Source organism: Erythrolamprus reginae, chromosome Z (genome assembly GCF_031021105.1).
Source record: "Erythrolamprus reginae isolate rEryReg1 chromosome Z, rEryReg1.hap1, whole genome shotgun sequence".
Taxonomy (NCBI): domain Eukaryota; kingdom Metazoa; phylum Chordata; class Lepidosauria; order Squamata; family Dipsadidae; genus Erythrolamprus; species Erythrolamprus reginae.
In genome coordinates, this window is record NC_091963.1 from 124,361,876 (window position 1) to 124,433,964 (window position 72,089).

Below are 72,089 nucleotides of genomic sequence, written 5' to 3' on the forward strand. Positions count from 1 at the left end.
ATCCAGGTCCAATTGTCTCCTCTGTTTTCTCTTTAAAAGAGATAAGTTATTTTTTTCTTTTTATTGCAGCACTACTCTCTTTTGTTTATACATACATACATACATACATACATACATACATACATACATACAAACAAACAAACAAACAAACAGTGAAGAGCTACAAAATTTCTACTGCCACACTGTGGGTGTGGCTTGTGCAGGACACCCTGCATTTTCTTTCAACGTCTTTCGTGCAAATTGGGTGCTCTGGGGTGGAGCTCCATTTTTGCTACTCCAATGCGTTTCCCCCCTCCCCCTCATCCGGACGGTAGCCCACCCCTGCATACATACATGCATACATACATCCAGTGAAGGACTACCAAAAATTTTACTACCACACCACGGGCGTGGCGTATGCAGGATGCCCTGCATTTTCTTTCAACATATTTCAGTGCAAATTGGGTGCTCTGGGATGGAACTCCATTTTCTGCACACACACCCCCAATCCGGACAGTAGCCCACCACTACATACATAAATACATACATACATACGTGTGTGTATGTTTGTGTGTATGTTTGTGTGCTATGTAAATCAATAGTACAATCTAAAAAATTTCCCTACCAGGAATAAGAAAATACAATAAGGCACACAATTATACACAATCAGTTCCTTCAGTATCAAAGTCGCATTCCAATTACAATTTCAACTCACCAATGAAACTTGGAATCCCACCATGGTCACTGGAATGGAAATTATCCTCTACTCAGAAAGGAAAAGAAAAGTAAGATCACAAAGAGGCTAACAATAGCACAGAGAGGGAGATTTCTACAATATTACATCTGTGTTTATGAAGTTGTCAAATATTCTGAATGTGCAATTCTGCTTAATAAATCTTTTGGAGAAATGGTTGTCTATGACTGAAAACTCATGAAGGGAGAAGAAACCATCTTTTTAGCAGTTTTCTTTCACATATTACAAAGTATCCAAAATCTCAAGAACATCACAAATAATATTTCAATGATTGCTTCTTTATTTTAGGAAAGAAAGTCATGCTTCTCAGGATAGAACGAGGGTTAGTATTTCAATTTCTGCCCCACCCTCCCTGGTTTGGTTGCCCTAAATCAACAGTATTATCTGAAACCATATTTGCTCAAAATTAGATAGATTTGGAAATTGTTCCCCACTCCTCAAAAATCAGTTTTATATTTTATATATTCTTCCAAATATTTCTACTTGTGCATTAGCATTTCTATAAGAGCTGAAGACTGTTCTTAATATATAGGATAGGATGAGCAACACTTTTCTTGCTAATCCATTTTGTTTTTTCCATGGCCTGTTGAAATGAGTAGGAAAGTCAGCAGCAAAGTTAAAGTTAAACATATTGGAAAAGAAAATTAGAAGAATACATGTAAGATCGGGCTTCACAAATATCAATATATTTGTTACCTCAGTGATTTCTGGAAGCTTATTAATTCTTACCTAGAGGGGCACTCAGATTCCAGAATGGACTGAGAGCAGATTTTGTCTGATGGTTTAGTCCCTCTTTATGTTCATATCCACAGGAATATTGTCCAGTAGAGTATTGTGCAACATTGAATGTATAGGTAGCCATATTGGATATTGGTTTATAGGTAGAAACAAGGGTCTGGTCTTTGCAGAAAAAAAATCTTGTTATATTATTCTTTATGGAAAGCATACATAACAGTGAAACTTTGTCTCCAGAATGCATAGATCCTGCTTTGTGAAACAGCTGAGGGGCTGGAAGATTACCTAAACGAAGAAACAAAGCAGTAACTAAACTAATAGCAGGCTAAAAGCTGAATTTTGTGATCCATTGGGTAGAATGGACACATCTATCAATTTCTCCTCCCTCCCCCTTTGTTCATAAATAACTTCAGGATTGGTTTTTCCCATATTTATTTGAGGTTTTTTTAAAAGAAATATATTTGTATTCATTTATCATATTTATCTATACAGTTTAATAATCATACCTGCCCCTACTTACAAATCTTATTAACACTTTCATTTTAGTGACTGTTTTCCATATTATTAATTTCTCTCATGAAAGTATCTATTTTCCAGTACCAGCCCCACCCCCACCCCCTCTCTCATACACACGAACAAACACACGAACATGATTTGCCATATCTAAAAATTTATGAATTTTAAATAATTGGCTTTTGCTTTTTATATAATCTGTTCCTTGACTCCAAAGGATCATTCTTTATTTTTTTGTCACTTCAGAGAGATTGTTTTCAGATATGTACAAAGGGTGTGTGATGGATCAGTGATTAAAGACGCTGAGCTTTCTAATGGGAAAGCTGACCGCCTAGGTGCAAGACTTACCTGGCCACATGATGAGGGATTTATCTTTGGACAATGCTGGCTTCCTTGGCTAAGAAATGGAGATAAGCACTGTCCCCTAATATCAGAAACATCTGGACAGGGAAACCTTTATCTTTTCAGATATGTACAGTTGATTGTATATTTGTTTTAAGGAATGTACATAGTTCTGCCAACATGTAAATAATTTTTCTTCTCTATTCATTTTGGGATGGCTGAAGAGGCAATAGCATTTCTTAAACATTAGTTCTTGCATTTATTCAAGTATCATATATAACCCTTGGAGGCTAAAAAGTCTGTTCTTTCAGTCTTGTGGTTCATATTTCAACTGATACAACATTATGGCAATACAATATTACAGTCAACATACCATTTCTTCTATGACATAATAGAGTCTTACCACATTGTTTCCCTTATATATGAATATGGAATCAAACGAAGATTTTTTTTCAGGACCTGCAAATTTTATCTGCAGATATTAAAATATTAATGTTACAAAGACATCCCCCCTTTCTCCCTCCCCCCTCTCCCCTTCCCTCTTTCCCTCATTCCTTTTCATCCTGCTAAAAGTAATCCGAAAATGTTGAAAACTTGCATATTTTTCAGTTTTCAATATTGATGAAAGTTCTGTTTTGTTTTTTTCAAAAACTTTTTTTCAGCTCAAAGTAATGTAGAGTAATTTTAGCTTGCTTTGAAATTGCCCATTTAATATTGAATGGGCATCAAAATTACTACTCAGTTATTATTTTATGGACAATATAAAACAAAGTTAAAACTAAAATCATTTTTGGAATCTATAATCTATATTTTAATATTTTCTGTATTCTAATATAGAATCTAACATTTCATCTCTAATGAAATATTTAATCAAATCACTTTTTGCTAATTCTTGTCTGTTGGTTTATTTTTAATAGTAGTTCTGGAGCACCCAACATGAACATATATTAAACATTTCCTTTTTTCATACATCTCTTAACCTGGAATCCTTATATATACATATATACATACATACATACATACATACATACATACATACATACATACATATACATACATATACATATACATATATATATATTTGATTTATTTGTGTGATTAAAAATACCCAAACTCACCTGTAGAGTTGCACAGCTCCAAATTTTGACTGCTGATAATCTGAATCAATAAATAGTGTGGGACAAACAAATTATCTGTAACAGCAACAATGGAATAAAACATGTGTTTTGCCAAAAATAAAAAAAATTAAATCCCAAAAAGAATGAATGTTCATAATTCTCTTAACCTAATGAATAGCATCAAATATATTTGTTTAAATGATTTATAACAAATATATATATTGCTTCTACATTTGTAGCAAAAGTAAACTTTTTCTAAACACTATCATATTTTAAAACAGTGATCGCATATATTTCAATACTGGAAAAATGAAAGAATATGTTTTCCCAACCTTGAAGCTCCCCTCCATCCCCCCGCTGTTTCCATCATGATTTTAGGAGACTTACTGAGGTGCCAGTGGAAGATCATATTGATAATTTAGCTATAGTTTAGCTAATGGACCTCTTTTTCTCTTCAGCCCCTGTGTCCTTTCCCCTGCTTCAGGAAAGAAGAAATAAGAAATGAGAACATCTGTAGCATATTTGGCTACGCTCCCTCTCTAGTGTGCACACTGACATGTGACTACATTTAGGCGATAATAATCTATGCACTACATGTATTTTTAGACTTAACTTCACGGTTAAATACTTACAGTTATTTACTTATTATTGTTAAGTATATTAGATATTTCTAAGGTAATTTCTACCACAACTTTAAAATCTTCTGTTAACCAAATCATTATTATAGAATGTACTGTACTTCCAAAAGGAGCAATATATTCTAGTAAGCTTTTAATAAGGGCTCTTGGTGATCTCTGAGAATAGTAGTTTTGTTGATGTATGGCAGTGTAATCCATGTTTACAGCTTGTGTTGGCTATGGATTTGAAGGATTGAGAAGTAATATCATCATAAATACCTTAATTGTCCTAAAATATGTTTAACATGCACTAGTTCACCTACAGTATGTCACAGAAGTGTGTACACCCCATCACAATATGTAAATATTTAAGTATATCTTTTCATGTGACAAAACTGATGAATAACACTTGGTGCAGTGTAAATATGCTGCCCCTCAAAATAATACAGCCATTAATGTCTAAACTGCTGTCAACAAAAGTAAGTACACCTCTAAGTGATAATGTCCAAATAGGCCTCAAACTGTCAATGTTTTGTGTGGCCACCATTATTTTTCAATACTGCCTTAAAACTCTTGGCCATAGAGTTCAGCAGAGCTTCACAGGTTGCCACTGGAATACTTTTCCACTCCTCCATGACAATGTCACAAAGCTGGTGGAAATTAAGAGACTTTGTGCACTTCTACCTTGCATTTTAGGATATAGATGCTCAATAACATTTAGCTCTAGAGCAGCGGTCCCCAAACTATGGCCTGTGGGCTGGATGCGGCCCACTGAGGTCTTTTAACCGGCCCGTGGCAGCACATGAGATTTTACCGATCGATATAATAAGCTCCCAAATCTCCTGTCCACTCACTGCAGTCAGCTGCTGAGCGAGGAGGAGGTGGAGAGGCAAGAGGTGGAGAGGAAAGCGGGCCTGCAATTGGCCCCTTTCTTTGCTGCCTTTAGGGAGAGAAACTGCTGCTGTCCTATGGCAGAGCAGCAACAGTTCCTCTCCCTAAAGGCGAGAAAGAAAGGGGCCAATTGCATGCCCGCTTTCCTCTTGCCTCTTGCCTCTCCACCTCCTCCCCACCTCCTCCTCTCCGGTGTGTGGACTGGAGATTCAGGAAATTGGTGATTCAAAAACTCCACTGAAAGTCACAGCTAAGTGTGCCATGGCTAAGTGTGTGTGTGTGGGGAGGTGGCTGCTTGCAAAACCCTGACCTCCACCACCTCTCCCTGCGGCACAAGGCGAGCACACCTCCACTTCCCTCTCTCTCCGCTTCTTTGCCGGGCACCAACTCTGCGCCCTCCCCTTCGCTCTGCCCCCACAGCAGCTGCCATTGGTGCAGCAACAGTGGCAGCTCCTCTTGGACCAGGCCCCACCAGCAGGTGCCGCTTTTTGTGCAACTCCAGCCTTCTTTCACCCCAGCCGGCGCGGCCACCTCGCTGCTGACACAGATGGCGGGGACCGCCCTGTCTCCCTTCAGGGCCTCTTTGACAGCCCTTCCTGGTAGAGGCGCTGCGTCTGCCTTCCCAACAGCTCCTGCCGCCGGTGTGCAGCTCTGCTCACCCAAAGCCTGGCTTTGATGCTGGAGAGCGGGCTTCAAGCTCTTTGCATCAGCAGCTGCCACAGGGCCGTTGTTGTTGTTGTTGTTGTGGCGGCTGCCCTGTGCCAAACGGCAAAGCCAGCTGCCTGGGAAAGCAGCTTTGCTGGCCGGAGAAACAGAGAGAGAGAGAGAAATGAAGTGGAGGTGTGCTCGCCTTGTGCCATGGGGGGGAGGTGGTGGAGGTCAGGGGTTTGCAAGCAGCTGCGAGGTGACCATGTCGGCCAGGGTGGGAGAAGGCTAGAGTTGCATGGAAAGCGGGACCCACTGGTGGGGCCTGGTCCAAGAGGAGCTGCCGCTGTCGCTGCACCAATGGCAGCTGCAATGGGGGCAGATCAAAGGGGAGGGCATGGAGGCAGTGCCCGCCAGAGAAGCGGAGAGAGGGAGAAGTGGACCAAAAGAAAGAAAAGGGAAAGAGAGGAAGAGAAAGAGAAATGGAGAGGAAGGAAGGAGGGAGGGAAGGAAGGAAGGAAGAGAAAGGGGGGGAGAAAGAGAGAGAAACGGAGAGAGAAAGGGAGAGAGAGAAAGAGGGAGAGAGAAAGGAAGAGGAGAGATAGAATGGGAGAGAGAGAAAGAACATGGGAGAGATAGAGAGAGAGAGAGATACAAATAGAGAGTGAGATAAAGAGAGAGAAGAGAAGGAAAGAACGAGAATGAAAAAGAGAAAGAGAGAGAGAGAAAGAAATCTTTAAAAGAGGCTTCCTTGGATGACATCACAAAATATATAATAATATAGAACAAATAGAGATTGAACTCAACACTTGGGCAGATCACAGTCCAATAACTGTGAGATGGAGAAAAATGAGGAAACAAATAAAATGGACTATGAACTGTACAATCTCTAAAAAAGGAACAATACATACAAATGCTTGACTGAGAATTAGATTTTTAAAAAATAAAAAATAAAACTGAAAAAACAACACCCCAATTTCTACGGGATACAACCAAACCCTATATCCATGTTTTAACTGCATAGAAACATAGAAACATAGAAGTCTGATGGCAGAAAAAGACCTCCTGGTCCATCTAGTCTGCCCTTATACTATTTTCTGTATTTTATCTTAGGATGGATATATATTTATCCCAGGCATGTTTAAATTCAGTTACTGTGGATTTATCTACCACGTCTGATGGAAGTTTGTTCCAAGGATCTATTACTCTTTCAGTAAAATAATATTTTCTCATGTTGCTTTTGATCTTTCCCCCAACTAACTTCAGATTGTGTCCCCTTGTTCTAGTGTTCACTTTCCTATTAAAAACACTTCCCTCCTGGACCCCATTTAACCCTTTAACATATTTAAATGTTTCGATCATGTCTCCCCTTTTCCTTCTGTCCTCCAGACTATACAGATTGAGTTCATTAAATCTTTCCTGATACGTTTTATGCTTAAGACCTTCCACCATTCTTGTAGCCCGTCTTTGGACTTGTTCAATTTTGTCAATATCTTTTTGTAGGTGAGGTCTCCAGAACTGAACAAAGTATTCCAAAAGTGGTCTCACCAGCACTCTATATAGTGGGATCACAATCTCCCTCTTCCTGCTTGTTATACCTCTAGCTATGCAGCCAAGCATCCTACTTGCTTTCCCTGCCACCTGACCACACTGCTCACCCATTTTGATACTGTCAGAAATCACTACCTCTAAATCCTTTAGTTCTGAAGTTTTTGCTAACACAGAACTGCCAATACAATACTCAGATTGAGGTTTCCTTTTCCCCAAGTGCATTATTTTACATTTAGAAACATTAAACTGCAGTTTTCATTGCTTTGACCATTTATCAAGTAAAGCTAAACCATTTACCATATTACAGACGCCTCCAGGAATATCAACCCTATTGCACACTTTAGAATCATTGGCAAATAGGCAAACCTTCCCTACCAAACCTTCCCCTATGTCACTCACAAACATATTAAAAAGAATAGGACCCAGAACAGACCCTTGTAGCATGCCGCTTGTAACCTGTCTTTTCTTAGAATACTCGCCATTAACAATAACTCTCTGACATCTATACTTCAGCCAGCTGCAAATCCATTGAACTATCCAGGGATTAAGTCCAATCTTCACTAATTTATCTATTAACTCTTTATGTGGAACCGTATCAAAGTCTTTGCTGAAATCCAGGTACGCAATATTCACGTCACCACCTTGTGATGTAGTCAAATAAATCAATGAGATTAGTCTGACATGATTTGCCTTCAGTAAAGCCATGCTGATTTGGGTCCAATAAGTTATTGTTTTTTAGGTGCTGATTTATCCTCTTTTTGAGTAGAGTCTCCATCACCTTTGCCTACTTTAAATGCCTGTCCAAAAAAGGTCTGAATTCCTCACTGAGCACCTGGGTACCTCTGTATGATGGATGCAAACCATCCCTCTTAAACAGCTCCCTATTAGACCACCTACTGACATAATGACTTACATGACTTCAGCTTTACACCACTGCCTTAACCACACATTAAACTCTCTGATACAAGTTGTTTTATCCTCCTGGCCACAAACCGGTAACACCTCTGAGAAAGTCATTGAATCAGTTATTTTACCCAGCTCCACACTTAGACATTGAAAATCTCTTTTTACTACATTAACATTTCTCTGGCACAAATCATTTGTGCCAAGATGTACCACCACATCAACGTTATTACCTTTACTCACCTTGACAATGTTTGTAATCCACCTCCTGTCCCTGCTGGCAGTGGCCCCTGGGAGACACCTCATCACCTTTACCACATCCTTACTCTGTCCCAAATCAACACTTCTAACAGTCGAGTCACCCACAAGAAAATGTGTCCTCTTTTTATTTCTACTTACTGCAATTGATGGTTTAGTGACACTTTCATTTCATTTATTTATTGGATTTATATGCCGCCCCTCTCCGAAAACTCAGGGCGGCTAACAACAGTCATGAACAATGTACAGTAAAAATCCAATACTAAAAACTAACTTAAAACCCCTTAATATATAAAACCAGCATACATACAAACATACCATACATAAGTTGTATCAGCCTAGGGGGAGAAGAAGTCTTAATTCCCCCATGCCTGGCGGCAGAGGTGGGTTTTGAGTAGCTTACAAAAGGCAAGGAGGGTAGGGGCAGTTCTAATCTCTGGGGGGAGTTGGTTCCAGAGGGCCGGGGCCGCCACAGAGAAGGCTCTTCTCCTGGGTCCCGCCAAGTGGCATTGTTTCGTTGACGGGACCCAGAGAAGACCCACTCTGTGGGACTTTGCACCTCACTTACAACAACTTCCCCTTTGAACATCCCCTCATTCTCTGCCTGAGGGGCCTTGCTAATATCTACAACATCCTTACTATTTATATCCGCAAGAACATTATAAGAATTCGATACAGAGAGACCAAAATTGCTATGTTTTTGCTCGATGGATAATAATTTCTAAGACGCCCAATTCCTAGTGGACTCTCAGCGTTGCACAGTCATAGGCAATATAAAACAGTATAATACATAGCCTTAAATAACAGAAAAGTAAAAACAAATAAAAACCACCACACAGACATACATTCATCTCTCTGGGACTGATTAATTGTTCTATAGCCCCAAAGCCTGCCAGCAGAATTATGTTTTCAAAGCCATTCAGAAAGCCAGAAGTGTGGAGGCAGTGCAAATCTCTGGGGATAGTTGGTTCCATAGAGCTGGAGCCACCACAGAGAACGCCCTCCCCCACAGCCCCACCAAATGGCATTGTCTGGTTAATGGAACCTGGAGAAGGCTGATCCTGTGGGTCCTAGTCAATTGCTGAGAGTTTCATGGCAGAAGACAGTCCCGTAAATAATCTGGTCTAATGCCATGTAGGGCTTTAAAGAAAATAACCAACACCATAAATTGCATCTGGAAACTAATCAGTAGCCAGTGCACCTCGCGGAATGATGGAGTTATGTGGGTGTACCTAGGTACACCCACAATAGCTCATGTGTCTGCACTTTGGATTAGTTTCAGTCTCTGAATGCTTTTTATTGGTAGCCCCGTGTGGAGCGCATTGCAATAATTGAGCCACAAGGTGATAAGGGTATGAGCGAGCAATAGTGAGGAGAGCCTCCCAATCCAAATAGGGCTGCAATGGTGCACCAGGTGAACCGGTGCAAAGGTTCCCTAGCCACAGCTGAGAGATATTATTCTAGACTCAGCTATGGATCTAGGAGGACCCCCAAGTTGCAGACCTGCTCCCAGGGGGTTAGTATCCCCCCCCCCCCGAGTCAAGGATAGACAGATGGAACAGTCCTTGGGAGGTAATACCAACAGCCACTCAATCATGTTGGGTTGAATTTGAGCCTGTTCACTCCCATCCAGATCCTCACAGCCTCCAGGCCCTGGCACATTTCACCCACTGCTTCACTGAATTGGCATAGGGTGGAAATGTAAAGCTGAGTGTCACCAGCATACTGTTGGAACTTCACCCCGTGCCTTCAGATGATCTCACTCAGCGGTTTCATTTAAATGTTAAATAGGAGGGGAGAGAGGACTGAACCCTGAGGCACCCTGAGAAAGAAGGGGTCTAGGGGAGGACCTCTGCCCCTCCCAACACTGACTATGAATGACCAGACAGGTAGAAGAAGAACCACCAAAGAATGGTACCTCCCACTCCCAACCCCTCCAGTCACCGCAGAAGGATACCATGGCCATTGGTATCGAATGCGCTGAGAGATCAAGGAGCACTAAGAGATCATCCATGAGTGTTACCAAAGCAGTTTCAGTACTGTAGTTGTTCTGTCGGGGTCTCTGATAGACTCCTCCCAAAAATTCACAGGTACAAATTTCAGACACACACACGTTTAAAAATTCAAAACAATGTTCTTTATAATGAAAAATCACTTAAACTAAGCCCTCTTTTGGTATAGCAAAGAGCACTGGTCTCCAAACAAATTGGTAATTTGTACAAGTCCCTTATCAGTTCTGTGATACTTAGCTTGCAGCTGTGAGGTAATTCACAGTCCTTCTTCTTTCACAAAGTGAAACACACTTTGCTCTGGTTTAGTTTCAAAGCGGGGGAAAATCAGCACACAAAAGGTTAAAGTCAGCAAAGCAGTCATGAAACACAACAATCAGATAATCCTCCACAATGGCCAAGCCCACAGCCTGCTATTTATAGCAGCCTCACTAATTACCACAGCCCCACCCAACCACGGGTGGCCTCATTTTCTTTGATAATAATCTCTCAGTTGTTGTTGCCTATGCATCGCTCTTCGCATGCATGGCTGTATCATTAACTCTTGTTCTGAATCCAAGGAGGAGCTAGATAATTGATCTCCTTCTGAGCTGCCTGCCACACTCTCCTCCTCCCTGTCACTCATGTCTTCTTGGTCAGAGGAGCCTTCATCAGCAGAGTCCACCGGGGCAAAACAGGCCTGCAGCATATGGATGTCTCCCCCACATTCACAGTCCTTGGGGCAGGAGCTGTGCCAGAGCTAACCACAACAGTAGCTGGGCCTGAAACCAGATTGGTAGGAGTCCAGATAATCAACTTCATTCAACAACCACAGGAGTTCAAGTGTCACCATCTTCTCAATAGCTTTCCTAATAAAGGGAAGATTGGAAACCAGATGGAAGTTTTAAACTTAGTTGTATCCAGGGATGGCTTCTTCAGGAGGGGTTGCACAACTGCTTCCTTTAAAACTTGTGGAAAGGACCCCTCACTCAAGGAGGCATTGACCAGCGCCTGGATCTAGCCTGATGTCACCTCCCTGCTGGCCAAAATCAGCCAGAAAGGGCACAGTTCCAATAAACAGATGGAAGAGCTCATCGCTCTCATGGCCTTGTCCATTTCACCAGGAGTAATGTGGTCAAACTCATCCCACACAACAGGACAGTTGCCCAGAGTCTAGAGAAAATCTGAGTGATTTTATCTGCAAGAAACTATACAAATTCCTCAGCTCTGCCCTGAAAGGGTTTGTCCTTTACCAAGGAGAGAATAGGTCACCCTAAACAGGGCGGCTTGGCAAGATTCTGAAGATATAATCAGGATGAGAAAATGTGCATGTTTTGCCTCCTGGTAAGTTCTAATATAAGATCATAGCAGTGTTTGGTTTGATTCAGATTTACTAGCCCTCCAACATCACTCTAGACATCTTTTTTGGCATTTCATCTCCCTGATCTCCTTGGTGAACCAAGGGGCTCTTTGTGATCCATTGCCACAGAGAGGTTGCAGTGGTGCAATCCAATTCAACGCCCCTGATGAAGGCTTGTTCCAGGCTGACACCAGGGACTCCACTGGACTGTGTACAAATGAGTCAGGTATTTCCCCAAGCACCTCTGAAATCTTATTGGTTACATTAGGTGCGTGGGGTATGACCATCTAATGACTCTGTCTCCCTGTGATGTGGGATTGGTGTCATAAATTTGAGCCATAATGGGAAATGATCTGACCATGACAAGGACAATCATAACTCCATTACAAAGAGTCCATTACCAAGGAGATCAGGGAGATGAAATGCCAAAAATGATGTCTAGATTCCGCTTCTGGTGGGGGAAGGAGAAGGAGGGTGGAATTATAGCTCCACTGGACTATGGTTTAAACACCGAATATAGGAAACTGCTATTTGAGTCAGCATACCTGTTTTGGAGTTTTGGGGAGGCAAAGTGTCCCCGTTTTGGAGATTCTTGATTCGGCGGTGTTCGTGGCAGTGGTGAGCTGTTTGGCCATGAACATGCCTGGAGCTGGATTGTCGGAGACGCGGTGGAATGGCGACTGCCATTTGCAGCTGAGCTGTGCTGCCGAGAGTGAGTTGGATGAGTCAGAGAGGGAGAGAGCAGAGGACCATGGCGGCCAAGGAGAGGGAGCCAGCCGAGCCAACCAAGAGACAACTGGCTTGGACGACCCAGACTTTGGGAAAAGGGTTTTCGGAGGAGGTCTCCTGGAGTTGGGGGTCCCCTGGAGGGGTCTCGAGTGTGCGAGGAAAGACGGATGATGGGAAGAGAGAGCGTGTGCCGAGAGGAGAGGAGAGGAGAGAAGGGAGAGAGAGGGGCAATGCCTGGAATTGTCCTGTCCCCACTGCGTGGACCTGAGACGCCGAGGATCTGTGTGGTGGGAGCTCCTGGCACCGGGGGGGGGGGCTGTGGAGGAATAAGCTAGCGAGAGGCAGGAGAAGAAAGAGGAAGGAGGAAGGGGGAACTGAGTTTGAGACAGTGACTGAAGTTTGCCCTACTGAGACCACATGGAGTTTCTACTAAAATCTTATAAGACTGCAGAGGGACTGGAGACCTGGAAACATTGTAAGAGCAGAGGAGTGAAAGTGACTGAGAACCCAGTGAAAGACCTGAGAGTGCCAGCCAGTGGCAGTGGCTGGCACCCAAAACCATGGAGAACAATAAGCTAAGACTTCTCCCTGAGCATCCTTTCCCCTGAACATCTTTTCCCCCAAAACGCACCTTTTAGAACTGATGTTGTATTGCTGACTTGATAGATAATTGATTTGTTAATTATTTCCTATATATTTTTAGCACTTTATAAATTTGCACTTTACCAATTTTTAATAATTAATATGTTATTCTTTTTAAGATCTTAAGAGTAACTTAATGTCATTTGGTATTCTAGTTTAGAATAATTTGATGTTTATATTAATTATGAATAGGAATTTATATGGAGTTTTTTAATTATTTATTAACATTTTAACTAATTTATTGAAGGGGGATTTAAATTAGATGGAATATATATGAAATGAGTGACTGTTATGGCTGGGCTGAGTGGGATTTTGGTATGGATGAAATGAATGGAAATGGTGTAAATGATTTAATTAATCTTCCTGACACTGGAAGGGCAGGAGGGGAGGGGGCACTGATGTCTGGGGTGGCGGAATATTCCAGTCTTGCTGGGGAGAGGCAGATATGGCAGGGGCCACAGAGCTAGCCATTCCAGGGGAACGAGGGATCGTTGCTTAATAACGATCCCTTGTTCTGGCTCTGTGAACCCAACCAATTTCCGGTCACAATTCAAAGTGTTGGTTATGACCTATAAAGCCCTTCATGGCATTGGACCAGAATATCTCCGGGATCGCCTTCTGCCGCACGAATCCCAGCGACCGGTTAGGTCCCACAGAGTTGGCCTTCTCCATGTCCCATCGACTAAGCAATATCGTTTGGTGGGACCCAGGAGAAGAGCCTTCTCTGTGGCGGCCCCAACCCTCTGGAACCAGATATCAGAGTTGCCCCCACCCTCCTTGCCTTTCGCAAGCTCCTTAAAACCCACCTCTGTCGTCAGGCATGGGGGAATTGAAATTTCACTTCCCCCTAGGCTTACAGAATTTATACATGGTATGCTTGTATGTATGAGTGGTTCTTTAAATTGGGGTTTTTTAGATTATTTTTAATATTATATTTGTTTTCATTGTCTTTTTATTGTTGTTAGCCACCCCGAGCCTTCGGAGAGCATGTGTCCCCTTCATAAATCAGACCTTGTATTACTCAGGTCAGGTCCATGGTTGTCATGGAAGCCATGAACTCCTGCACCATCTTTGAGTATTCAGTGAGTGACAGTAGATTAAAGGCCCCCAAGACCATGAGTTTGGGGAATTCCACCACCAAGCCGGCTACTGCCTTGGGTAGTGCAGGCAGGGCTGTTGCAATGCAGGTATGTTAACAGCAAGTCCAACTGTACTCCTAGGTCCAATCTCAAAAGGAGATTGGACCTAGTAGTACAATCTCTCGGTGCAGGGATCCTGTATGGAGTGAGAGTTCCTGACTATGACTGCCACTCCTCCACACCTTCCCTTGGGTTGAGGCTGATGCATCACCTGAAACTCATCTGGGAACATTTCTCAGAGGGGAACCTCTCCCTCCTGTCCCAACCAGGTTTTAGTTACAAATGCCAGGTCAGCCTCTTCATCTAAGAGCAAGCCTCTACTCACGAACCATTTTCTACTTACGAATCCTCGCTTCTCTCTTGGCTGCTGCTGCTGCTGTGAGCAGCAGCCCGAACAGCGCGTGTCAGAGGAGCTCTCCACAGCCACCCCATATCCCTGCCACTTTCCCCTCTAGCCCTCTGCTTCCTCTGCTCCCTGCAGCTGCCCCAGCCTGCTGCCAAAATCCCCCCTAGCCTACCGCTTCATTCGCCACATCTCACTGCCAAAATCACCCCTCCAGATGCTTCCTATGCCACCATAAATCTCTCCCAAAATCCCTCCAAAAGCTTCCTACACCGCCCCAAATCAAGGTCCTAATGAAGACAAATGGATTGAAGAAAGGCAGCAAGGAGAATCGAGGCATGAAAGGAGAAGTGATTTTGGAAGACTTTGGAAGTGATTTGGGGCGGCATAGGAAGCTTTTGGAGGGATGATTTTGGAACCTCTGACATAGAGCAACAATTTGTTTTTTCAGATCCTCAGAGTTCATTGCCATGAGGTGCCATATTGAACTTCCAGTGACCAGTAGGAGAGAGTAAGGAAATCCCTCCTATAGTTGTGCTGATATACTTAAGGAATATTTATCTCAGATTAAGAGCTGTTTTACATTAGGGAAATGTAGTAATATATTGAACTCTGAGTAATGTGCATGTTGTTCTGCTTGATGGGCTGGATGAGCAGCAAGAAAAAGCAAAAACATACACAGAGACTGGAGGTTTCCGAAACACAAAATATATTGTTTTACAAATTGGTTGAGAGCTGCAATGATGGCGGAAAAATGTCTGTTTATGACCAAAAGATCAGGGTTACCTGCCAAGCCAATAACGAATGTCTCTCTCACACACACACCATTCAAAAGGTTTGTAAAGAATACATCCAAACTGAGTTGCAGCAAAGATACTCACTTTATTTTTCAAGAGCTACAGTATTTCAAAAGACAATTATCCAAAAGCTGGGTTTTTCCAAGGACGCAAGATGTTGGTTTAGAGACTAAACTCCAGATCTGTTTCTCTGTCTCTGTTAAACCATGAATGATAACTCCTGCAAAGAACACTCCCACAAAACCTCCCCTTTTAAGCCTGCTGCAGAATTCCCTAATTACTCCCAGCTGTGATTAGGATCTTCTTCTGCATTTGTGCAGCTGCTCCTGTTGTCCCATAATGCTGCGCACCCACACATTTAAGATGGGGTCATTAATCATGCCCTCCTCATTTGACCCAGATAAAGCTTTAACTGAGTATTCCACAGGCACTGCAGGGGCCTCCACCTCTATTTCTCTAGCACCATCAGCTTCCATCTCTCCTTCCCCCTCACTGTTTGTCCCCTCAGAGCCACACAGGTCTCCAATGCTCTGACGGACGTGGCTCATCTGGTTCAAAATCTGGGAAGAAGGAGCTGGTTGGGACCTAACCACAACACATGTGACTTCACTATGTATTCTTATTGGCCATTGAGCTATACCTAAGCTGCTGGGTAATTGTGCAATGCTCTTCAAAAGCCATTTTTAAGTCTTATCAAAGGATCATGCAACAGCTGTACATAGGAGACATGAATCTCTTTTCACCTATGTATAATGGGACAGATTATGGTAATATACTCTGAGGAATTTCATCTCATTATTAATTCTATGATATGGCGATATCAGACAATAAATGTAATCTGTATGATTTACCCATTTGCATTGAGTTTATCTGTCTGAGAAAGCATTCCTATGCAAAAATCAGAACAAAAGTTAATAACATATAGAGATTTTGAAATCAAGATTAAACATTATTTTTTTATATATTGCTAAAAGAATTTTATGAGTTTTACACTATAAAGTGTCTTCCACTATGTTATATTAAACATTAATTGTACAATTTCAGTAATTATCTGCCAGTTCATAGAATTTTTTGTATGAAAATGAACATTTGGGGTTTTTTTTAAAGGATTAATTATAAAGCACATAGCCAGAATTATTGATATTAATTTATTTTAATTCTCTAACCTATGCATTCTCTATTGTTTTTATTTATTTAATAATTCTAGAGGTGCACTGTTTTGTCACTTCCCCAAGACAGTTTTAAGATACAGCATTGCCCACTAGGCTTGTTTCTTTCTTTCTTTTTAAAGGAAATTATATAATTAAAGCCAAAACAAAACAAAAAGGGTAGCTAAATTTCAAATAACTCATAATATATATGCTGGGTAAGGATCATAGCCATCACACAATTTTAGCATTACCATTAAAAGGGAATCTAGAAGTTAAAGATAACAAGGTTACAAAATCTTTTTAATTTAATTTTAAAACTTTAATTTTTAAGTGAGTTGTTTGTATAATGCTGTATATTTGCATTTTGACCCTTTAAATTTGTAAATATAAATGTATATACCTATTTTGATGCTTTTACTTTTGTTTTATGTATATGAAATATAAGAATATGTGTATATAACATCCATAGGATGTGCTGCAAAAGGCAGGAACTTCACTAAAAAGTTGCATACATTCAGAGTATTCATATTTATTTATAAACGTGTGAGTAAGAAAAGGATGAGTAAAGTCATGGAGGGACAAACAGCTCCTTTGATTGGGATTTTTCTGGAACTATATGGTTTCCAAACTGCACAATTTTCTCCAGCAACTTCCAGATATTTAATTCCATAAATCTCTGTCCATTTCAAGGCTATGGCTTCTATCCAGAATGCATTTGAAATTTTAAGGAAAACAATTCTTATACTGCGCCAATGGATGCATAAGCTGCAAATTCTGGGTTCAGTTGTGATGGTACCTTTAAAGTTAAAACAACAGGAAATTAAAGTTAACAGCAAATGATTAAAGAAGAGATTGCATATTTTCACAATTTCCTATTTGGAAAAAATCTAAAGCGCACAATTATTTGTTTGTATAATATATTTGCATTTTGAACTTTATATTTGTAAATGTATATACCCATTTTGATGCTTTTAGTTTTGCTTTATATGTATGAAAGCAGTATACAGATATTTGAGGGGTTGCCACAGAGAAGAGGGGGTCAAACTATTTTCCAGGACACCAGTGGACCAGACCAGGAGCAATGAATGGAAATTGACTGAGGAGAGATTCAACCTGGAAATAAGGAAGAACTTTCTGATAGTGAGAGCGATCAACCTGTGGAACAGGCTGCCAGCGGAAGTTGTAAAAGCCCCATCACTTGACACATTCAAAAGAAAAGTGGACTGCCATCTGATTAGGGTGGTGTAGGGTTTCCTGCTTGAGCAGGGGGTTGGACTTGATGACCTGCAAGGTCCTTTTCAACATACATACATACATACATACATACATACATACATACATACATACATACACACACAAACTAACTAACTAACTAACTAACTAACTAACTAACTAACTAACTAACTAACTAACTAATATGTGTGTATAACATCCATAGGATGTGTTGTGAAAGACAGGAACTTCATTAAAAAGTGGAATACACTCAGAATATTCATATTTATTTATAAATGTGTGAGTGAGAAAAGGAAGAATAAAGTCATGGAGGGACAAACAGTTCCTTTGATTTGGATCTTTCTGAAACTATATGGTTTCCAAACTGCACAATTTTCTCCAGCAATTTCCAGATATTTAATTCCATAAATCTCTGTCCATTTCAAGGCTATGGCATCTATGCATAATGCATTTGAACTACTAAGGAAAAAAATTCTTATAATGGATTCTTAAAAATTTCTTATAGTGGATGCATAAGCTACAAATTCTGGGTTCAGGTGTGATGGTGCCTTTAAAGTTAAAATAACAGGAAATTAAAGTTAACAGCAAACTGTTATAGAAGAAAGAGATAGCATATTTTCACAATTTCCTATCTGGAAAAAATCTAAAGCACACAATTATTTTTCAAGTAAATTTTGGGTATAGTGAAATTCTGAGGAAAGAGAAACAACTGAGGGAATATCCTATGAATAGAATATACTATGGAATATAAATGAAGATTGAAATAATGTAATCTGTTCTAACTATATTTAAAGCAATGAGAAATAGAGTTAGTTGTTATAATTACCTCAGTTTGATTTAATCCCTCTAAGTTGGCATCTGAGAAATAAAGTACATGCAGAGACATATGTTATTACGATAAAATTTCTCCAAAGAAACCACAATCACAGTTAAAGTTGTTAGCACTCTGAAAGTCTTTCTATAGCTCAATTATCACAAAGGTTATAAATCTGTTTTACAATTCCTATTCCTAATTCCTATTACTATTCCTAATAGCAATTACAGCAATGCTGGAAAAGTTTTTTAAAATAAGCTCTGAGAATAGACTGATAAGTCCCATTTCATAAATTGGAGCTAATCTTGAAGAATGGGTGACCCTGTCCCTCCAGCCAATAAGGACTGAGTCTGACATTTATATAAAAGCATCCCTCACCTCTATTCCCCCTCTTCCCATGAAACACGATGGTTAAACCCTGCGTTCAGCTCCCAAAAGTAAAAAAAACCAATACAATTCTAGAAAAGAACTCCCAAGTCGGACCAAACAAGGTTCAGGTGGGACTTGGAGATTAACTCCATCCAATATGAAGGGGCATATCAAGTCGGTACCAATGCCCATTCTCCATAGTAGGTGGAGCTAACCTCCAAGAGTGGGACATACCAAAGCAGTCTGTCCTTTGGGGGCTACATCTGGCTGGCCTAGAGATTCTGAAAGCACCTGCTTTGGCAATTCACATCTAAGTGCAGCATCTGCCAAAGCAAAACTGTCCAGTTTATTGTGGCGAATGAACGGTGTAAACAAAGCCCAAGTAGCCACTCAGGAACTATCAATAGAGGCTTGTGTGATCACATCACCATATTAGCCACACTTCTAGTAGAGTGCACCATCATTCTGTGAAGCCGCAGCAAGGACAGCAGGCCATAGGCCAAGGCAATGCCAGTATGCAACCAGTGGCCCACCATCGATAGAGAGCCTCTGTGTCTCAAGGAGGATGACTGGAAGAAGATGAACAACACCTCAGTCTTGCAAAAGGAGGAGATACGATCAAGGTAGATTGTTACAGAAGGTGGGCAATACAATCCTGAGCACTATGAAAATAATAATAATAATAGTAATAGTAATAGTAATAATAATAATTTATTAGATTTATATGCCATCCCTCTCCGAAGATACGACTTTACCTTAGGGAGAAATGTAGGGTCAAGTCTGAGAACTATACCGTCAGCAGGAATAATACACAAATCCCCCTTACTAACAATGCTGAGAGCTCGGAGATCCTCCAAGCAGAAGCCATAATGATGAGAAAGGCAAATTTAAAGGTCAGGAGACAGAGGAATAAGCACAACACGTATACGTTAAACAGTCTTGAAAATACAGTTAGCGGGTATATTAGTAAGAAGGCAAACACTGTTCACAATTCAAACTTGTAAAAATACCTTGGTAGTAATTTTGGCTATACTTCTTTTAATCTTCCTGTGTCCTTGCTCTGAGCCTCTACATGAAATTGGTTGTGTAACTTAAGAACTAAGTGTGTAGAGTAATTTACAAATTGTATAAATAATCCCATTTCACCACAAGTTTTACGTTATTTGAAGAAACAAATGAAATGGAGACTTTAAAAAGAAATGAACACACACAAAAAATCAATACATTATTTTCTAATGAGGAAAAAATCTAAATGAACTTTTATTTAAATTAATTATCATGATGATTTATTAAATTGTGGGCGTGGCTTAATGGTCATGTGACTGGGTAGGAGTAGCTTGCCAGCCATGTGATCAGGTGGGAGTAGCTTGAACGACCATCATCATTCAAATGAACTGTTAAGTCATCGACTTACAACCTTACCAGTGTCGCTCTCTGGGGTGACAATTTGCTTCGCGTTTCCTGTGCTCTCCTTCCTGGGTCTCCCTCCCCTGCCTCAGGCTGGGTAGCTAGGCGAACAGGCGCTGCCAGAAGCATAAATGCTGCCAGCACCACTTACACCCACGCCTTTTGCTTGCACCCCAGGTGGAAGGTGGCTGTGTGAGGCTGGAGGGGAACCTAGCAGGAGAGAGGGAAGCTCGTCCAAGGGCAGGAAGGAGGAAAGAGGAAAAAAGCAAGGAGTGCAGATGCAGCAGCAGCAGAGACAAAAAGGAGAGCCAAGCCAAGACCAGTAATCCAGGAAGTGACAGCCGTGGATCAGCTGAAGCTGTGCACGCATCTTCATTTCCGCCGGTGGAACTGTGTTCCACCCTGTCCTGCCTGCTGCCCACCCCGGCCTGCACCTGTAAAACTTCTCCTTCTTTTCTTAGATTACTGGGAAATGCAGATGGAACTCCTTGAAGTTCTCTTTTTCCCTTAAAATAATGTGTCACATATTATCCTCTTTAATGCTTAGCGATTTATGAATTTTATGCCTCATTTTTAGACAAAATATTAATAAGTTCTTACATTGAACATCTTCTCTCAGATGTTTCCTGTTGTTTCTTATAAAAAAGATTTTCCTGGAAAAAACATGAGACAAAGGGTTTGTGATATTGCATATTTTCTTTCTTTACAAGTGAAAAGGACAGGAATTATATATCATTTTCTAGAATCAGGAGTATGATAGCACATTACTAACAAATTGTTTTCAAAGACATGACTTTCAATAATTCCTTAGATTGACACATAGCTTAACTAATGTATGATTTAAAGGAGATAAAGGAAGAGAACAAAGGTTATGCAGATGTAGCAACAGATTAAAATAACTTTACCTATTAACAACACACACGCGCGCACACACAATTGCTTTCAAATATTCCTCTTGTAATGTATACTATCCTCTGCCAACAAGTCATCTCTGGATTCTACATAAGACAAATCTGAGGAACTTTTGTAAAATGAATTAATGGACACGTTTCATAGCAGAACTCAAAACAAGGGCAAAGGAATATCACAGCATTTCCACATGTTAGGACATACTTCTTCTTTTTTTAAAAAAAGAACACACTTAAATTTGACAAAAATAAAAAAATAAAAAATGTGCAAAATGCAGTCACACAAGCAACCTTGGGCCTTCCAAGGTATGCCCATGTCTCTCCAGCACTCGGCAAACTGCATTGGCTGCCAATTGTTTTCCGAACACAATTCAAAGTGTTGGTTATGACCTAGAAAGCCCTACATGGCATTGGACATGATTATCTATGGGACTGCCTTCTGCTGCATGAATCCCAGGGTCTGGTTAGGTCCCACAGAGTCACCCTTCTCCAGGTCCCATCAACTAGACATCTCCCCCTGGAGATTCACATTGCCTCCACCCTCCTGGCCTTCCATAAGAACTTGAAAACTTATTTATGCTGTTAGGCTTGGAGTTATTAGATCCCAGCCTCTGGCCACAGAATGCTTAGTATGCTTGGTTTGTATTTGAGTGAATGATTTCTGATGTCTAACTTTTATAATGTTTTAGACTATTTATATTAATTGGATTCAATTGTACTTTGTACACTGTTTTATTGTTGACATGTTGTGAGTCGCCCCGAGTCCATGGAGAGTGGTGGAATACAAATCCAATAAATAAATAAATAATAAATAAAATAAATAAAATACAAAACTCAAAAAGGCTCAATACAGACAATGATTTTTTACATATTATTATTCAATAAAATACTTTTAATTTTTTAACATATAATCTGTATCTGTGTAACCAACTCATTTTACCCTTGTTTCTCGCTTCTTCTATTTCAGGCATAAGATATGAGGAAAACAGTCTTTTTTTCTTTCCCAACAGTCACTTCTATATCCACATCATATTATAGCTTCAGATTTCTAGATCACACTTTAAAAAGAGAAGGTATAACAATATTTATGATGAAATATTACCCATTATCAGTAGGTATAGTCTGATGATGTGATTCTTTCTTCTTTAACAGACAAAGTACTGAGAAGAAGAAAAGAGGAAAAAGGAGTAATTTGACATGTTATCATAGTAGGTCAAGATACATTCACAGTCCCAAGCTTTTTGCTTTTTCTGAGATAGAGAATATGTACAGCTGGTTGTTTGTTTTCCTTTATCCTTTTAATTAACAATTGAATAAAATTTAATTTAAAAAATCTTCCCTAGAATTTTAATGTACTTTTCACCCAAGTTGGCAGAGAGCTCTTTCCTATTTTCAATGTATAGTTAATGTCTTGGAAAATGTTTACGAAAATATTGATTAAATAAAAAACAAAGTAAAAATAATGTGCAATACTTTATGTGGGAGACAGTGTGCATGAATGACAGTTTCCTGTTTTTATCCTAAGAAAAAGAAAACAGGCAAGAGAATCCCATTTGAACTGTTGATGAATTACTTTTGAAAGTCCTGTGATTTAAAAATGAGAAGATGGAGACAATGTATATTTCATATAATCTTGCTCTGGTGATAAATTTACTGATTGTATCATTATCTGTAGTTATTATATGGATTCTTTTACCATTAATCCATTTAATTTCACACAATAGAATGAGCTTCTGTTACTTGCCTTAACCCTGCTGTTCTGTTCAAAAACACTATACACTTGTAAAGTTCCCAGGTCTATTTGACATGGATCACAAATTGTTCATTTTAGGTACTTATGTTTGGTCTTTTTGAAAGCTTTTTTCACTTGGAAACAAGTTTGAACATTTCTGCACACATTGATATGAAGATTGAACTGAAAAAATGATGCTTATTGGTTTATTTTCCTCATAAAATGGCCCCCATGCTTATACTCAAATAGGCTTATACTCGAGTATAATATCCTATGGTCTTATATTCGAAAATAAACCGAAAAGTATCATTTTTTCAGTTCATTTATATTTTTCTTATGATCAGGAATGTTCGATTTAGTATATCAAAGCTTTTGGGGGGAAATACCTTGGAGATTTGTAGGGTAAAAAAATATAAACTGACATGAAATGCTCAAAAATGGGGGGAGGCCTTTTTGATCAAAATAAACCAATAAGCATCAATTTTTTCAGTTCTTTTATATTTTTCTTATGACCAGTAATGTTCAATTTAGTATATCAAAGCTTTTGGGGGAAAATCCCTTGGAGATTTGTAGCCTAAAAAAAATATAAACTGACACAAAATGCTCAAAAATGTGGGGGAGGCTTTTTGATCAAAATAAACCTCAATTTTTTCAGTTCAATTTTCATATCATTATGTTCAGAAATGACGAAACTATAAATTCAATGCAAAAAGTTTTCAAAAAAGTTGCAACTGGCAGGCTAAAAAAATGTAAATTGAAAATGAATGCACAAGGCCAGGGAGGGGGTTTGGGGGGGGGAAAATAAACCAATAAGCATCAATTTTTTCAGTTCACTTTTCTTTTCTTTTTTTCTTTTTTCTTTTTGCTATTTAAAAGTTTTAATTGATTTTAAAAATATATAACCAAAAACATATATACATCTACACATTTAAAAAACATAAAAAAAGAAAAAGATACAAACCAAACCAAAACATAATAACAATAACAATAACAATAAAAATAAAAATAATAAAAATAATAATAATTATTAATAATAAATAAATTAAATACAATGGAAAATATTAACAATGACAACAATGACAATAAACAAGTAACAAAATGTATATCATTTATATCCTCTTGTGAGGAGGAAAAAATAAACAATCTCTTCTAGCATCAAATTATTTTCTGGTTAAAAAAACAATTGGTATTCACTGTTATTCCTTTTGGTTATCAATATCTCTTTTGTTGTTGTTATTTTCTTAGCTGCCTCCTGTACAATCCTAGTTGATTAATTTAACTTCATACAAATTTTATTTTAACAAAGCACTGTATATATATCATATTTAATCTGTTATATCAAAAAAGAAAAAAATATTGCTATTATTATATTTTAATTTAAACTTTTATTTCTCCTTTTAAACCAATCATAAAAAGAATTCCATGTTTTATAATAATTGGAGTCTTCTTTATTTTTTAATTTAAGAGTTAAAGCATCAGATTCTGCACAGTCCAATATTTTTTTTAAGTATTAGTGAGTCTTCCGGTGGATTGGGTTGCTTCCAGCATTGGGCTATCGCCATTCTAGTTGCAGTCAATATATGTACCATTAAATAATATTAGAAACATAGAAGACTGGCGGCAGAAAAAGATCTCATGGTCCATCTAGTCTGCCCTTATACTATTTCCTGTATATTATCTTACAATGGATATATGATTATCTCAGGCATGTTTAAATTCAGTTACTGTGGATTTACCAACCACGTCTGCTGGAAGTTTGTTCCAGGGATCTACTACTCTTTCAGTGAAATAATATTTTCTCACGTTGCTTTTGATCTTTCCCCCAACTAACTTCAGATTGTGTCCCCTTGTTTTTGTGTTCACTTTCCTATTAAAAACACTTCCCTCCTGAACCTTATTTAACCCTTTAATATATTTAAATGTTTCGACCCCTTTTCCTTCTGTCCTCCAGACTATACAGATTGAGTTCATTAAGTCTTTCCTGATACGTTTTATGCTTAAGACCTTCCACCATTCTTGTAGCCCATCTTTGGACCCGGCTCTGGCACAGCTGGTTAAGACACTGACTAGAGGGCAGAATATTCTAGATTTAGTCTTTACAAATGGGAATTGGGTTTCAGAGGTCAAGGTGGGAGAAAATTTAGGTTGCAGTGACCCTCTATGTTTGTGGTTTGATGTAAAAACTGTGAGCAATCCTATATTGCAACCAAAGTATTGGATTTCAAAAAAACAAATTTTAATGCAATGGGGGAATATTTAAATAATGAATTAAAGAGAAGGGATAAAATGGCAGGAGCGTGCACCCAGTGGACTGTATTAAAAAAGGCCATCTTAAAAGCCACTGGACCGTATGTAAGGCAAATAACTAAAGGTAAAAGGAAGAAGAAACCGCTATGGTTTAGCAATGATGTAAGGGCTATAGTCAATGAAAAAAAGGCTGCCTATAGGAGGTATAAAGAGTCTGGAAGTATAGCTGATAGAGAGGTGTATAAAATGAGACAGAAGGAGACAAAACAGATAATATATGCTGCTAAAGCCTCAAAAGAGGAAGAAATTGCCAAATCTGTAAAGAAGGTGGATAAAACCTTCTTCAGATATATTAGTGATAAGAAGAAGAAAAACTGCGGCATCACGAAGCTTAGTACCGGGAATAATACATGCATTGATGGGAATAAGGAGATCGCTGACCATTTCAATAGCTACTTCTGTTCAGTTTTCTCAAAAGACACCTTACAAAATAATACTATAGAGGGATGTAGCATTGCTTCCAGCTGTACGGATTCAGCTCCAGTGATCTTAGAAGCCAATGTCTTAGAAGAACTTGAACGATTAAAGATAAATAAGGCAATGGGTCCAGATGGCATCCACCCCAGGGTTCTTAAAGAACTCAGATTTGTCATTGCTACCCCCCCTGACCGATTTGTTTAACCAATCCCTGTTAACAGGAGATGTTCCTGAGGATTGGAGAATGGTCGGTGGTTTGCCTATCCACAAGAAGGGCAGTAGAGAAGAAGCCTGGAATAAACATGCCTGGGATATACATAGATCCATCCTAAGATAAAATGCAAAAAATAGTATAAGGGCAGACTAGATGGATCATGAGGACCTTTTCTGCCATCAGTCTTCTATGTTTCTATTCTACTCCATATTGATCATAGGTGTTGAAAGCGTACGAAATATGTAAATAAATTTAATAACCGAAATTAATTTTTTTTCCAATATCATCATTCGTAAAAGCTGTTAAAATAACTAATTATCCATTATGCTTAATGGATATGTATAAACTACTGATTGATTGATTGATTTTTTTTCTTTTTCTTTCTTTCTTTTTTCTTTTTTCCTTCTTTTTTCTTGTTTTTGTGTATATGTATATATCACAATGTTTCTTTCAAATGTCTATATGTTTTGTTTTTAATACAAATAGTTCAATAAAAATTATTTTAAAAAAATAAAATAAAACAAAAACATGCAAATATGAGTAGACAAACACTTTGGTGGGAAAGGAAACTCATTCCTTGCACCTTAGCATAATGTTGTGTTGGCCTGTTGACAATGGAAATGTCTTCAGACAATGCTCACTCCCTTGGCTAAGAAACAGAGATGAGTACAGACACACAAAGCCCAGAATCAGAAATTCTGGACAGGGAAAACCTTGACCTTGACCTTTCTCTCTCTTCTCTTCTCTTGTCTTTCTTGTCTTCTCTTCTCTTGTCTTTCTTGTCTTGACTTTCTTCTCTCTCTCTCTCTCTCTCTCTCATATTTTGTTTTCTATCAATTGATGAATAAATAAATAATTTAATTATTTTGAAAATTATGGAAAGAGAAATCTCTCATTCTCAATCAAGCACCTAACATGTAGGATATTATTATTTTTCACTCCTTGTTCAACCAATTAAGTTTTTGTGTCTGTACTGATTATTACATTAATATAAAACAACAGAATACATTTGGTAATACACAGGCCACTTTCTCTATTCTTTTCCTGCCACCATCACTCACCTTTCTTTACCAGATAAGTCAAAGCAGCCAGAATCAGAATGGAAAAACTTAGAGATCCCCAAATTATCCAATTATTCTTCCCTACATAAAGGAAAAATAATTCCAATTAGACAAAGAGGAAAAGGTATCCTTCCTTGATTCTCACTACAGAGACAGAATCAGCATTTTGTAATCTAGTCCCAAACCCCTCCTCTGTTTTCTCTTAAAACAGTCAAGTTACTTAGTTTGCTCTTTGCTTTACAGTTCTGTTATCTTTTCTTTTATTAACTGAATAAAGACCAGGTCAAAGAGGTAACAATATACAAACTTATCAAGTAATAAAATTAAAAACAAAGAAGAGATAGTTCCATACTGTAGCATACAATAAAGAGTCTAGGAAAGTTCTAGATGTTCTAGTATTTCAATATTGATTTAGATTTTACCAAAGTAGAAATGCCATAGTTTTCCTTTGGAGATACTATTTGACTGTCCCCTTCACCAATTTGGTCATTTTAAATGAGAAAACATTATCTGAAACCATACTTACTCAAACTTAGATGGATTTGAAGTTGATCCCCTTTCCTTAAAAAATGATTTTATATTTTATATAAGCTTGCAAATATTTCTGCCTTGTGCATTAACACTTCTATTAGAGCTAAACTCCTCGGAGTTGTATACTGCCTCTCTCCAAGAGTCCTCGGAGAAGGGCTGCATACAGATAGATAGATAGATAGATAGATAGATAGATAGATAGATAGATAGATAGATAGATAGATAGATAGATAGATAGATAGAGTTTGTTCTTAGTATGTATGGTGTAATGAGCAACATTTATCTTGCAAATACATTTTTTGTTTTCATGTCCTTTTGAAATCAGTAGAAAAGTGAGCAGCAAAGTCGCAATTAGGAACATATTTTAAAAGAAAATTGGAAGAATACATGAAATACAGCTCTACATAAAGTAACAATATATTTGTAATTTCAGTTATTTTAAAAGCTTATCAGAGGTTAATTCTTACCTGGAGGGACAGTCCGACTCCAGAATGGGCTGAGAGCAGATATTTTCTGTTGGTTTAGTCCCTCTTTATGTTCGTACCCACAGGAATATTGTTCATTAGAATATTGTGCATTATTGAATGTATATATAGCCATATTTGATTCTGGTTTCTGGACAGAAAAAAGGGTTTTATTTTTGCAGGAAAAAAATCTTGTTATAATATTCTCTGTAGAAAGCACACACAGCAATGTAACTGAGTCTTCAGAAACCATAGATTCTATTTTGTGAAACAGCTCAGGAGCTGGAAGTTCACCTAAACAAAGAAACAGAGCAGAAATGAAACCAATGCCAGGCTAAATATTGAAATTTTATGAAGAATTATTTTGGGGTAGAATATATGCATCTATCAATTTTTCTCTCATTTCCCCCACCATATGTAACTTCAGGACTGACTTTTATCCAGATTTGTTAAAGTATACTAAATATTTTGTTTTCTTGATTTGTCTGTTAATCTGAAATCCTGACACATAAAATATCTTTGATTTCTGTGTTTGTTTATATAGTCCCAAACTCACCTGTCGAATTGCAGAATTCCAACTCTTGACTGCTAATAATCTGAATCAAACAACAATCGGTTGCGAGCAAAAGATCTGTAATAACAGCAGTGGGGGGAAAAACACCCAATAAATGTTTGGAAAAAACAACACCAGCAAAACCTTAAGAAGAATGAGCGTTCATAAATACCTAAATAAATAGTATCAAAATGATCTGCTAAAGTGATTTGTAACAAGCACATGCTGCTTCTACATTTGTAACAAAGATAACAAGCATTTTCTAAACACTATCAAAGCAGTGATTATATAAATTTCTACCTTTTGGAAGAAATTTAAGAACATGGTGTTGTTGTTGTTTTTCAAACTTGAAACCTTCCATCCCCCTATCACCAAGATTTTAGGAGACTTACTGAGAAACCAGTGAAGAATCATTGAGACGATTTAGTTAATGTAATTCTTTTCCTCTTCCATACCACTAACCTGTCTTCTGCTCATGGAAGAACAAGAAATGAGAACATTTTTAACATGTTTGGTTACGTTCCCTCCCCAATGTACACACCCACACATGACCATATCTAGAAGTTAGTAATCTACGCACTTTTTTAAAAAAAAAATATTTTTATTGATTTTTAACAATTTTAATATACACACAACATAAAATAGTGTATAGTGAAAAGTTCCCACCACCCTGACAAACACAAATACCCCACCACCAAATCAGGGGTGTTTCCTGTATAGACCATTTTAACCAAGAGCAATATATCTATTTACATATTATAGAGTGATTCCAATTTATTCCTTGTAGCTTGGTCTCAGAGTCTACCCGTCATATATCATCTTATCTTGTCCCACTGTCCCATCAGTTGTCTCAAGTCAGTTTCATTATCCAAATTTATCCTTTTGTCCATAATTTCAAATTGAATATGGTCCACCATGTACCAATACCAATTTTGCATTGTCCATTTTGTCGCATCCTTCCAACCCAAAGCTACTACCGCCTGAGCGCTTTCTATCGTGGCTTGTTTTATTTCTTTAAATTCTCCCGTTGCATTACTTTTAACTAATACTGCCATTTCCTTAGTAATTGTCCATTGTGTATTTAACATTCTATTAATGTCCTCTTGCACTTTTTGCCAAAATTCCTGCACTATCGGGCATTCCCAAAACATATGCATAAACACTCATTTATCTTGACACCCGTGCCAACAAGTACCCCTGATATTCTGCTGTATTCTTAATTTTCCTTATATTTTCTACTATATTTTCCATCTCTTGTACCTCTACTTGTATCTCATTTTGCCACCATTTAGTCAGTCCTTGGATCGTATCCCCGTCTGACTGCACTAGCATCTTATATATATTGGTTGCTTGTGCCTTTATACCCTCACTTTTTTCTCTTATTATTTTCTTTAACGCTGTCTCCTCTCTTGATATTGCTTCTTTATTCTCCCTTTCATTGAGATATTTACATATTGATTAGATTTAGATTTATTGGATTTATATGCCGCCCCTCTCCGAAAACTCGGGGTGGCTCACAACAATAATAAAAAACAGTACACAATAACAATCCAATGCCCACCAATCTAATTACAACTTAAAATTAGTAATTTCATAAAACAATCCCAATATATATAAAAAACAGGCACACAGTCAATCAATCAACAAAACAGCATGGGCAAGGGGGAGGTGTTTTAGTTCCCCCATGCCTGATGGCAGAGGTGGGTCTTAAGGAGTTTACGAAAGGCAGAGAGGGTGGGGGCAATCCTAATCTCAGGGGGAAGCTGGTTCCAGAGGGTCGCCCCCCCCACAGAGAAGGCTCTTCCCCTGGGTCCTGCCAGACGACATTGTTTAGTCGACGGGACCCAAAGAAGGCTGACTCTGTAGGACCTAACCGGTTGCTGGGATTCGTGCGGCAGGAGGCGGTCCCGAAGATATTCTGGTCCGGTGCCATGAAGGGCTTTATAGGTCATAACCAACACTTTGAATTGTGACCGGAAACTGATCGGCAATTTATTTGCATTTATTTGTACCCATCTAACCATACCCATCCACCATTCCATACAGTTTCTACTTGGCCTGCCATCTTTCTCATATAACTGTTCTGTCTTAGTTATCTCTCTTCCCTTCAACTCTCCCATAACCCTATTTAAATTTGTTTCATTATAGCTATTTATTACATAAAGCGATGACAGTTTAGATTTATATACTCCTATTTTCCCCTGCTATTTTTCCCAAATTTCCATAGTCCCTTTCATGGGACCTATTAATTTACCTAAGTCACTCCCATTCCACTTTATAAAAATTAATTCTCTATTCTTCATCCCGTTTATCTGTTTTTCCAATTTCACCCATTTGTTTTCACATAATTACAACTCCATTAATCTTTCCATTTGAAATGCTTCCCTATACAGCTCCAAACAAGGAATTCCTCATCCCCCCTCTTTTTTGTTCCCAATTACCACTTTTTCCTTGTTCTTCATTGCTTATCTTCATCAATCCAAAAATTAAGTTTTTTGTCACACTCTTTAAACTTAAATGCTGATAGCCCCCAGACAACACCTGAAATAGGTACATCATTTTGGGAACTATCATCATTTTCAAAGCTTTTATTTTAGAGATTCTCCTTAGCTTTTTCTCTTTCCAGCTCCTCATCTGTTTCAGCATTTTCCTCCATATGAATCTATAATTCACCTCCTCAATTTTTGCTGGATTTCTCAATAACCAAATTCCCAAATATTTAATTTTCTTTAATCCTAATTTCAACCCTGATTCCTTCCTAATTTCTATCTGCTCTCTCAGTCCTGCATTTAAACACATAATCTCTGATTTTTCCATATTAACTGTCCTGATCCCTGTTTAAACTCATATAAAATATTTCTTATACCTTTGATCATCTCCATCGGGGTCTGGGTCAATATAATTGCAACATTTACAAATAAGTTTAATTTCATTTCTAATTCCCCTATTTTATATCCTGCCCAAGTATTATCTTGTCTTTTCTTATTAGCTAAAATCTCTATTGCTATTACAAAAAGCTTTGGAGATAAAAGACATCCCTGCTTGGTGCCATTTAATATTTTAATTCTCTGCATTCTTTGTCCATTCACCCTTATATATGCTTCATACCCTTTATAAATCTCTTTTATAGTTTCACAAAATTTATCCCCCATATTTAGTTCCTTACATAATTTATACAAATAGCTATGGTTAACTTTATCAAAGGCTTTATAAACATCTAATTTCAAAATTCCCAATTTCCTTTTAGTAATGGTAGCATGGTGCATCATATTTATTACATTTCTAATTGGTTCACTTATTTTCTTTCCCTTCAGAAATCCATATTGATCCTCCCTCTTCAATTATTTTTGGTAAAATATTTTTTAACATATTTGCCAATATTTTCATAAATATTTTATAATCTTGATTTGCCAAACTGATAGGATGGTAGGACCCAGGCTCTCTTAAATCTCGATCCATCTTCGGGATAGTAACAATCTCTGAAAGCTTCCATGTCTGCGGGATATCATGATTTAACAATATATTATTAAACAGTTTCCCCAAATTTGGCAACAATACATTCATATAAGTTTTATAAAATTCCCCTGTAAACGCATGCAGCCCCGGTGCTTTGGCTTTTTATAACCCTTTAATTACTGTAGCAATTTCGTCTTATGTAATTTCTGCATTCAATATTTGTTCATATTCTTCACTTATTATTTTCCCAATATTGAGGATTACTAACTTAACCTGCTCCTCTTTATACAAATCCTCATAATATTTTCTCATTATCTTCTCTAGCTGCTCTTTACCATATCTAACCTCTCCACTAGAGTCTCTCAATGCTAATATACATTTATTTATTTATTTTACTAATTGGATTTGTATGCCACCACTCTCCATAGACTCGGGGCAGCTAACAACAGTAATAAAGACAACATAAAACAATCCAGTACTAAAACAGTTAAAAACCCTTATCATAAAACCAAACATACATAGAGACATACCATGCATAAAATTGTAAAGGCCTAGGGGGAAAGGGTATCTCAGTTCCCCCACGCCTGGCGGAAGAGGTGGGTTTTAAGAAGCTTACGAAAGGCAAGGAGGGTGGGGGCAATTCTAATCTCTGGGGGGAGTTGGTTCCAGAGGGCCGGGGCCACCACAGAGAAGGATCTTCCCCTGGGTCCCACCAAGCAACATTGTTTAGTTGATGGGACCCAGAGAAGACCCACTCTGTGGGACCTAACTGGTTGCTGGGATTTGTGCAGCAGAAGGCGGTCCCTGAAATAATCTGGTCTGGTGCCATGAAGAGCTTTATAGGTCATAACCAACACTTTGAATTGTGACCGAAAACTGATTGGCAACCAATGCAGACTGTGGAGGTTTGGTGTAACATGAGTATATTTGTGAAAGTCCATGATTCTAATGAATGGGAAATATCTACACCAGGATATACACTGTATAGGAAGGATAGAATAGAGAGAAGGGGAGGTGGAGTAGCCATTTATGTTAAAGAAAGTCTAAAAACAACACTAATTCAAAATACATGTCAAGATCTGGAGACTCTCTGGATTTGCATGCAAAATAAAGAAGGTTCTGTCATTAGAATTGGGGTGATCTGTAGGCCTCCAGGGCAATCTGAGGAATATGACAACAAGATGGTGGATGAAATTACCCAAATGGCAGTAAAGGGAGATATTGTGGTTATGGGTGATTTCAACATGCCTGATGTTGACTGGAATATCCCCAGTGCCCTTACATGCAAAAGTAAGAATATAGTAGAGGCCTTTACAGGAGCAGCTCTGGCACAGCTGGTTAAGACACCAACTAGAGGGAAGAATATTCTAGATTTAGTTTTTACGAATAGGAATTGGTTTCAGAGGTCAAGGTGGGAGAAAATTTATGTTGCAGTAACCATCTCTGTTTGTGGTTTGATGTAAAAACTCATTGTGAGCAATCCTATAATGCAACCAAAGTATTGGATTTCAGAAAAACAAATTTTAATGCAATGGGGGAATATTTAGATAATGAATTAAAGGGGAGGGATAAAATGGCAGGAGCGAGCACCCAGTGGACTGTATTAAAAAAAGGCCATCTTAAAAGCCACTAGGCTGTATGTAAGACAAATAACTAAAGGTAAAAGGAAGAAGAAACCGCTATGGTTTAGCAATGATGTAAGGGCTATAGTCAATGAAAAAAAGGCTGCCTATAGGAGGTATAAAGGGGGCGGAGCCAACTGAGGAACAGAACGGACGGTGTGGAGCCGAGCTCCGCCAAACACCACCGTTTTTCAGGTTCTCTTTGGTCCCAGGGGGATCCCAGACTCTGCGGAAAAGGGTCTGGCGTAAAGGGGATACCGTTAGCACGATTTGTGGCGGCAGCCCGATCGGCGGAGCGGACTTTCCCCCCACGACTGAGTGCCTGCAAGCTAGGAGCGTCATGTCGGCCTAGAGTGTTCCCAGCTGGTGGCGACTAAACGAACGCTAGCAACGGCGATCGGGGTAGAGGAGTTGACGAATAACATACCGGAGCTGGATTGAACGTGAGATCTACGAATTTAGCTTCTTTTTCCTCATATACGGGCTGGCGTCACTAGAGCTAAAAACCTGATAAGCAGCGACAAGGGAACGAGGAGGGAGGAATTGACAGCTTCCTCCTTCCGGCTGGCGGCGAGCATTTGTTTGTGAGTCACAATATCTATTTATGAAAGCTATCAACAACATCTTTCAAAGCGTATAACATTTACCAAGAAGAACTGACGTCCCGCGAGGAAATATAAATGTCCAATTGAACTTTCAAATGGTTAAATCTAGAATCTTTTAAAGAGGACTCAACGAGACAGCGGGATCCATCCACTTCCTGGTTCCTGGTTCCTCTCTGGCCCTTCGATCTTGGTTATTGCTGCTGCGTCACAGGAGAGCGAGTTGAGGGAGCGTCGGCTTTTCCAACTTTCAACTTTCTTGGTCTATGAGAGACGGCGATCGGAGGCACCTTTTTCATTTGATATCGGGAGGGGTAGGTCGCAGGAGGGATCATAAGCGGCTGGAGAGCACCCCAGTGACTACCAGAGAGATCGGCCCTACAGACTAACTGAATCAGCGATATAACGAACCCAAAACAACAGCAGCGTGCGACAGCATTGAAATCCTACCCGAACTCCATGAAGTAAAGTTTGAAGATTTAGAAGGGTTTGAAACTACATTTAACTGTTTAACTGCACAATAAGTAACTCTTATGATCTACTGTTTCGCAAATTCCTAATCCCTATTATTAGTTGAGGATCTACACAAGGTTTCTGTACTTTACCAAGTTTGTATCCCTCGACTCTAAAACGTCACTATCTATACCAAATAACTTAAGACCTAAATCAACTCTAATGTAATGAATTTATATGAATAAGCTTATTGACTTTACTATTTAAAATATTATATTTATTATAACAAGACATTAACCGCTATTATTAATTTTTTGTATATATTAATTGATAATTATTGGCTTTCTGTAAAAAAACAAACAAAAAACTTAGCTATAGGAATATTTGAATATACTACTAACTTAGCAAGTACTAACACTAAACTATAAAACTTGTACTGGGTAATTAATAGAAATAGAACAATAGAAATAGAAATATAAGTTAAGATATACCTGCAATATTATTTTGAATTAATCTATATATATTACTCTGTCTTTGTTAATTAGTTACTGGTCAATAGTAAATGACACTTTAATTAGAAGCTTACAATAATTAAGATAAGGTAGTATTTTCATTGTAATAGTTATATACTTTGTTTAACTTACATATATATATCTACTTAATAATTAATTAGTATATAACCTGTTTGAACTCATCCCTTTTATCTTCCCATACGTATTTACACTCTCTAGAGGGAAGAAATATTTTTAAACTTTCAAGGTTTAATATTGAGTCCAACAGGAATTGATATCCTAACTACACATTACTTAAAATACACTGTTTCACTTTATCGATACCAAAATCTGGATCAGACTATCAAACAACTGTACCAGTGGGCAAATTGGTGGTCAGCTATAAAAATGACAAGCCTTTCTAATTTGTCTAGGCTAGGATCAGGGAAAAAATCAATCACCCACTCTACATCTGCCATACCAAGTCCCTCTACCCAGAGATCTCTCGATGATATGTTACCTAGAGAGAGGTCTAATTCTTATAAAGATCTTCAAGCTACGCTGCTTCAAATGCAGGAGCTAATGTTGAAAAATCATCAGGATATTAAAAAAGAATTAGGTGAGGTGAGGAGTGACACATCCGAATTAAAAGAGTGGATGCAGAACATGGACAAAAAGCACGAGGCTTTTCAACAACAAATGACTAAACAAGAACAGAGGATACAGGTCTTAGAAGACAAAATAGACCAAGAGCACAAACAAATGGAAGACCTGACAGATAAATTAATCCACGCCAACAAAGACTTAGAGAACACAGTAATTCAATTAGAAAGCGAAAAAGCTAACCAATATCTTAGATTTCAAAATCTCAGGGAGGAAAAAAGTGAAGACCTACCAGACGTTATGGCCGATATCCTTTCAAAGGCTCTGGGCATTGAAAAGGATACAATGTTAAATGAAATCGATGAAGCCTATCGTATAAACACTAATTACGCTAGACGCCATAACCTCCCCAAAGAAGTCCACATCAAATTTATCAAAAAATCAGTCAGGGATGAAATCCTCCACAGAGCCCGGGAAGACCCAATAGAACACAAAGGGAGACAATTGGTAATATTAAAACAGGTCCCAAAACACGTCAGAGACCTTCGCAGGCCATTCACCTTTCTGTCAGCAAAACTGACCAGACACAATATAAATTTCAGATGGCTGGTCCCAGAGGGTATGCTGGTGACCTGGCAAGATAGGAAAATAAAAATAGACTCTGTCGAAAAAGCTGAAGAATTTTTTGACAAAAATTTCTCTACCGACCGAACTTCTGAAACACAAGACGATACCGGAACAACGACCCTCCCTTCCACTAGTGTACAACCTATAGATCAGAGCCCAACAAGCTTAGAAAAAACTCAGGCTACTGATAAACTAACTTTAGGCAACCATGGCTATACAGGATATCCAAAAGAAACTAGAAGTACAAGGGCAACAAGACCCAAGTACAGATAACTTAAACTTGGCACAAGAAAAATTAAACAAAGGAATTGAAATATACTCAATTAACATAAACGGCCTAAATGCACCAAAAAAAAGAAGCCAAACTTTAAATAAAATTGCTAAATTAAACTGCGACATTATTGCATTGCAAGAAGTGCACATCAAAAAAAAATTTGAGCATCTACTCAAAAAAAATAAACTTGGGAATCTGTTTACGTCGCTTGCCGGGGAAAAAAAGAGAGGTGTAATATGTTATATCAATCCTAATATTCAAGCTGAATTGAAATATAAAGATAGAGAAGGTAGAATTTTAATCCTAGAACTTACTATAGAAAAGGACAAAATAACTTTAATAAATATCTATGCCCCGAACGAAGGCCAAGAAAATTTTTACAAAAAACTATTAATCACCATCAGAGAACATTCCACTGAGAACATCTGCTTATTAGGTGACTTTAACGGCATAACTAACATTGAAATGGACTATAAGAATGATAAAAAGACCAAACAAAAGAAAAGAATATTACCTAAAACCTTTTTCGATCTAATTAAAGAACTAAAATTAAAAGACAGCTGGAGGGACAGAAACCCTAAACTCAAAAAATTTACCTTTTATTCTGATAGGCATCAATCCTGGTCAAGATTGGATATGGTCTGGACATCAACAGAAATTAACACCAAAATCCACTCGATAGATATAGAACCTAACTATATTTCAGACCATAGTGCGCTCAAAGTTTGTTGGAAAGGGAATAAACAGAGTTGTAGATGGTCGCTCCAGAAATCTATTTTAAGTCAGGAAGATTTTAAGCAAAAACTTAAAACTGAAATGAACTATTTCTTCCAAGAAAATCCAAAAGAGGACACGAGCCTTCAAAATGTTTGGGATACAGCCAAAGCGGTTATTAGAGGGATAGCTATATCATTCATGGCTAGAGAATTTAAACAAAAAAAACAGAAGTTAGCTAATTTAGAAGAAGAGTATAGGGCTTTAGAAGAAGAACTTCAGAACTTCCCCACTAAAAAAGGAATTAAACAAAGTATGCTACAAATTAAACACCAACTAAACTTAATCGACCAACAAAACTGGGCACAACAAATAAAAAGAACTAACCAATACAATTTTGAGAATGCCAACAAACCTAGCAAGTGGCTAGCTAATAAGCTCAGGAAGCAAAAGGAAAAGAAACTGATAAACTGTCTAAAAAACAAAAATGGGGAACCATGCCATGACTTGGAAAGGAAAAAAATCATTGCTAGCGATTTCTACAGTAAACTTTATGAATATTCTGAAACTATACAAAAAAATACCCAAGACGCAAAAATTCAAGAAACCCTAGAGCAGGCTAAACTCCCTAAAGTACCACAAGAAATGGTCAATATAATCAATAAACCAATTACTGAAACAGAATTAAAGGAAGTAATAAAAAATCAAAAAAACAACAAAGCACCAGGTCCGGATGGACTCCCCACAGAACTTTATAAAGACCTCCCTAAAGAAATGGAAAAAGCCTTTTTAGAGACGTTAAATGAAGCTCTAGATAGAGGCAAAATCCCAAATTCATGGACAGAAGCAAACCTAGCGTTAATTCCAAAAAAAGATACAGACCATACTGATATAGCTAATTATCGCCCGATCTCTCTCTTAAATGCCGATTACAAAATATTCACTTCTATCTTAGCGAACAGAATCAAAGGTTTTCTAAATTATTTTATACATCCAGACCAGAACGGTTTTCTCCCCGGGAGACAGCTAAAGAATAATATTAGAATTGTACTAGACACGCTCGAATACTATGAAGCCCATAATGAGAAACAAGTGGCGTTAATATTTCTCGACGCCCAGAAGGCCTTCGACAATGTGTCTTGGAAATTTATGATAAAACAGCTCGAATATATGGAATTTGGCCCCAAATTTATTAACGCAATAAAAGCTATTTACTCTGTCCAATCGGCCTATATAATACTCAATGGAGATACATCATCCAAAATCTCTTTACACAAAGGCACAAGACAAGGTTGTCCATTGTCCCCTTTACTATTCATCTTAACTCTTGAAGTACTAACAAGAATAATTAGAGACAAGGAAGACATACGGGGTCTAAACTGTAAGAAAGAAATTTATAAACTCCAAGCTTTCGCAGACGATCTGGTATTCATCTTAGAAGATCCTTTAAAATCAGGTCCTAAACTATTAGAAGTTCTGGAAGAATATGGTACAGTGGCAGGCCTCAAAATAAACAAAACTAAAACCCAAATTTTAACAAAAAATATGCGACAAGCACAAAAAGATATCTTATCTGCTAAATTGGATATTCAAATTGTCACAAAAATTAAATACCTTGGCATCAATTTGACAAACAGAGTGTCAAGCTTGAAATCAAATAACTACGATATATTATTAGACAAGATAAATAAAGACTTGTCAAAATGGAGGAATTTACAACTATCTCTCCTTGGGAGAATCGCAGCCATAAAAATGAACACTCTGCCTAAAATATTGTTTTTATTTCAAACTATCCCTATACAAGTAAAACAGGATTTTTTTACCAATTTGACTAAATTAACCAACAATTTTATCTGGCAAAACAAACGGCCCCGAATTCGACTAAAATACTTACAAGGGAAAAAAGAAGAGGGCGGTCTGGCTCTTCCAAATTGGAAGAACTACTATACTGCTGCATCGCTAGACTGGACAAGAGATTGGATGAGTCTAATAAACACTAGACTTCTTAAATTAGAAGGCCATGACCTCCATGCAGGGTGGCATTACTATCTCTGGGACGAAAAGCCGTCAACCCACAAATACTTCTCCAACCACCTGATTAGAAAATTGCTAATTGGCACCTGGAAAAAAAACTAAAACTAAATTATACAAAGGAATTCCCATGTGGTATGCTCCTTTAGAAGCCTATGTACATCCTAATTTACATAAGAGAAATAATATACTAAGATACAAAGACATTTTAAACCCAAATGGGACAATTAAAACAAGATTAGAACTTGAAAATTTGGGCCAAAAAGTGGAATGGTGGGAATACCTTCAGATCCAGACCAAATTTAATAAAGACACCAAAAATTCCGGGATTACCAAAAATGCTTTGTTAGATAAGCTATGTATAGGCCCCCAGGATAAGATAATCAAAAACTTCTATGGCTATTTAAATTACAATGACTTGGACACCTTTAACCAAAAATCCAATGTTAAGAAATGGCACCTCGACCTTAAAAAAGAGATAAAAGAGGAGGAATGGCAAACACTCTGGACAAAGAACTATAAACTGACTATTGCCACCTCTTATAAAGAAAACCTGGTCAAAATGTTTTACCGTTGGCATATTACCCCAATTAAATTAACCAAAGTGAACGACAAACTTTCACCAATCTGTTGGAAATGTCAACAAGAATTGGGTACCTATTTTCATCTATGGTGGGAATGCAATAAAGCCAAAACCTATTGGGAGATGATTGGAAATTGGATTGAAGAAATATTAAATTTGACGTTCGACAAAACCCCTGAATGTTTTTTACTAGGTATAATTAGGCAAAAATTGTCAAAACCCCAAGCTCATCTTATCATTCACTTAACTACCGCAGCAAGACTTACATACGCGCAGTGGTGGAAAAATGAAGATCTTCCCCCAAAGGAAGCAATACTTAGGAAAATAATGTACTACGCAGAAATGTCGAAACTGACCCTATTAGTCAGGAACGAACCGTCAGATACGTTTAACAGTTGTTGGGACCCTCTCTATAAATGGCTAGAAAGCAACAGAGAGACCAATAGGCTTTAAAAAGGTTAAAAACCAAAAAAAAAAACAAAAACCCATGAACTGTTACAAATCCGGTATAAAGTATTTCATTATTTAATATTATTACACGAGACTGTATATGTATTTAACTACCTAAACCTATTATTATTTTTTGCGAACTTTTTAACAATATATGTAAACGCAACACTGGTTTCTAACATTCTTGACAACCTATTTGAAATATGTTAACTGAGCAAAAATAATTAGATCTAATTTTCGTTTTCAATTCAACTCCCCTGCTTATTCGCCGATATTGTTATTAGTTTTGTTTTTGCTTGTTTGTTTGTTTTTGTGTTTTTTTTGTTCTCTTTTTGTTTTGTTTTTTTTCCCTTTATATGTGATTGTTAACAGGAGAAGTTCCTGAGGATTGGAGAATGGCCAGTGTTGTGCCTATCCACAAGAAGGGCAGTAAAGAAGAAGCTGGTAACTACAGGCCAGTTAGCTTGACATCAGTTGTAGTTAAAATGATGGAGACTCTACTCAAAAAGAGGATAAATCTGCACCTAAAAAACAATAACTTATTGGACCCAAATCAGCATGGCTTTACTGAAGGCAAATCATGTCAGACTAATCTCATTGATTTCTTTGACTATGTCACAAAGGTGTTGGATGAAGGTGGTGCCGTGGATATTGCCTTAATCCGTGAATAGTTCAATGAATTTGCAGCTGGCTGAAGCGTAGACATCAGAGAGTTATTGTTAATGGTGAGTATTCTGAGCAGAGTCAGGTTGCAAGCGGTGTGCCACAAGGGTCTGTTTTGGGTCCTATTCTTTTTAATATGTTTGTGAGTGACATAGGGGAAGGTTTGGTAGGGAAGGTTTGCCTATTTGCCGATGACTCTAAAGTGTGCAATAGGGTTGATATTCCTGGAGGCGTCTGTAATATGGTAAATTATTTAGCTTTACTAGATAAATGGTCAAAGCAATGGAAACTGCAGTTTAATGTTTCCAAATGTAAAATAATGCACTTGGGGAAAAGGAATCCTCAATCTGAGTATTGTATTGGCAGTTCTGTGTTAGCAAATACTTCAGAAGAAAAGGATTTAGGGGTAGTGATTTCTGACAGTCTCAAAATGGGTGAAAAGAGCAGTCAGGTGGTAGGGAAAGCAAGTAGGATGCTTGGCTGCATAGCTAGAGGTATAACAAGCAGGAAGAGGGAGATTATGATCCCGCTATATAGAATGCTGGTGAGACCACATTTGGAATACTGTGTTCAGTTCTGGAGACCTCACCTACAAAAAAATATTGACAAAATTGAACGGGTCCAAAGACGGGCTACAAGAATGGTGGAAGGTCTTAAGCATAAAACATATCAGGAAAGACTTAATGAACTCAATCTGTATAGTCTGGAGGACAGAAGGAAAAGGGGGGACATGATCGAAACATTTAAATATATTAAAGGGTTAAATAAGGTCCAGGAGGGAAGTATTTTTAATAGGAAAGTGAACACAAGAACAAGGCACTGTCCATCCACCCCCCTGGAGGATCCCACCAACAGAATCATCACTTTCCCAGGGATCAATTCAGCATCCAGACCAGCATTGGCTACAGACTGAGTGACTTGTGCTTGAGCGGGCATTCTGAGGCATTGCCAGGTCCCTGAGGACATTATTCCAACTCTCCTGTCTTCCAAGACACCATCCACAGAGCGAATTTGCTCAGCCACCTGAAAGGCTTTCTGCTCCTGGTGTATGCAGGATGGGTATTCCCCAATTGATTTGTCTGTTATTAATGTCCTCCAGTTCCTGTAACAGGGTTTGGTCAAAGGATTATCCCCAAATACGCTCCGCTGCTAGGTGGCGGTGTTTTCCATGGTTCTGTCCAGCTTGGCTGAGGTCCCACTTTCAGGCCACCCCTCGATCTGTAGGTTCTTAAAAGGGTCTCCTCCCATTGTATACAGGTACCCATCTTGGGACCTGTCCAAAATGCTGCATTCCTTACTTGGGGTCCCTATCAACCATTGAAATCTACTTCTCTCTGGCATCTAACTTGTAAAGTTGCCTTCCTTGTAGCAATAATCTCCGCAAGGCGGATTTCTGATCTGGCTGCCTTGTCCACAAGAGAAAACCTTTGTATATTCCTCAAGGACATGTTGATCCTACACTTGGACCTGATCTTCATTCCAAAAATTAATTCCCTTTTCCATAGGGCTCAGGAGCTAGTGCTACCCACCTTCTGTGCCAATCCCTCAAACCGTCTGAAGAGACAATGGCACAAGCTTGATATCAGGTGGGCACTCAAAATATACATAAAATGCACCTCTTCCCTTTGCAGAACTGAGGAACTGTTTGTATCTTTACAACCCACTTCATTGGGACTGAAGGGATCTTCCTCAATGGGGCGCCACAGGTTACACAAAGTCATCACAATGGCATATGATCAATTGTCCCTGCCACCACCAGCCAAAATTACGCTTCACTTGACTTGGACTGTCACCACCACCACCTGGTTCACTGAGGCATACATCGAGGTCTGTTGTGTGGTTGCCTGGTCATCTCCCCTTACATTTGTTTGTCATTTTAAGATGGACATCTTTGCTTCAGCAGAGGCAGCATTTGGGCTCATAGTGCTATGAATGGCGCAAGACATAGGGCATGACAGCCAGACTTAGCCCTCCCAAATGGTTTGGCATGTCCCATTCTTGGAGGTTAACTCCACCCAATATGGAGAATGGGTATTGACCCTTACCTGATATGCCTCTTCTCATAGGGTGGAGATAACCTACAAGTGCCACCCTAAGTTAGTCTGCTGGCCTTTGGGACATTTTGAATTTTGTGATGATTGTATGTTCAGGGGACATACTGAGTTTGAACATCGTCCTTCATTAAAAGAGGGGGAAGGAAGGATGAAGGACAAAGATATAAAATTCAGACTCAGTCCTACTTGGTTGAAGGGACGGTGTCTTCCCACTCTTGGAGGTTAGCTCCACCCTATGAGAAGAGTTATATAAAGTAAGCGCAAACAGCCATTTTCTCCCAGCTCCTTAAAAATCCATACTGTAATTAGCAGGAAAAATAAATCTAGCACTTCCGAATTTTTTGCCCATAGGGGAAAGGGAAGTTCACAGTCTGTAGGCTTCAAAGAACATATTTCTGCTAAAGGCTGGAATAAATAACAGAGCAATTTTATAGCTCTCTCCTGTTACTGCATGAATGTGGTCTGGGATTGCACAATGGACTATCAGGGGTATTAACTCAATTTCATTCAGGGCCATATCAGGGTTGTGCTTGACCTTGGGCCCTGGTTGGGCATGGATAGCTTGATGTCACTCCTGTTGAAGGCACCTGTGGTGGCACGGGCAGGGTTGGGGGGGATCCACTGTATCTAGCAGAGGAATTTCTCAATGCCTCCTTGCCTTGTGATCAAATGCACTTTTGCTTGTAGTTTGTTTTGCTAGCCTTATGCCAGCTAAAACAGAGCTTGGGAGGGGGCTGAGACAGTGGGAGTTGACTGCTTGTCATATCCAGGGCAGCCCTATGGACCATATTTAAACACCTCAGGAGTGAGATTAAGAGCTGTTTTTTAAGAGATTGCATTAGGGGAATGTAGTAACGTATTGCACTCTGGGAAATGTACATGTGATCTTATCTGTGTATTCCATTGGCCATTGAGCTATACCTAAACTGCTGCCTAATTGTGCCATGCTCTTCAACAGCCATTTTTAAGTCTTACCAAAGGACCACGCAGTAGCTGTAGATAGGAGAAATGAATTTCTTTTCACTTATGTATAAAGGGATAGATTATGGTCATATACTCTGAGTATTTTCATCTCATTAGTAAGTCTATGATATCAAGATTTCAGACAATAAACGTAATCAGTATGATTTACCCATTTTCGTGGAGTTCATCTGTCTGAAAAAGCATTTCAGTGCAAACCAGAACAATAGTTAACAACATATAGAGATTTTGAAATCAAGCTTAAACATTCTTTTTTTATATTGCTAAAAGAATTATATGAGTTTTATACTCTGTAAAGTGTCTTTTACCATGTTATATTGAACATTAATTGTACAATTTCAGCAATTACCTGCCCATTCTTATTTTTGTTTGTTTGTTTGTTTGTTTGTTTATTTATTTATTTGTTTGTCTGTCTATCTATCTATCTATCTATCTATCTATCTATCTATCTATCTATCTATCTATTTATTTATTTATTTATTTGTATGCCGCCCCTCTCCTCCAGCTAACAACAATAATGAAACAACATGTAACAAATCCAATATTTAAAATAATTAAAAGACCCTTATTTAAAAACCGAACATACACACAAAAATACCATGCATAAATTGTATAAGCCTAGGGGGAAGGGAATATCTCAATTCCCCCATGCCTGACGACAGAGGTTGGTTTTAAGTAGCTTACGAAAGGGGAGGAAGATGGGGGCAATTCTGATCTCTGGGGGGAGTTGGTTCCAGAGGGCCGGGGTCACCACAGAGAAGGATATTTCTCTGGGTCCTGCCAAATGACATTGTTTAGTCGATGGGACCCGGAGAAGGCCAACTCTGTGGGATCTAACTGGTTGCTGGGATTCATGCGGCAGAAGGCGGTCCCAGAGATATTTTGGTCCAATGTCATGAAGGGCTTTATAGGTCATAACCAACACTTTGAATTGTGACTGGAAACTGATTGGCACCCAATGCAGACTGCGGAGTGTTGGTGTAACAAGAGCATACTTAGGGAAGCCAATGATTGCTCTCGCAGCTGCATTCTGCACGATCTGAAGTTTCCAAACACTTTTCAGAGGTAGCCCCATGTAGACAGCGTTACAGTAATCGAGCCTCGAGGTGAGGAGAGCATGAGTGACTGTGAGCAGTGACTCCCGGTCCAAATAGGGCCGCAACTGGTGCACCATGCGAACCTGGGCAAATGGCCCCCTCGCCACAGCTGAAAGATGTTTCTCTAATGTGAGCTGTGAATCGAGGAGGACGCCCAAGTTGTGGACCCTCTCTGAGGGAGTCAGTGATTTCCCCCCCAGGGTAATGGGTGGACAGATGGAATTGTCCCTGGGAGGCAAAACCCACAGCCACTCCGTCTTATCCGGGTTGAGTTTGAGTCTGTTGACACCCATCCAGACCCCAACAGCCTCCAGGCACTGGCACATCATTTCCACCACTTCGCTGACTGGACAAGGGGTGGAGATGTACAGCTGGGTATCATCTGCATACTGATGATACCTCACCACATGCCCTTGGATGATCTCAGCCAGCGGTTTCATGTAGATATTAAATAGCAGGGGGGAGAGGACCGACCCCTGAGGTACCCCACAAGGGAACGACCTAGAGGTCGACCTCTGACCCCCCACTAACAGCGACTGCGACCAACCGGAGAGGTAGGAGGAGAACCACTGAAGAACAGTGCCTCCCACTCCCAAGCCCTCCAGCCGACGCAGAAGGATACCATGGTCGATGGTATCGAATGCCGCTGAGAGGTCAAGAAGCACCAGGACAGATGATAAACCCCTGTCCCGGTCCCGCCAGAGGTCATCCATCAGCGCAACCAAAGCAGTTTCCGTGCTGTAGCCAGGCCTGAATCCTGACTGCTGAGAGATAATTGGCTTTTTCCAAGGACCGTTGGAGCGCCACCACCTTTCAACAACCTTTCCCATAAAGGGAAGGTTGGAGACTGGACGATAGTTGTTGAGAATGGCTGGGTCCAGGGAAGGCTTCTTGAGGAGGGGGCACACAAGTGTCTCCTTGTAGGGATCCAGAAAGGACCCCCTCATAATTTTTTATGAAAATGAGCCTTTTTTAAAAAGGGGGTTAATTATTAAATTATTAATATTAAATTATTATTATTTTAATTCCCTAACCTATCCATTCTCTATTTTTTATATATTTTAATAATTCCAGAGATGCACTGTTTTATCACTTCCCCAAAACAGTTTTAAGATACAGCAATGCCCGCTAGGCTGGTTTCTTTCTTCCTTTTTTAAGGAAATTATATAATTAAAGAAAAAAACAAAACAAAAAGGATAGCTAAATTTCAAATAACCCATAATATACACGCTGGGTAAGAATCATAGCCAACACATAATTTTAGCATTACCATTAAAAGGGAATCTAGAAATTAGAGATAACAATGTTACAAAAGGTTTTTAATTTAATTTTAAATTTTTAAGTGGGTTGTTTGTATAATATATTTGCATTTTGAACTTTATATTTGTAAATATAAATGTATATGCCCATTTTGATGCTTTTACTTTTGCTTTATATGTATGAAAGCAGTATACAGATATTTGAGGGGTTGCCAGAGAGAAGAGGGGGTCACACTATTTTCCAGGACACCAGTGGACCAGACCAGGAGCAATGGATGGAAACTGACTAAGGAGAGATTCAACCTGGAAATAAGGCAGAACTTTCTGATGGTGAGAGCGATCAACCTGTGGAACAGCCTGCCAGCGGAAGTTGTAAAAGCCCCATCACTTGACACATTCAAAAGAAAAGTGGACTGCACTCTTTGTAGGGTGGTGTAGGGTTTCCTGCTTGAGCAGGGGGTTGGACTTGATGACCTGCAAGGTCCTTTTCAACATACATACATACATACATACATACATACATACATACATACATATATATATATATATATATATATATGTTTTTCTTATGTCGGATCACCCTGGTATATTTTTAAGGAACGTCACAGCTCCTTTTTTGCCTCTAGGCCCAACCCGGGCTACTGCAAGGCAGTAATATATTTATAGCCGACAAACTATATTTTGTATGTGTTAAATGTTTTTTAGCTGGAATTTTTTTAAAATTAAGGGAGACTAGTATAGATCCATTTCGGCCTTATTAGGCCTCATCAGCTAGCCACACCCTTTCTTTACTGGGATTCGATCTGGGAAGCTTCTGCATAGCTCTCTGCTTTACAATGCAGAAGCTTCCCAGATCGAATCCCAGTAAAGAAAGGGTGTGGCTAGCTGATGAGGCCTAATAAGGCCGAAATGGATCTATACTAGTCTCCCTTAATTTTAAAAAAATTCCAGCTAAAAAACATTTAACATATATATATATATGTATATATATTTCGTAGAAAATCTACGAAAACATATATATATATATATATATATATATATATATATATATATATACATACATACATACATACATACATACATACATACATACATACAGACAGACAGACAGACAGACACACAAACTAACAAACAAACAAACAAACAAAATAATATGTGTGTATAACATCCATAGGATGTGTTGTGAAAGACAGGAACTTCAATAAAAAGTGGAATACACTCAGAATATTCATATTTATTTATAAACATGTGAGTAAGAAAAGGATGAGTAAAGTCATGGAGGGACAAACAGTTCCTTTGATTTGGATCTTTCTGAAACTATATGATTTCCAAACTGCACAATTTTCTCCAGCAACTTCCAGATATTTAATTCCATAAATCTCTGTCCATTTCAAGGCTATGGCATCTATGCATAATGCATTTGAACTACTAAGGAAAAAAATTCTTACAATGGATTCTTAATTTTTTTTTACAATGGATGCATAAGCTGCAAATTCTGGGTTCAGGGGTGATGGTGCCTTTAAAGTTAAAACAACAGGAAATTAAAGTTAACAGCAAACTGTTATACTGTAGAAGAAAGAGATAGCATATTTTCACAATTTCCTATCTGGAAAAAATCTAAAGCACACAATTATTTTTCAAGTAAATTTTGGGTATAGTGAAATTCTGAGGAAAGAGAAACAACTGAGGGAATATCCTATGAATAGAATATACTATGGAATATAAATGAAGATTGAAATAATGTAATATGTTCTAACTATATTTAAATCAATGAGTAATAGAGTTAGTTGTTATAATTACCTCAGTTTGATTTAATCCCTCTAAGGTGGTATCTGAGAAATAAAGTACACACAGAGACATATGTTATTACGATAAAATTTCTCCAAGGAAACCACAATCACAGTTAAAATTGTTAGCACTCTGAAAGTCTTTCTATAGCTCAATTATCACAAAGGTTATAAATCTGTTTTACAATTCCTATTCCTAATTCCTATTACTATTCCTAATATCAATTACAGCAGAGGTCTCCAACCGCCGGTCCGCGGACCAGGACCGGGCCGTTGGGGTTTTTCAGCCGGTCCGCGGCGCCAGGGCCCCCTCGGCCTTTCCGCGCTGCCCACCGCCCGCCTGATCTGCCCCCTCTGCTCCTCCGCCACCTCCTGCCTTTCACCGCAGCTCCTCCCGCACTCCTCCCGCACCTTCGCCGGCAAAGGCTTTTCTTATTTTGAATATTCCGAGTGGGCTAGCGGGGAGATAGGGAGCGCGTGCAACCGCCCGAGCGCCCCCGACATTGAATATCACCTTCGCCAGCCCCGCCTCTCCTGCAACTCCCTTGCTGAGAGCCCGGGACGAAAGTGCTCTTGGCAAAGGTGAGACAGGCAGGGCGTGCGCGCGTCACCGCTGAGAAGAACGGAGAGAGAACGAGAGTGAGTGAGAGCAACAGACAGCAAGATAGAGAGAAAGTGAGAAAGAGAGAGGGAGAGAAAGGGGGGAGAAAGAGATAGCAAGAGAGAGAACAAGAGAGAAAGAGCGTGAGAAAGAAAACAAGAGAGAAAGAGTGAGAGAGAGAGAAAGCAAAAGAGACAGAAAGAAAACAAGAGAGAGAAAGTGAGAAGAAGAGAGAGAAAGAGGGGGAGACAGAGAGAAAGAGAGAGGGGGAGAGAGAGAGAAAGAGAGGGAGAGGGAGAAAGAGAGAGGGAGAGGGGGGAGAGATAGCAAGAGAGGGAGAGAGAGAAAGAGAGTGGGAAAGGGGGGAGAGATAGCAAGAGAGGGAGAGAGAGAGAAAGAGAGAGGGAAAGGGGGGGAGAGGGGGGAGAGAAAGAGAGAGGGAGAGAGAGGAGATAAAGGAAGAGGAGAGAGAGAAAGGAAGAGAAAGAAAGAAAGAAAGAGGGATAGAGAGAGAGAGAGAGAGAGATGCTCAGTGAGCCTTTCTTTGAAGTTGCCTTTCTTTCTTTCTTTCTTTCTCTCTTTCTTTCTTGCTCTTTTTCTTTCTCTCTTTTACCTTCCCTTCCTCTATTTCTTCTTTTCTTTCTCCTTCCTACCTTCTTCCCTCCCTCACTTCAGTCCTTCCTCTCTTACTCTCCCCTTTCATGTTTCCTTGCTTCCTTCCTCTGTTCCTGTCCCTTCCCCTTTCTTTCTTTCTTTCTTTCTTTCTTTCTTTCTTTCTTTCTTTCTTTCTTTCTTTCTTTCTTTCCTTCCTTCCTTTCCTCCCTCCATTTCTTGCTTTCCTTTTCCTTCCTCCCTTCTTTCCTCCCTCATTCCCTTCTTTCACTCCTTCCTCTCTTACTCTCCCCTTTCACACCTTTCCTTGCTTCTTTGCACCCTTCTTCTGTTCCTGTCCCTTCCCTCTTTCCTTCCTTCCTTCCCACCCTCCGTCCATTCATTCACCCATTCCTCTCTTGATCGCCCCTCTTACGGCGCCGCTGACAGCTAGCTCCCCCCCCCCACTGGGCCATGGAAAACTGGTCTAGCTTAAAGCCGGTCCCTGGTGCAAAAAAGGTTGGGGACCTCTGAATTACAGCAATGCTGGAAAAGGTTGTTAAAATAAGCTCTTTTAAAATAGGCATTAGCACCTGCCTGATAAAACCCTTTTCTTAAGGTGGAGTTAATCTTCAAGAATGGGATGACCCCGTCCCTTCAGCCAATAAGGACTGAGTCTGACCTTCATATAAAACCATAACTCGCCTCTATTCCCCCTCTTCCCATGAAGGATGATGGTCAGACCCTGAGTTCAGCTCCCAAGAGTGCAAAAATCCAATATAATTCTAGAAAAGAACTCCCAAGCCAAACCAAAAAAGGTTCGACTGGGACATGAAAGTTAGCTCCATCCTATGAGAAGGGGCATATCAGGTAGGTACCAATGCCTATTCTCCATAGTAGGTGGAACTAATCTCTAAGAAGGGGACATACCAAAGCAGTCTGTCCTTCAGGAAGTCTAGAGATTTTGAAAGCACCTGCTTTGGCAATCCACATCCAAATGCAGCATCCACCCAAGCAAAGCTGTCCAGTTTACTGTGGTGGATGAACGGTGTAGGCAAACCCCAAGTAGCCACCTAGGAAATATCAATGGAGGCTTATGTGGACCATGCCACCATAGTAGCCACACTTCTAGTAGAGCGCATAATCACTCTGCAAAGTTGCAGCAAGGACTGCAGGCAAGGCCGCCATCAGGAATTTTGGGGCCCCATACAGCCTAAGTGTCTGCCCCCCCATTTTAAAACTACTTTATTTTGCGATATACCAATTATGTATTAAATTTACCTTTCAAAAACAAAATTAAACCCTGCCACTACAACAAGGTACACTTGTTTGACAGATTAATAATATGTTAATAACGCAGAAAATATATTCAAGTGACATCAACATATTACATACATATAAATAAATAACCAGAACAGTGCAAATACACCAAATTAACAAAATATTATTAATTTTGCCATCAACAATATTAAAAGCAGCAATAAAATGGCACAAAGGATAAAGACAAAATACTCCTGCATCACACTAGAAAAATATTTGTTTTCACACAGTAATACCAATAAATAACAGGTAACCAGAAGATAAATTATACGCAATAATGTTTAAAACTATAGTAAACTCCACCATAGGTGTAAAAAGCACAGTGCAAGAAAAAAGAAGAGAAAGAGGAGGGAAGAGCAAAAAAATCTTCCCTCTTCTTCTCATTAACCTCTCCACCTATCTCCTTATAGCATTTTCCAAAGTTTGCAAAATTTTAAAATTACTTTATAAAAAAGAACATACCCTCATGTATCATCAAATCCATATTATGAAGCAAATGTGCAAAAAATCCAAGATTTTTTCTCATACATGTACCTGCTATTGAGTTCCATAACTTAATATACTTAAGCTTTTAAATGTGTAATGTATAATGTCTCTTAACAAATAGCATGTCAGTGGCTCTAAGAGCAACACCCTTCTTTCTTCTTCTTTTCCTAGGATGCTATCATATCTATTAAACATATGGTGAGATATTACTGTGTATGCATTTAATATAATTTAGAATGTGAAATTTAAAATAACAAACTCCTGCTTCAGATCTTCTCTGTACAAGTCTCAAAATATGATGTAGTTTGTTTTTTTGAAAAGTCCTTAGTAGCTCTACCCAGCTTTTCCTTTGCATATTCAAATCTTTCCACTTCCCACAATGCTTGCTTCTTGAATCCAGAATGGTGTTTGCTTCTCAAATCTAAAATGGCGAGACGGCTCCAAAAAACATGTCAATTCCAAAGCAACACATCTTTTCCTCACACTTAGAAGGGAACAATTTAAAAAAAAAAATCTAACACCGTAATCAAAATGTATACCAAATTAGCTCTGATCCAAACTTCATCTTTAACAGCTATGAAGCTCTTCAGGCAGAATAGAGAAAATTAGGCATTTTTTCTGATTTGTGCTCTTGCCTGGTCCTGATTGTAACAATTTTGCAACTGAATCCATTTAGCTTCCTTAGCACCTACCAGCACACTGTTCAATCGCCGCCCCCCCCCTAATTTTTCTATTTGGCCGGGCCCCTGACGCCAGTACCGGTAATACTGCCCGATCGGCGGCCCTGACTGCAGGACTTAGGCCATGGCAATGATAGTACACAACCAGCAGCCCACCATGGATAGAGAGCTAACAACATCTCAGTCTTGCAAAAGGAGGAGGTATTTTTAACATTTTAATGTTTTATACTTTTATAGGTCAACAGTCACTTCTTACACCCATATCATCTGATAGCTTCAGATTTCTAGATCACACTTAAAAAAAGAATCTATAACAATATTTATGATGAAATATTACCGTTATCAGTAGGGATAGTCTGAGGATTTGATTCTTTCTTTTTTAGCAGACAAAATACTACAATGGAGAAAAGAGGAAAAAGGAGTAAATTTTCTTTTGATTTCATTTGACTCTTGATCATAGTAGGTCAAGATACATTAACAGTCCTAAGCTTTTTGCTTTTTCTGAGATAGGGAATATGTGCAGCTGGCTATTTGTTTTCCTTTATCCTCTTAATTAACCAACAAATAAAATACTAAAAAAACTCCCCTAGAATTTTCATGTATTTTTCTTTGTGTGTGTGTGTGTGTGTGTGTAATTTTTCCCCTCTCAACTTACATTTAAACAATACAGTATACCATCTAATTTCCCGTGAATAAAATGCAGTATTTAGTATTAAATAGTGCATTTACCTAATCCCAAATTTTTGAAATTATTTCAACCCATATAACACTTAACCAATTAATACTTATCTACATTTCTTACTTAAATGTTACTCTTAAATTTCAATTAATTTAAAAAACGTTTCTAGATATTCTCTATTTTCAATCAATTAAAAATCATTAACATCGTTAATCTCCCCAACAATTCTAAATTCAATTCCACTTTAAACTGGGTCATTTTTATTAATTAAATTAATTAATTTAATTCAACCTAACATGGACCCGCAGAGGTCAACTGAAATACTTCCGGGGTTGGAAATGACGTAATAAAAACTTCCGGGGCAACTTAAGGCGTAGCTCCATGCTGATCCCGGTGAAGGGGCCACGTCCTCACCTGGATCCCAGCCATGCCATGCATGTGGGAGGTCTCGCCCTCCAATCCCTGAAAGGGAATTGAAATGGGCAAGACCCAGAGACAAGTTCTCCCCAATTGCTCAGGCCGATTTAAAAGCTACCATGAGCCCTTGGAGAGAGTCTGCCAATCATCCCCAAAGATGCCCAATGGAGAACACGCAGTTGCTAAACCCCTCCCAATTTCTGCCCCTAACCTGCCACGGAGGGGGGTCAGATCTCTATCTTGGCCCCCTGACTCCCCCCTCTACCTGCGCCAGCTCACGAAGGGATCTCTGCAGGTCCTGTAAAAAGATGACGTTCCCCTGTTCTGAGAGGGGCGGCATACAAATCTAATAAATAATAATAATAATAATAATAATAATAATAATAATAATAATAAAAATAATTAAAAAAAGCCACGGCTGATCAATAGTGATATTGGGATGGGAAACCACTACCCCACCCAACTCTCTAACCAACTTGCCAATGGCCCTATTAACCTTTCTCCTGACCTTGTGAATGGCCCTAGGGGAAATGGCATCCCTCCAAACAATCCGTGGTAGGATTTCGGACCAGACCACTTACGTGGCTGGCCAAGCCAGGCGAAGAGCTGACAGGTCTTCACGGGCCTGACAAATCAATGCCAGGCCACCCAGCACACATAGGTCATTGCCCCCGAGGTGCAAGACCAGCCACCTGGGTGCAACCACGTTATGGCGCCCTCCCAGGAGCAGAGGGAGGAGCCCCTCCCACCACAAGCCTCTTTGTCCAAACCAAGCGATATTGACCCAACGGCACAAAGACAGCTGGGTCCCCACGGCGGATCTGACTGCAGAGCAGCCAGCCCAAAAGACCATACTGTGGCCACACAGCAACGCCATCAGTCTCACCCCACGGGGGCTATCTAGAAGAGGGCAGAGAAAGGTTACCTGCTCTACCACACCAGCAGGCCGCACATAAGTTAAATAGGCTGCTGACCTCCAGCGACCAATCTCCCGAATCCTGTGACCCGGGAATCCAGAAACTGCTGCACTAGTGGCAGCCCCAATATGGAACGAGTGTGTTCCATACCAGGCAGCATCAAGTCCAATCGCAACTAGCGCCCTGGTCATAATTGCCCAAAATTGATAGCGGGTGAGTGGAGAACCTTGTAACCTTGTCCCGGTCCTCTCAGATTACAAAAAGAGGAAAGGGCTGCCACCGGACAGACAGACTGATCGGCGGCGGCGGCCATCAACCCCCCTCCCTAACTGGTCAGTTTTAGATTGTCTCACTAATATGGATACACCAGTACCCTCAAATTGAAGGTCCGAGAACTGGAAAGCTCAAAGCGGCCCGTCTCTGCGAGAGGAGGCCAAAGCCTCGCTAACCAGAAGGCTCCCCCCAAAGCTCTACAGCTACCACTAATGTGAAGAGCTCCAAGAATGTCAAATCCTTGACAACCGGAGAGGCCCTCCATTCTGGAGGCCACATAGAATAGCACCACTGGTCACCCAAAATAACTCCGAACCCACAGGTCCCCGTGGCGTCCGAACACAACTGCAACTCAGCTCCCAACAGAAGCTCGTGCCTCCAAAAGGACAGACCATTAAAGTGGGCTAAAAAACCTTTGCCCTACATGCAGGTCAGATCTGACCCCAGCACGGAAGCGTGTTCGATGATGGGGCAATCGAAGCCCCTTCTTCGCCATATACAAATGCCGGGAAAAAGCCCTGCCGGGGGGCACCATCCAGCAGGCAAAATTAAGTAGCCTGGCTAACTCCTGAAGCTGGAGAAGAGTCACCTTACAGCTTGCTAAAACCTGATCCAATTTACCTTGAATCTTAAGTAGCTTTTCGGAGGGCAATCTACAAGATTGCTCAACAGTGTCCAATTCAATACCCAAAAAAGTAATCCTGGTGGCAGGACCTTCGGTCTTTTTGGGGGCCAAAGGGACCCCCAGATGAGCGCAAAGAGCCTCAAAGGCCGACATGAGAGCCAAGCATTGCTCTGAATGCGCTGGAAATCGTCAAGGTGGTGAATTACCAAACTCGAACTAGACTGCCTCCTAAGAGCCCACTCCAAGAAGGTGCTAAAGCTCTCAAATAGGGAGCATGATATGGAGCAGCCCATGGGCAATGCTCTATCCATATAATAGCCACCCTCAAAGTGGAAACTCAGAGCTCAAAATCCTCCGGGTGTATGGGAAGGAGCCGGAATGCAGACTTAATGTCGCATTCACCCATCAGGGCTCCAATGCCACACTTCCTAACCATGGCCACTGCCGCGTCAAAGGATGCATAGCGGACTGAGCTGAGCTCATCAGGAATGAAGTCATTCACTGATTCTCCTTTTGGGAAGGACAAGTGGTGAATCAACTGAAATTCATCACTGGCCTTCTTAGGAACCACCCAGAGGAGACACCCAGAGAGCGGGTGAAGGCGGGCACGCAAAGGGGCCCAATACCCTGCCCTCAGCCCCCTCCTTCTAGATTTTAGCCCTAACGATATCATCATGTCCCACGACTGACTTAAGGTTGCTGGACATGAAGGCCCTCCTAGGCCCAAAATATGGTATCCTAAAACCTTCTGCAAAACCCTGCAGGAGCGCAGCCACGCTCCTGCGTGGGTGATAATCCTTAAGCATATCCTCTAGCACCTCAAACTTAATTGGGCTGGGGCCCTTTTCCCCCAGGGGGCAGCTGCTGCTTATACAGTCCTGCCCCATCTTTCCCGTCCTTGGGGCCCTCCGGCCTGGTGCAAGCGTGTGTGGCGTGGGAGCCCCCACAGTTCCCACACGTGTGTCGAAATCTGCAGGAGGGGTGAAAACAAGACCCCCTAGCCGCAAATTAATGACACAGGAGGGCAGCCCTCGCCCCAGTTCCCACCCCTGCCCAAGCCGCTGGCGTCACCGCCGGCTTGGCCTCCATGAAATGACTGCTATCAGTGTGGTCACCACCACCGGCCCGGGCAAGCTGAGTAGCATTAAAGCATAAATCAGGGACCACCATATCCCAAGGCAGCGTGCGCTCAAATGCCATGCGCATTCTAAAAGATTCATCATACTGCAGCCATGCAGTACCCTCGTACTCAAAGTGAGCCCGAGCGATGAGATTGATATATTTGATCATAAAGGCAGCCCGTGCGGGCTCCCTCTTAATGACCACTGACATATAGATTAAAAAGGCATACAGCCATGAGCTGAAGCACCTATTAACCTTAATCTTTTTAGGCATATCGGTCTTTGCCTCCTCATCCTTATCATTTTTAGGGACTTCTGTATTAAGGAGGGAGAACAAGTCAACATATTCTCCCTTCCAAATCCACTCCCGAATGGAGGGATGTAAATGAAAAGCCAAAGGGGTGGAAGGCAGCCCCCATCGGATGGCCATAGCTTGTATGGAAGCCAACGGATCTGGCAACGGGGCTGCCACCCAGGTACCCATGCCCATCCCCGCTCTGGGGCCCATGGTCACCATAGGTGCCTGGGTGCCACTGCAGCGACAGGTGTAGCCCAAACCTGATTACAGGTGAAGGTGAGACTAACAGTGGTGTATGGGTTGACCCCATTCCCCAAAGCCGGTGGCATGAAAACCTGCCCGGATAAGGGGAGGGGCGGTGTGTATTGTGAATGCATAACTGCCTCACCTGACACCATAGCACTAGGTCTCATCCAAGGAGATCCCGTGGCAATTGATCCAGATGCCATCAAGGCTTTCCCGGTCTGGGCCACCGCATCGCTCGGGGGCCATCCAAGAGCTGCGGGAGCCAAAGGAGGGGCGCCCCCGGCCCATATACCGCCCACCATCTTGTGTCCAGCTCGTCCAGACGTTCTATCACCCTAGACCAGGAATGAGCAGGTAAGGTTGAGTCACCTGCAGGAAGATCCCGGGGCCTACCCCACCTCCTGGCCCTATTCTGGGCCTCCTCATAGGCCAGCCTGGCCCTAACTGAGGGCCTCAAAGCCCTCCGTGGCCTAACCGCCGGCTCTGGGGAAGGAGGCAAAGCCTTTTGCTTCCTAGGGGCCATGCCAACACCTCACGTCCCTGTGAAACAGTTAAAGCAAAAATCCCCAACACCCTTGTTGAAGGGGTGTCACCCCCGGCAACACTCCTAGGCCCCCGAAACCATAGGGCTGTAAAGCCTAGACAAGGCCTGAAGGCCTGTACCAACCCAATCCCCCCGAGCCTGAGAAGGCCGAAAGAGGCAGCGACCACCCAAAAAGGGAGGCCAATTGCCCACAAAGGATCCCCCCCGAATATCAGGGGGGAATCAATGCCCTTCTTGCCCCCTGGGAGGAGGCCAAAAGGCAATCTGGCCTAGCAAGGCCTGTAAGCCCAGTGCTCCTCACCCCAAACAAAATGGCCGCTCCACATGACCTCTCTAAAATGGCTGCTGGTCTTCTGCGAACACCAGATGGGTGTTTGCCTGCTCGTTGTCCGGGGCGAAAAGGAAGCCCAGAGCCTGCGCAGCCCCTTATAAAGGGGTAGCAGGACCCGCCCCGGCAACGTCATTGGCCGGCACCGATGACAGGCATGGCTGTGATCTCGCGAAATCTCACGAGATCCCGGCCTTTCCAAAATGGCAGCTATGCTGAGGGCTGCGTTTCCCTGGCCTTGCCACAAATCATGGCCAGGGGTAAGTCGCCCGCTGGGCATCATGTGGTACAACACTTAATGATTGTCATAGGGGTCAAATAAGCAATGAAGAAACAATCAATATTAATAAAAATCTTAGGATACAAGCAACAAGTTACAGTCATACAGTCCTAAGTGGGAGGAAAAAGATGATAGGTATGATAAGAAAAACTGGTAGAATAGAAGTGCAAATTTAGTAAAAAGTCTGACAGTGTTGAGGGAATTATTTGTTTAGTAGAGTGATGGAGTTTGGGAAAAAACTGTTCTTGTGTCTAGTTGCCTTGGTGTGCAGTACTCTGTAGTGACGTTTTGAGGGTAGGAGTTGAAACAGTTTATGTCCAGCATGCGAGGGGTCAGTAAATATTTTCCCCGCCCTCTTTTTGACTCATGCAGTATACAGGTCCTCATTGAAGGCAGGTTGCAGCAATTGTTTTTTCTGCAGTTCTGAAGTCTGGGTTTGTCTTGTTGGGTTGCAGAACCAAACCAGATAGTTATAGAGGTGCAGACGATAGACTCGATGATTCCTCTGTAGAACTCCTTGGGCAGTTTGAGCTTCCTGAACTGGCGCAGAAAGAACATTCTTTGTTGTGCTTTTTTGATGATGTTTTTGATGTTAGGTGACCATTTTAGGTCTTGAAATATGATAGAACCTAGAAATTTGAAGGTCTCTACTGTTGATACTGTGTTGTCTAACATTGTGAGAGGTGGAAGGGTTTCTCCTAAAATCTTTAATCAGCCCTTCTCAAACTCCAATTTCTTTAATCTGAGCAGAACTTTGAACCGAACCCCTATCTTTCTTTCTTTTTTTTGTATCCACTTTAATCCCCTTTTGCATTTTATTCTTACTATTTCTTCTCTTAACATCTTCAATTTTTGCAAATATCAGCTTTTTATGTTTTCCCCCCATTTAATTTCAATTTTGCATTCTTTTTGAGACCGGTCAACCCCTGGTTCCCACTCACATCCTTTCAATTTTTCCCTTGTGCTAGTTTCAATATATTTTCCTAGTAAAACATATAATCAACAGCCCAATCATTGACCAAACAATTCTTAATGCTTTTTGCAATATCATTTGTTAAAGTAACAGAATCATCCAATTTAATAGCATATCTGTCCATTTTCCATCTTGCCAGTATCTTGTTTTCTATATCTTCCTATTTGTCCTACGGGATCCTCTGCTCCACTTTTCTCTTTTAGGTCATTTGCTTCCTTTGTTTCTCTGACAATTCCTGTTCAGTCTCTCATTGATTATTTAAATTCATTAATAATTCCTTGAATATTATTAAAGATTTCTCTGATCTCTTGAATCTCAGATTTCTCCATATCTGCACAAAGAACCTTTACATTTCCAGATGTTTAGAAAAAAGAAAATTCTCTTAAACAGCCTAGTATGCTATGTCCACCAATTTCATGAAATGTAATGCAGCTTTAATTTTTTTAAAAAAGAATTCATTCAAAGTTCAAGTCCAACTCAGAGTTTACCACAATCAAAGCTACTTCTTTTATCACCTTGTCAAAGAATGTCTGTCCTCCAGTTAGGTTCTTTTTTTCTTTTCCCAAGGCCAAACAACAGATGTTAATTGAGTAAGCAAGTAATTCCCCCACCAACAAACCTTCTTCCAACAGATGGCAGCACCGTTAATCCAAAAAAAGAAAAAAGGCCTTAAATCCAATTTTAAAATGTTAAGCCCAAACAGGGAAAGAAGGATTCTGAAATTTAAACAATTTAAGTTCTTTTAAATCAAACCTTTTTTATAATAATATTTTATTAGTTTTTTAAATGTTACACACACAGACTGCACATCATACAACATAAAACAGTGCCCTGTGAAGATGGACCCACCACCTAACAACATACATACCCCACCACCAATTGGAGGATCTGTACAAACATCTTTAACATTCTTCTAAGCTAGGATCTGCATTTTATTTACGTATCAAAGAGTGATTCTAACTTATTCTTTATGGCTAGATCACAAATTCTACTTGTCATATAACCTCTCACCATGTCCCATCGTTCCATCAGTTTCTTCAATTTATTTTCATTGTACATATTCATCTTTACCTCCGTAATTTCAAAGTGAATGTGGTCCACCATGTACCGATACCAATTCTGTATTGTCCATTTTGCTGCTTCTTTCCAACCCAATACAATTACTGCTTGATCAAACCTTGATCAGTCTAAGCATCCAAAAGTCACCACCTGGGTCTTAACTGTCACTTTTTAATGCAGTCAATAGACATTGAACAGTTCCGGTAATAATTAGCCAGCTTCCTCAGCATCCTCGTATCTCTTTCCTCTTATTCAAAAAGCAGTTTTTTTAAAAATAAAAAAATAGCAAATCATTAATCACAGTTCACAGTTTTCTTCCACTTGACCTCATGTACCTCTCTTTAAAATTCCTTTCTTCTTACCAGATAGTAACAAACAACTCTCTTCCTGATATGTAGTCGAACCACGGCTATGGTGATTGAAGCTGCTTCACACTGCCGCTGGTGGAGGCTCCAGGCAGGCTATCCATGGGGTATGCCGACCCCAAAATGGGTCATCTGCCAAGTTCCCTTCTTCACCTCCCATTCAGGGAGGCTTTCGGCTGATTCAGAAGAATCGACCCCCCGAATGGCAGGGATTCAGATAGCCCCCCGTCGGAGCGTAGGAAATTCCATCTTGCTGGGCTGGTGACCATACACCTCTCCATTTTAATGTATTTTTCACCAAGATGGCAGGGAGCTCTTTCCCATTTTTCAATGTATAATTAACAAGCTAAATCTTGGAAAATGTTTACATAAATATTGATAAAATATAATAAAAAACTAAACAAAAATAATGTGCAATACTTTATGTGTGAGAAAGTGTGCATGAATGACAGTTTCCTATTCTTATCCTAAGAAAATAGGCAAGAGAATCCCATTTGAACTGTTAATGAATTACTTTTTAAAGTCCCTGTGATTTAAAAATGAGAAGATGGAGGCAATATATGTTTCATATAATCTTGCCCTGGTGATAAACTTACCGATTGTATCATTATCTGTAGTTATTATATATTTTCTTTTTACTGTTAATCCATTTTCTTCTGTTACTTGCCTTAATTCCTGCCTACCTAGCAATTTGAAAACATGAAAATATGAGTAGATAAACACTTTGGTGGGAAAGGAAACAGTGTTCCATGCATCTTAGCATAGAGTCATGTTGGCCTGTTGAGTATAGAAATGTCTTTGGACAATGCTGACTCCCTTGGCTAAGAAACAGAGATGAGTACACACACACAAACCCCAAAATCAGAAATCTTGACCTTGACTTTCTCTCTCTTCCCTTATCTTCTCTTGTCTTCTCTTCTCTCTCTCTCTCCTTCCCCCATCCATTTGTTTTTATCAATTAATGAACAAATACACAATTTAATTATTTTGAAAATTATGGAAAGAGAAATCTCTCATTCTCAATCAAATATGTAGGATATTATTGGTTTTTTTACCCCTTGTTCAACATATTAAGTTTATGTGTCTGCACTGATTATTACATTAATACAAAACAACATAATACATTTGATAATACACAGGCCACTTTATGTTTTCCTGCCACCATCACTCACCTTTCTTTACTAGGTAAGTCAAAGCAGCTAGAATCAGAATGGCAAAACTTAGATATCCCACTATCATCCAATTATTATTTCCTACATAAAGGAAAAATAATTCCAATTAGACAAAGAAGAAAAGGTATCCCTCTTTCATTCTTACTACAGATACAGAAAAAGCATTTTGTCATCCAAGCCCAATTGCCTCCACTGTTTTCTCTTTAAAAGAATGAAGTTATTTAATTTGCTCTTTTTACTGCAGGACTACTCTCTTTTGTTTATACATACATACATACATACATACATACATACATACATACATACATACACACACACACACACACACACACACACACATACATACATACACATGTGTGTGTATATTTGTGTGCTATGTATATCAGTAGTGCAATCTAAAAAAAATTCCTTAACAGGAATAAGATAATACAATAAGGCACACAATACAACTCATCTCCTTGGAACCCATATCGCATCTCAGACATTAACACCCTTGAAAATGTTCAAAGATACTTCACAAGAAGAGCCCTTCATTCCTCCACTCAAAACAGAATACCCTACGAAACTAGACTTACAATCCTGGGTCTTGAAAGTTAAGAACTATGACACCTTAAACATGATCTGTTTTGCCCACAAGATCATATGCTGCAAAGTCCTGCCTGTCAAAGACTACTTCAGCTTCAACCACAACAACACAAGAGCACACAACAGATTCAAGCTTAATATTAACCGTTCCAAACCTGACTGTAAAAAATATGACTTTAGTAATCGGGTTGTCAAAGTGTGGAACTCATTACTGGACTTTGTAGTATCATCCCCTAACCCCCAACATTTTACCTTAGACTATCCACGGTTGACCTCTCCAGATTCCTAAGAGGTCAGTAAGGGGTGTATATAAGCGCACTAGAGTGCCTTCTGTCCCTTGTCCTATTGTCTCTCCTATATCTAGTATTTCTTCTCTACTATATCCTCTATAACCTTCATTGTGTATTATTGTATATTGGACAAAATGAATGAATGAATGAATGAATAAATAAATAAATAATATGTAATCGGTTCCTTCAGTATCAAAGACAGACTCCAATTACTATTTGAACTCACCAATGAAACATTGAATCCCACCATGGTCACTGGAATGGAAATTATCCACTATTACAAAAGGGAAAAGAAAAGTAAGATCACAAAGAGGCTAACAATAGCACAGAGATGGAGATCTCTACAATATTGCATCTGTGTTTATAAAGCTGTCAAATATTCTGAATGTGCAATTCTGCTTAATAAATCTTTTGTAGAAATGGTTGTCATGAAGGGAGAAGAAACCATCTTTTTAGCAGTTTTCTTTCACATATTACAAAAGTATCCAAAATCTCAAGAACATTACAAATAATATTTCAATAATTGCTTCTTTATTTTAGGAAAAAAAGTCATACTTCTCAGGATCAAACAAGAGTTAATATTTCACATTCTGCCCCACCCTCCCTGGTTTAGTTACTCTAAATCAACAGTATTATCTGAAACTATACTTGCTCAAAATTAGATAGATTTGGAAATTGTTCCCCACTCCTCAAGAATCAGTTTTATATTTTATATATTCTTGCAAATATTTCTACTTGTGCATTAGCATTTCTGTAAGAGCTAAATACTGTTCTTAATGTATAGGATAGGATGAGCAACACTTCTCTTGCTAATCCATTTTGTTGTTTCCATGGCCTGTTGAAATCAGTAGGAAAGTCAGCAGCAAACTTAAAGTTAAACATATTTGAAAAGAAAATTTTAGGAATACATGAAAGATAGTGCTTCACAAATATCAATATATATTCAGTGATTTTAATATATATCAATATATATATTCAGTGATTTTTGGAAGATTATTAATTCTTACCTGGAGGAACACTCAGATTCCAGAATGGACTGAGAGCAGATTTTGTCTGTTGGTTTAGTCCCTCTTTCTATTCATATCCACCGTAATATTGTCCAGTAGGGTGTTGTACAACATGTAGCCATACTGGAGGCATCGAGAGGCCAGAGGACTTAAATAAGGGACCGTCGGCTGCCTCAAAGGCCGGCGGTGTTTGCGGTAGTGCTGGAAAGCGCTAAGGAGTCTGGTGGATTCTGGCAGTTTGGAGGTGTGTTGTTTGTTGAGAGCAGGCGCACACTTGTGACGTGCACTCCCCCTGATTTTGGGGCTCCAGCATGCCCCATGCTCATCGCGGGACATGACAGCTTCTGGGAGGCAAGCGAGCGGCATCCCCTGTATAAAGGGGGTGGCTGCTTAATGATGAACAGGCCATAATTACAGCACAGGTGGCCAGATTCTATGCAGCAGCAATGGGGATTCGTCACAAATATGTGCCTTCATCATAACGAGGTGTGTGTGTGTGTGTGTGTGTGTGTGTGTGTGTGCGTATGTATGTATGTATGTATGTATGTATGTATGTAATATATGTATGTATGTATGTATGTATACCATTTGTGACCAGCTTTTAAGTGCCTAATACACCTTAGCTAATTTTTACAACAAATGTGGCAAGCTTGTTTATTTCTTTCCCTAACAGTATCAAACTGAATATAGACCACACAGTTTATGAATTATAATTTTAGAAGAATTGACCATGCGTAATTGATAGACTGGATTTTATCATGGATTTTATCTGTTATTTATCATTTTATCCTACAACATTTGGTTGTGTATTTACTAAGTGTTTTTATTTGTTTTGGTCTATGACTGTAATAATAAATTTGAATTTGAATATAATGATTGTTAAAAATGATAACAACATAGAATGTTTTTCATATTTCAGGCATGTTATCATTAATAATCTACTAACAAAAAGAATAAAATTCCAATTAGATAAAGAAGAAAAGCTATCCTTCCTTGATTCTCACTACAGAGACAGAATCAGCATTTTGTAATCCAGGTCCAATCCCCTCTTCTGCTTTCTCTTTAAAACAAACAAGCTATTTAGTTTGCTCTTTGTTTGACAGTCCTGTTCTCTTTTCTTTTATTAACTGAATAAAGACCAAATCAAAGAGATAACAATATACAAACTTATCAAGTAATAAAATTAAAAAAAAACAAACAAAGAAGAAATAGTGCCATACTGTAGCATACAACAAAGAGTCTAGGGAAATTCTAGGTGTTCCAATATTTCAATATTGATTTAGAGGCTAGCTATGTGAGAGAAAATGTGTAAACTCAGGCCATCAATTACATTACAATATTACATTAATCTCAATATTTGAACATTCAGGTACATGTAAGTCAAACATCTTGAATTTCCCTTGGGTACCACTTGTTGGGGGTCAAGGGAAATGGAGGGTCTTGCCTTCTCTTTCTGCTCAAGATCCCCATGGACAATTGGTGGGCCACTATGTGACACAGAATGCTGGACTCAATGGGCTTTGGCCTGATTCATCTTCTTATATTCTTATGAATGTTTCCTGTACATCTTCACTAATTCAATCATAGCAGTTCTTTATAAATAAGTTAAATATACAGCTGACATAGAAATAAAACACTGGAAATATACTGTTGCCTATTAACTTTTTTTGCAGTTTTCTTTCCCATCTGGTGAACAACTTCAAACAATATTTCACTGATCACTTCATTATTTTAGGAAAGATAGTCAAGCTTCTCAGGATCAAAAAAAATTGTGCAAAAATGTTGAAACATTATATGTTCTAGAAGAAAATTTTACCAAAGCAGAAATGCCATAGATTTCCTTTGGAGACACTATTTCACTGCCACCTTCATCAATTTGGTTACTTTAAATCAGACAACATTATGTGAAACCATACTTACTCAAACTTAGATAGATTTGAAGTTGATCCCCATTCCTTAAAAATGATTTTATATTTTATATAAGCTTGCAAATATTTCTACCTTGGACATTAACTTCTATTAGAGCTATACTGTGTTTGTTCTTAGTATATATGGTGTGATGAGCAACACTTCTCTCGCAAATACATTTTGTTGTTTTCATGCCCTGTGAAATCAGTAGAAAAGTCAGCAGCAAAGTTGCAATTAGGAGCATATTTTAAAAGAAAATTGGAAGAATACATGAAATACAGCACTCCTCAAACTAAATATATATTTGTAATTTCAGTTATTTTTGAAAGCTTATTGGAGGTTAATTCTTACCTGGAGGGACAATCAGATTCAAGAATGGACTGAGAGCAGACTTTTTCTGTTGATTTGGTCCCTCTTTGTGTTCATATCCACAGGAATATTGTCCATTATAGTTTTGTGTAATATTGAATGTATATATAGCCATATTTGATATTGGTTTCAGGGTAGAAAAAAGGTTTTTATCTTTGCAGAAAAAAAATCTTGTTATATTATTCTTTGTAGAAAGCATACACAACAGGGAAACTAAGTCTCCAGATCCTGCTTTGTGAAACAGCTCAGGAACTGGAAGTTCACCTAAGCAAAGAAACAAAACAAAAATGAAACCAATGCCAGGCTAAATATTAAAATTTTTTGAAGAATTAATTTTGGGTAGAATGTATGCATCTATCAATTTTTCACTCCTTTCCCCCCATATGTAACTTCAGGACTCACTTTTACCCAGATTTGTTAAAGTATACTAAATATTTTGTTTTCTTGATTTGTCTGTTAATCTGAAATCCTAATACATAAAACATATTTGATGTTTGTGTTTGTTTATATAGACCCAAACTCACCCGTTGAGTTGCAGAGTTCCGAATCTTGACTGCTAATAATTTGAATCAAACAACAGTGGGTTGCAAACAAAAGATCTGTAACAGCAGCAATAGGAAAAAACACCCAATAAATGTTTTGAAAAAACAACATCGAAAGCCTAAGAAGGATGAGCATTCATAAATCCCTAAATAAATAGTACCAAAACTATATGTTGAAGTGATTTGTAACAAACACATGTTGCTTCTACATTTATAACAAAGATAAGCATTTTCTAAACACTATCAAAGTTTTAGGCAGTGATTACATAAATTGCTACCTTCTGAAGAAGAAATTTAAGAACATGGTAGTGGTGGTGGTGTTTTCAACCTTCCATCACCCTTTCATCAAGATTTTATGAGACTTACTGAGAATCCAGTGGAGAATCATTGAGATGATTTAGCTAATGCAATTCTTCTTCTCTTCCACACCACTTTCCTTTCTTCTGCCTCATGGAAGAATAAGAAATAAGAATATTTTTAACATGTTTGGTTACCTTCCCTCTCCAGTGTGCACACCCACACGCGACCATATCTAGAAGATACTAATCTATGTACTGTGTCTTTAATAAAACAAAAGACACAGCAGCCCCAGGATTAAAAACAGGAGACATCTACAGCAGAGTTCATGGATTGCAATAGCCAATATGCAGGATACATGATCAGACTAATACAATGCATCCATGAACATCAACTAGCAGTCAGAAGACATAACAAAAACTCTTTAAGTTTACAGCACATGGACAGACTTCACCATAATTTCAGCATAGGAAACTATGACCATCCTAGACTAAAACTAATGTTAGAAAAGTCCTTGGAAGTCTGGCACTCCAATAAATCAACCATCAATAGACAAATAGAGATGAACAACATCTATATAACATTCAAAAAGACAATCAACAAATAAAAAAGGACCAGCATACTCAATACCACCAACAATCAACATCCAAATGAGCATACACAGGAGACCCTGGAAGCTGTTTAACATCTATGATGCAAGGCCAGTGAGAGATGACGACGCTAGCACCAATACCTGACTCCGACACTAACACCTCGTCACCTGGAGGCTGATAAGAGGAACCATTGCCAACGCCTGGCTTTCTGGACGCAGAGGCAGATGAGAGGGATTGACATCAATGCGCACTACCATTCACCTAACCCAAATTGGTGAGGGAGAATGCATCTAAGTATGGAGTAAGCCGAGGCAGGTTGGGACTGGCAGTCTGGCAGAGAAAATGAACCAACAGACAGATCAAGGAAGAAATTGGGCGTTTTGGGGGCAGAATTATGTCATTGATATTTCTTTTTCTTATACTTCTTCCCTTAACTTTAAGAGGAGAATGAGACAAGACTCCAACGATGAATATTTATGGACATATTAAGATATGAGACTCCCCCCCCCCCAAGATTAAGACTGAGACTTCCCCCCAAAAAACTAAGACTGAGGTTCTGTTTAGCTTTCTAATATATTTTTATATATTTATACATATTAGTACATTTCAATAGAGTTATAATATTTTAGTAGCACATGAAATTTTTAATATCTTTATTGCGCTACTGGATTATCTGAGGACCCATATATATATTTAAATGCACTTTTAAATGTATTTTTAATTTTGGTAATACTTTTAATTAATTAATTAATTAATTAATTAATTAATTAATTAATTAATAGAAGCTTTTGGATGAATCTGTATGAATGGGATAGATTGACTGGATAGGTTTTTAGTGATGAAATGTACATTTTAATACATTTGAATATATATTTTATTATTGTATTTAAGTATTAATTATTTTTAAGGAAGGCTGTTTATTATATTGTTTGAATGGATATGATTGAAAGACTAAAGTGTAAATGAATGGGTTGAATGGAAGGGTCAGTTTGCCTGGTGGCCTGGAGGCAGGAGGAGTGGGGGAGCCCATCTCTGGGGTGGAAGAGGGCCGAAATATTCCGGATGGCTGGGGAGAGGCAGATATGGCGGAAGCAATGGGGTCGGCCACTTGCAGGGAAGAAGGGACCACTGCTTGAAAGTAGTTTCTTGTTCCAGCCCCATGGACTCAACCCGGAGAACTGGTGACAAGCGAAATCTGGACCCTGGGCTCAAACTGTTGCTGCTCAATGCCAGGTCTGCTTTAAATAAAGCTCCTGGATGAGGAGGCAGACCTGGTGTGTGTGACTGACACCTGCCTGGGCCCAGAGGGAGGGGTTCCTCTCTCGGAAATGTGCCCAGCCAGATTTCAGGTGTGGCACTAGCCACGACTCCAGGGAAGGGAGGGAGGAGTGGCAATTATAGCCAAGAAGACCATCAAACTGTGTAGGCTTGCTGCCCCTGAGATTGCAGGTTGTGAGTCCCTTCTTATGTAGTTGGACCTAGGGGTACAGGTGGACTTGTTGCCCACATACCTGCCGACCAGCTGCGTGTCAACAGCCCTGCCTGCGCTACTCGAGGGGGTGGCCGGGCTGGCGGTGGAGTCCCCCAGACTTATTGTCTTGGGGGATTTTAACCTGCCATCACTTGGCAGATCCTCTGAGTTGGCGCAGGAATTCATGGCAACCATGGATCTGACCCAAGTAATTCAGGGCCTGACCCATGAGAGAGGGCACACTCTCAACATGGTTCTCCTCTCAGGACAGTTGAGTAATGGTCTGATATTAAGGGGCTTAGAGACATTGCCTTTGTCATGGTCAGATCATTTTCTATTGTGGCTTGATTTTAAGGCTCCAATCCTCCCCTGCAGGGAGGCAGAACCGATTAGGAGGTTCTGCCCCAGATGCCTGATGGATCCAGAAAGCATTCAAGGGGCGCTTGGGGTTTTGCCAGATTCACTTGTCCACAGCTCGGTGGAGGCTCTTGACCGAATTGCGCCTTTGCGACCTCTCTCTGGCACAGACCCTGGAGGTCTCCTTGGTTTACTGAGGAGCTCCGGGGAATGAAATGCCAGAAGTGAACTCTAGAGAAGCGTTGGAGAAAGACCAGATCCAAATCTGACTGAACACTTGTAAAAGCTCATATTGAGATTTACAAAGTGGCGATCAGGTTGACAAGGTGTGCATACAATGTTGGCCTGATTGTATCGGTGGAATCCAGCCCGACCGCCCTGTTTAGGATGACTCACTCCCTTCTTAACCAGGGGGGAGCTTGGGAGCCCTTGCAGGGTAGTGCCGAGGCTTTTAATCAGTTTTTGGCAGACAAGATCGCTCAGATCCGGACTGATCTTGACTCCAATTGGAGTGCAGAGTCAGCTGACAATGAGTCAGTTGAGGTGACAGGGGCCTGTCTTTGTCCATGAGCAAGTTTGACCTGGTGACACCTGATGAAGTGGACAAGGCCATTGGAGCTGTGAGTTCCGCCACCTGTTTGCTGGACCCGTGTCCCTCCTGGCTGGTTTCGGCCAGCAGGGAGGTGACATGGAGCTGGATCCAGGAGATTACCAATGCTTCTCTGAGGGAGAGGTCCTTTCCGGCTCCATACAAGGAGGCACTTGTGCGCCCCCTCCTCAAGAAGCCTTCCCTGGACCCATCCGTATTCAACAACTACCGTCCTGTCTCCAACCTTCCCTTTATGGGGAAGGCTGTTGAGAAGGTGGTGGCGCTCCAACTGCAGCAGTCCTTGGAAGAAGCCAATTATCTAGGCCCTCGGCAGTCAGGATTCAGACCCGGGTACAGCACAGAAACTGCTTTGGTTGCGCTGATGGATGATCTCTGGCGGGCCAGGGCCAGGGGTTTATCCTCTGTCCTGGTACTTCTTGACCTCTCAGAGGCTTTCGATACCATCCATAGTATCTTTCTGTGCTGACTGGAGGGGTTGGGAGATAGATAGTTAGATAGATAGTTAGATAGATAGTTAGATAGATAGATAGATAGATAGATAGATAGATAGATAGATAGATAGATAGATAGATAGATAGATAGATAGATAATCACCAAAATTAACATTAAACCAAAGATCAAAAATACCCCAATTAAAGCCGAGGTGGCACAGTGGGTAGAGAGCAGTACTGCAGGCCACTAAAGCTGACTGTAGGTCAGTGGTACAAATCTCATCACCAGCTGAAGGTTGACTCAACTTTCCATCCTTCCGAGGTGGGTAAAATGAGGACCTGAATTGTGGGGGCAATATGCTGACTCTGTTGCCCCACAATCTATTGACTAAGCAATGCTATTGCTAACATGTTGTAAACTGCCCTGAGTCTAACGAGAAGAGTGGCATAAAAAACAAAATGAATGAATGAATGAATGAATGAATGGAGGGAAGAAAGAAGGAAGGAAGGAAGGAAGGAAGGAAGGAAGGAAGGAAGGAAGAAACTGCCAAGCAAGCTAATAGTAAAGTGCAGCAACAAAAACCCCCCACCAAGGCCACTCCCACTAACATTGACAGACAAGCAAGCAACTAGAATAAAATATGAGAGCAAACGCTACAACCTACTAACATCAATAGTGTTAATTGGTTTGGGTAATGAAATATTTGTGAGGAAACAGATAACTTCAAAGAGGACCATGAATCCTTCATTACTGTAATGTATTCAAGAGAGGCGGACAGCTGATGCAATAACACAACTTTATTAACAGAATAATAACACAGAAGAACAACAACTTACAAGTGACAGGTTATTTATACTTCCCTGCTAACTAATCAGGATAGTACACTTTTCCTGCCGAATATCGCCCCCTACTGTTGCTAGAGACATGAAAATTACCACGTTAGCTGCAAATATTCTCCTTTCTCAAAACTTTTAGTAGTCCAGTTCTTGGAATTCAAATATATATATATTTCAACTTCTATGCCTCCCAATCCCGAAGGACTCGGGGTGGCTAACAATAAACAATATAAATAAAATACAATAAAAAAGAAGTCGAATGTAAAATCTAAAATAATAAAAGCCTGATTAAAAACCCATGATAGAACAGTCACATGAATAAGCATAAATACCATTCATACGATTTGGCCATGATGGTTGTTAGTTTATGGCCCCCAGGCCTACCGACAAAGCCAGATCTTAATGGCTTTGCAGAAGGCCAGTAGGGTGGGAGCACTATGGACAGTTGATTCCATTGAGCTGGGGCAGCAACAGACAAGGCCTTTCCCCATGGTCCCACCAACTTGCATTGCTTAGTCAATGGGACCGGGAGGAGTCCAACTCTGTGTGATTTATTGGTCTCTGGGAGGTATGCGGCAATAGTCTGGCCCTGAGCCATGTAGGTCTTTTTAGGTAATAACCAACACTTTGAATTGTGCCCAGAGACTAATACAGTGGTACCCTCGTGTTACGAACTTGATTCATTCCATGACGAGGTTTGTAAGAAGAAAGGTTCGTAAAGTGAAACAATGTTTCCCATAGGAATCAATGTAAAAGCGAAGTGCAAGCCCATTAGAAAAATCCAAAACATTAAGGCTTTTTAGAAAAAAAAAAGCGGTGGGCAGATGAAGCTGAGGCGAACAGAGTAGGGGGAGGGACAGCGAGAGGTGGCAAGAGGTGGCAGTCCCAAAGCAAGGTGAAAAGAGCCTCACTTGAGCTCCATGAGTCTTTGCTTCCCATTTCTGTCCACCCCACTGTGTTCACTTCCCTCATACCTTTCCCCTTTTTGAGCTCCATGAGTCTTTGCCTCTCGTTTCTGTCCACCCCACTCTGCTCATTTGCCCCACACCTTTCTCCTCTCTTAGCTCCATGAGTTTTTGCCTCCAGTTTTTGTCCACCCCACTGTGCTCATTTGCCCCACACTATTCACCTCTCTTGAGGTCCATGAGTCTTTGCCTCCCATTTCTGTCTACCCCACTCTGCTCACTTCTCCCACACCTTTCTCCTCTCTAGAGTTCCATGAGTCTTTGCCTCCCATTTCTGTCCACCCCACTCTGCTCATTTGCCCCACACCTCTCTCTTCTCTTGAGCTCCATGAGTCCCTACCTCCCATTTCTGTCCACCCCATTCTGCTCATTTCCCCACACTTTTCTCTTCTCTTGAGCTCCATGAGTCTTTGCCTCCCATTTCTGTCCACTCCACTCTGCTCATTCCCCCTCACCTTTCTCCTCTCTTGAGCTCCATGATTCCCTGCCTCCCATTTCTGTGAACCCCACTGTGCTCATTTCCCCCACACCTTTCTCCTCTCTTGAGCTCCATTAGTCTTTGCCTCCTGTTTCTGTCCACCCCACTCTGCTCATTTGCCCCACACCTTTCTCCTCTCTTAGCTCCATGAGTTTTTGCCTC